The sequence below is a fragment of the Triturus cristatus genome, chromosome 4_1 (genome assembly GCF_964204655.1).
Source record: "Triturus cristatus chromosome 4_1, aTriCri1.1, whole genome shotgun sequence".
Taxonomy (NCBI): domain Eukaryota; kingdom Metazoa; phylum Chordata; class Amphibia; order Caudata; family Salamandridae; genus Triturus; species Triturus cristatus.
In genome coordinates, this window is record NC_140585.1 from 219947515 (window position 1) to 220019603 (window position 72089).

General features: G+C 42.5%; 1 protein-coding gene across 1 annotated transcript; it reads right to left on the reverse strand.

Annotated features, from left to right (window-relative positions):
* Positions 1-6646: 6646 nt before the first annotated feature.
* On the reverse strand, positions 6647-52103 carry LOC146854120 (cathepsin S-like). Its single transcript, XM_085651896.1, has 8 exons — positions 52026-52103; positions 48153-48256; positions 46350-46492; positions 36236-36421; positions 34683-34865; positions 19824-19986; positions 12453-12552; positions 6647-8632 (listed from the first exon to the last, which is right to left on the reverse strand). The coding sequence occupies exons 2-8, from the start codon at positions 48253-48255 to the stop codon at positions 8515-8517; spliced, it is 996 nt and encodes a 331-aa protein (XP_085508022.1). The 5' UTR covers position 48256; positions 52026-52103; the 3' UTR covers positions 6647-8514.
* Positions 52104-72089: the final 19986 nt, after the last annotated feature.

Genomic DNA, 72089 nt, shown 5'->3' on the forward strand with positions numbered 1-72089 from the left:
GCCATGCTATGGTACAAATTCTCCAACCCTATCTTTTGCGCAATCTTGATATTTGTCTTTTAACATCATACGTCATAATCATTGTTGAAACAGTTCATTGATTCATATTCAAAATTATTATCAACACCCATTTTTATTTTCTTTTTAATTAAATTAAATTAACCCCAAAGTGAGGACAGTTGTTTAGGGTCCTCTTCCACAACCTTAGTAACAGTTTTAGGCTTGTGGATAGTTGGTCCTATTTCATATATATATGAAGGTGGGGAGAAGAAATTCTGGGGAAACCTTTTGCCCAGTATTGTCCCTCAATACTCCATCGAAGCCCTTCATACTTACAGGCCTGATTTTCAGCCTCAGGTGTGGCTTCCTGCCAATTAGAAACATCTTTGAGTTTGTACTAGAGAATCATCAGTTTGAACTAAAAGCAGAGGTACTTCAGAATTCAGGAAAAGTGCAGCCTTCATGGCAGTTTGACCAAAATTGCATTACCCCAAAACATTTCATCTTGGGAAGACTCAGTGCTGGCACATTTAACAATCGCAAAAGACGACATAGGTGCATCACGCAAATCTTAAAAATAAGTACAATTCTTAAGGTGTGCTCCTTAATTATGCTAGGATGGAAGTATGACTACATATATAAATATAAAACTGGAGAAATGTAGCTGTTATTTGACCGTCATGGGCTATTCCAAAGGTATACTTTGAATCAGTAAATATAGTGCCAATCTTTTGAGCACAAAGGATGAATTCCTGGGTTGGGGCTAGTAACTCAGCAACTTTGGCACTTGAGAGAAACAACTCCACAACGTTGTGTTGTACACACACAACATATCTGATACTAGGGAGCAGTAATCTTTCCTAAAATATGAACACTCAATATAGTATTTGAGATCACATTTGGGTATTGGTGCATCAGAGAGTTCAATCCAGAGCATAGTCAAGTGTGCAATAGCAATCAGGAAATAATAGTGCCCCACCCAGTGGCTGTGGTCATCAGGGAGGCTGGCTGTAGAGTAGGGCACAGAACCATGGATTTTGTGAGAAGAAGAAAGCAAAAGGATCTCATATCCGGAGAATTTATCGTGTTTTAGCAATGAGCAGAAGGGTAGCTACATATTGGGACACAGCTACTATGAGTGTGTGTAGAAAAAGCCTCTTCTTGATGATCACCACCATTTGTTTTGGAGTGATGCTTCTGGTTTTTTGACTCAGTACACTGGGACTCTGCTAACAGGTACCAGTGTTTGTTCTCTAACCCAGTAAAACATGTCAAAATTGGCTATACTCCTAATTGGCACATTTAAATGACCTGTAAGTCCATAGTATATAGTACCAAGTGTACCTAGGGCCTGTAAATTAAATGCCGCTAGTAGACTGTGGCACACATTGTGCCACCACTAGAGCGACAGTGCAAAATATGAGTGCATTCCTACCACTGTAGCCTGTCTGTACAGTTTCAAAACTCCAATTTCGACCTATCAACATAGCCCCTCTTGACAAGGCTAAACCCTCCAAAAAATTAACTCAGCAATTTTTTCACAAACTCTTATTTGAGTTTCACCTCCTGGCCCATCTAGAACTCAACAAACATATAAACGACTGGTATTTTTTACCCGAGAATATGCAAGTAACTAAACAATTAAACAAATGTCAGAGACGATATAAGGCATTTTTTGCATTTTGAATGTTTCATCCTAAAGATAAATCATTGTTTTTGTCATTGAATTGTGCCTGTTTCTAAACCACACAGGTCCTAGGTGCCCAGCCGTCGTTCTATATTTGTTATCTTAATAAAATATAAAATCTTATGAAATCATTGATCATACACGAAATTCCTGGCATGTGATGCATGATGTGTACTTGGTATTGGTATTCATACAAGGGAGACTCAAGGATCACCGGGGACCTGGGGTAATGATAGTAACAAAAAGAACAATGGGCCCTATTGATAGCATTTACAATGCAAAGAACCAAATAGCATTTTAATTGGTCGAGAAAAAAAATCAAGGAATTCAAAAACACACACAATGGCCAATGAACATTGGTGCAAACAAACATGCTCTATGCTCTCTTTTGAAGTAATACACTGAAGTGATAAAACATGCCCAACAAGTGTAACAGTGGAACAAGCTGAGAGGAGTTGGCCTAACTTTAGGGCGGACGACCTCGAATCTGGGGAACTGGGTTCGAGTCTCAGCAAAGACGCAGAACATCCTGTGATTCTGGGCAAATTGCTTAATCTCCCCGTGCCTAACAAAAAGGAATGTGTCCTCATGTAATGCAACTGGTGCTATGTAAGGCGCTCTGATACCTGATTTGGGTCAAGTTTGCGGTATACAAAACTCCAAAACAGAAAACAAAAAAGAATAGCATGACCCATCTCAAAAATACAGTCTGATAGAGTCTGTGTTTTGTTTTACACTCATCTGTGTTTTGATCCCATTGTAAATGATGGGATCATCATCAGGATTCAAAATAATATAATACGCCTTAGAGAGATATTTCAATGAATGGGATGCACTAGAGGGATTTCAGGAGTCCCAGGGTTGGGGGGGGGGTATGGTCAATCCCAATCGAGACAATGCCTGGGTTGGCATGGGTGATAATGAAGCAGGTGAAATAACAAAGGGGGTCATTACAATGGTGGAGGGATTGCCACCGCCTGCCCGGAGGTGGCGGTCCCTTCGCCATCTCCATGCCCATTTCCACCGCCAGATCAGGATGGCGGGGGGAATCGGTCCGCAAGCGTGGCGGACACAAAGACTACCCTCCACTCTTCCGCCACATGGAATCGTAACGATTGCCTGGCAGAGCGGATAAGGCCTTGGATATGGGGGCGGTGCCTCGAAGGCACTGCCAGCCCGATCAATATGCTGGCTGGCATCAGCCAGCCAGGCTGGCTTTGGGCGGCTCGTTATGGGCCCTCTCTGTGGGGGTGGGGGGAGGGGTCAGTTGTGCACTGGGCCATTTCCATGCACAAGGTGGCAGGCACCTGATGGTGCCTGCCACCTTGTGCTGGGAAATGCACAACATGGCCATTTGACATTGCAGCGGGTGCTGTTGCCAGCAGCACCCGCCACAATGTTAAATTGCCAAATGTGACCACCTTGGTGGCGGTCGCATCATTATCAGGGGTGAGGGACCGCCGCATGACAGGCGGGGGGTGTCCCGTTACCGCTAGTCCGCCCGCCATCCAATTGACCCCCTTAGTCCCTAATTCAGGAGGACAGCAGGGTAATTCTCCAAGGAGGCGCGCTTCAGTAGAAGCTCCGTGCCTGGGACAGGAGTCTCGGGAAGAATCACTGTAGGACTACAGTCTGCCTTGAGTATTTGCATGGTATTGTACATACACTCCCCAACATTATTCAGTAGCCACCTATGTGGTTCTGGAAAGGGTTCAGTGATGTATTACTAAGTTTAACTGTTCTAGTTTCTACTTATGAATGAAACTAACATCGCAAAAACACCCACTTTTAAAAGAGCCACTTTGAAATTGTAGAGGATTCCATTTTGACCTTAAATGTGTGTATATGTTATGTTATGTTAGTCGCACTTGTAGAGCACACGGTTACCCTGGGGTGTCCTGGCGCGAAGCACTGCCTACTAGGGATAGTGAAGGAGTGTAGTTACAGGGAAAAAAGCCAAGTTTTCAACCCCTTCCTAAAGGAGAGGAGATCCGGGGCATTCCTGAGATGAAAGGGGAGATTGTTCCAAGCCCTGGAGGCGCAGGTGATAAAACCCCTGCCTCCCCAGTTAACTTTTTTTAATGCGGGAACTACAACTTGTTTAGCTCCTGCTGAACATAACATTCTTCCAGGGACATACCACTGAATGTTATGCCTCAGGAAATCAGGTCCTACTCCATTTATGGCCTTAAATACGGTACAGAGTGCTTTGAAGTGTACTCTTTGTTTGACCGGGAGCCAATGTAGCTGCCTAAGTTCCTTCTTAACGGAAACAAATTTTGGAGTACCTGACAGCAGTCTGGCCGCTGCATTTTAGACAAGTTGCAGCCTGTTAATTTGTTGTTTTTGAGCGTTAAGATATATTCCATTGCAGTAATCAAGATGTGACATTATAAGGGCTGTGACCACTGTCTTGAGGCTATTTTCAGTGAAGAAAAACTTGATTTTTCTTATAATTCTGAGTGCCAGAAAGCAGGCCAAAGTCACCATACTTATTTGGTCACCCATAGCGAGCTTGTTGTCCACTAGCACCCGACGTTCTATGCTTTCCTAGTGGGTGAGGGACAGGGTCCCAGGTCATCTGGCCACCAATCAGGTGTCCAGACAAGCAGATTGTTCCCAAACTTTAAGACCTCGGTTTTGCTAGAGTTTAATTTTAAACAGTTGGAGGACATCCATCCAGAGATGGCACACATGCAGTCGTGGAAACGGGCCCCTGTTTCTTTTTCTGCCCCCTCAGTCAATGACAACACTATTTGGGTGTCATCAGCATAGGAGGTGAGTTGGGAGCCAAAGGATCTTATGACTTCTGCCAGGGGTGCCACGTAGATATTAAAGAGCTTCGGGCTAAGCGACGAGCCCTGTGGCACCCCACAAGGAAGGGAAAATGGTTTCGACGTATTACTATATAAATCCTTCGTTTGCAATCTCTCTCATAGAAATGAGCGTAAGAGTTTCCATGCTCGTCCTTTTATTCCAGCGTTAGACAACCGGTCCATTGTGATGACCATGTCGAAGGCCGCGGACAAATCCAGCAGGTTCAATATTGCATTACCTCCCTTGTCTAGGGCCTCTCTGATTTCTTCAGTAGATTTAATTAAAGCCAGCTCAGTGCTATGATCCGCTCTAAACCCATATTGGGACATGTCAAGAGTGTTATTAGACTGAAGGAACGCACTGAGTTGGAGATTCATCGCTTTTTCCAAAATTTTTGTGGGAAGTGGAAGCCGTGAAATTGGCCTGTAGTTATTAGGGTCTTTTGGATTCAGGGTCTGTTTCTTCAGCTAAAGATGGCATTCAGAAGGGGTGTAAGTGCTGACCCAATAACTTCTGGAATGTGTTTCATAACCAGCGCTGGGCAGGGATCTGTGGCAGCTCCAGAACAAATGGAGTTCAAAAGTTTGATAGTTTCTGGGATCTCAAGGGGGTCAAATTGTTCTAAGACCGGTAGAGGGCAGGGACTATCTGGTCCTTCCAAATGCGGCTGCACTTTTACCTTCTCATCATCTAAAGTAAATGAGGAGAAAATAATTTCTATTTTTTGTTTAAAGAAGTCGGCTAATTTGTTAAAGAGTTCAGGACTGCTTAAACTCTTAGGGACATTAGGAGTAGCAAGTTTTTTTATTGTTTTAAAGAGTTTTTCGAGTTGGATTTGGCTAGTGCGATTTGTTTCGTGAAAATGTTTCTTTTTGGTTTCTAGTAGTAGTGTTTTGTGTATGGTAATGCTGTGTCTGTACGATTCCTTGTCAGCACTGGCATATCCTCTCCGCCAAGACCTTTCTAATTGTTTACAAGTCAATTTCTTGGCTTTTCATTCCTCAGAGTACCAGGGTGCTGAAGGTTGCGCCCGTTTAGGGGTCCATTTTTTAACCAAGGCTGAAGTGTTACAAGTTGTTTCTAGCCATTGCGTGTAGGTTAAGGTACCCTCTTCCACTCTTGGGGGCAAAGGGCGCATTGATCGCCTTAAGGTTTCTCCTAATTTCTTAATGTCAACATTTCCCCACGCCCTGGTTTCAATTTCCCTGGTTGGCTTTACCCTGGTTGAATGGCCCATGGGTGTCTTCAGTTCAAACTGAATGGCATAGTGATCGGACCACAGCAAGGGGAGGACTGTAGTACAGACTAGATCTTGATTATTGGTATAAATCCCATCCAGGGTATGCCTTTTTCATGAGTCGGGACCTTCACCAACTGCTTAAGGTCTCCAGCACCCATAGTTTGCTCTAGTCGGGCGGTAAATGGATCCACGGCGACCTCCATATGGAAATTAAAATCACCCAGCACCATGTAAGAGTCTAGGCAGAGCCCTTCCTTGAGCAAGGTAAAAAGCCCCACAAGTAAGCACCAATAAATGTAGTTTAAAGGTTTTTAAAAGCGTTTTTGTGGCAAATAACAACCCCACCTGGCGAGCATTCAACACAGCTTTGCCCAAGCAGGCAGCGCTGCGCGTCCGCGTCAGCCTGCTTCCTTAATAGCCTAGCGTTCAACCACTAGACCGCAACCCAACAAGATGGTGGCCCCTCTGGTTCCTTCTGCCTCCCTCCCTCCACTTAGTGCAAAAAGTGTCAAATTTCAGCAAAAAGTAAAGTAAGTAAAAAGCCCTGCAAGTAAGCAACAATAAAAGTAGTTAAAAGGTTTTTAAAAGCGTTTTTGTGGCAAGTAACAACCCCACCTGGCGAGCATTCAACACAGCTTCGCCCAAGCAGCCAGCGCTGTGCGTCCGCATCAGCGTGCTTCCTAAATAGCCTAGCGTTCAACCACTAGACCGCTCCCAACAAGATTGCGGCCCCTCTGGTTCCTTCCGCCTCCCTCCCTCCACTTTGTGCAAAAAGCGTCAAATTTCAGAAGCAAGTAAAGTAAGCAAAAAGCCCCACAAGTAAGCAACAATGAAAGTTAATATGGCACTTTGCATTAGCTAGAAGCTTTAAACAAGCCACCAAAATTAAAAATGTCAACACATTAAAATGTAAAAATGTTCTTTATTAATAGCATTGCAAATTAAGCCGTGGAGCAGATAAATGAGCAAAGACATGAGTGTATTACATGAATCGAGCACTTTCTCGAAGTACTTATTAAAAATATTTCTCGTTCCATGATCTGTGCCTGCCAGGCATTTTATTATCATGTAGCATTTATTAAGCATACACAGTGGAAGCTCGTGCCAGGCCAAGTCAGAGATACACTATGTGACACCAAACAGTTTCTCAGGAAATAAGACACATAAAGGAAATAACATATGGCACAAAATCCTTCAGAGCTCCCTGCCTCTTAGTCTGTGATTGATATTTGGGGTATGGGTGAAGCTTTTATCGTACTGGAGGAACTAGTAGATGTGTAATCATTTTATATTTCGTGAAGTCTTGATAATATATTCACACTAAGAAAGTTTGCTCTTCAAAATCTCTTTTTTGGGGGAGGGCCTGAATTTTCCGTCCAGGATTCTAATATCATTTGCAAAATATCAAGAGACAATATTTCTATATCTAACTCCACATACATGTACCTTGACGATACTTACACCTTGAAGGTACGCACATGTGGAGTTAAGAAGAGCAGATCTATGCTTCCCTCTGTGCACTTACCTTTCAATGTTTTGCCCCTCGTTATTTTATCCCGGATAGCAATGTACCACAATATTCTTGTACTCGGTATCCAAGAGTGCATTTGTGGAAACTTTTCTCCCTTAAGATTTTTCAGCATTATAACTCAAAGCGCTGTTTCACCTCTCCTGTTGAGTAAAACACTAAACTTGCTGGGGCAGATTTGCAAGCCCCTTGCACCACTTGGGAAAAGTGGCGCAAAAGTGACGCAAGGGGCTTGTAAATCTGCCCCGCTGTGTTTTGTTCGCACAATTAAATTATATCTTTGCAACCTTCAGACGTTTTACTGTACTTCCCGACATCCCCAAAAACTTCAGAATGTGTGCGGAAGGGAAGACATACACCTTTGCACACTCTTAATTAATAGTGAGGCACGCAAATTAGTGTCTTTACATTGCGCGTGCCTAAAGTGTCTGGTGATGTTTTGTTTATGAATCCCAAAGCGTCAAAACATGAACATTTTAGATAAAGTGGTCAAGTATCTTTCAAAGGTGTTGAGAAGACACCAGTATGAACCTCTGCCTCATTTGTGAGTTCTAAGTCGTGTCGTTCACATGGCAGTCACACATCTTCAGTAATAGGATATCTTTAGTCATCTTTACAGTGACACTGTCTTTTGACTTAAAATTACTCAGAGTTTTATCTTGCAATTTTATGAGTTATAAAGTGTCATTCATTACAGAAAATTACATACCCATACTTTCAGCCTTGATTCTGGGGTGAAATCCCTGGATGGACTGATTTTCATTGCAATACATATTTTTATATGATGGATAATATTCTCATTTCTTAAAAGTAGTGCATAACATCAAAGACTGAAAGAATAGAGACTTCAAAAATAGAGTCATAAACAATATTGACCATGTGTAAATATCTACCTATAAACATTTAGTTTTTCCTCTAAATAGGCCAGGATGCAAGTATGGCTATATTTATAAATGTAAAACTGGGAAAAATTGAGCTGTTATTTGACAATCTATATTTTTAGGTTTATATTTCTCAAGTGACATGTCTCTAACTTAAGTAGCAACTGTCAGCACCCTCTCTCCAATTTTACATAGCGATTTTAAGATTTTATTATACATTATTTGCACGTTTGCTATGCACTGGACACCAATATCTACTTGTGCACGATTGCCTGACAATGATAACATGGTTCAGTCATGAAAGTATGCCCTCATCTTGTTAGCCAAACCAATTATGTGCTCATGAACATGATGGGACTCGCTATTTTTCCTCAGGGGGGCCTGTGATGTCAGCAGTGGCGGCCTCCTCAGCTATTTTGCATATGTTGGAATTGCGTTGAACTTTTGCGTAGCCATTTTCGGCCCATTCTGTCCCCCAACTGTAAGTTATAAGATTAATAATGTTAGTAACACATTACAAGGCTATTACTATTACAGAAAAACTCTAACAATAATCATAAAATAAAATATTTAAAATGTTTTAAAGATATACTGGTATTGTAATCCTTCATTGAACTTTGATTCCTCTCTGTTACTCCATTCAACTTAGATTTCGAGCCTGGTTTTTTATTTTCTATCAGTTCTATAAGCACTGCTGGTAGTTTGCTCTAATTTGATAAGACAAATTGATGGCAATGTAGTGTCTGATCAATGTTACTCTGCTTTACAGAAAAGACCACAGTTTCTTTGTGGCAAAATTGTTGAGAATTATAACAGGAAAATAGCATACAGGTATTCAGAACTTCTGCAAAATTAGTGGTGACAAAATGAACCATTCTGTATAATTCCAAAAAAAAGCATGGCATTGATCTATCTCTTGTGGACCTACTTTAAATACCTTGCTGTAGACAGATGTAGATCTGCCAAGTATAGTACAATCCAGTGGACCTCAAAATGCTGGCATAAGTAAGAGGAAGAGGCAGTGTTAGACCTGTCATCCTTGGTGTGGTTTTCTCCCAGTCCTTTGCCTTCACCCCTCCTGTTTGCTAAGTTTTGTTTTTGTTGTCATTAGGTTTCTGTGCACTCTACCACTGCTAACCAGTGCTAAAGTGCTTGTGGTCTCTCCCTTAAACATGGTAAAACTGGCCTATAACTGATTTCCACACTTAAACTAATGGTAAGACCCTTGTAAAGTGATACTACTTCTATCCAGGCCTTGTAAATTAAATGCTACTAGTAGGCTTGTAGTACTTATTATGCCAATTCAACCTTGCAAATTAAACCGTTTGTCAGACCTAAGATTTCCCTTTTAATACATATAGGTCACCCTTAAAGTGGGCCTATAAACAACCCATAAGGCAGGGTGCAGTGTATTTAAAAAGTAGGATATGTGTTATACATGTCCTGGTAATAGCAAAACTATCAAATTTGTTTTTCACTACTGTAAGGCCAATCCCTCCCACTGGATAACACTGGGTTACCTTATTACAGTTGATTAGTGGTAACCTTTGATTGAGAACAGATACGAATGGCAAGTTTGGACTCAAATGGATTGTAAATTAAAACCATTTCATATTCAATGGTCAAGTCACAATCCTGAAAATGCCAGTTTTAGAAAGTTGGCATTTTCTTGTCCCAACCATTTGGTGCCTGCAGATGGTGTCCTGGGTCACATAACTTAATAGCTTAGCCTTTGTGTATTGCTCCCAGACAGTCAGACAAAGTGGGTCCAGGTCCTGTCAGGATAGGCCATCCTACCAGGATGGTGAGTAGGCTGAAGCTGTTCCCTGCTTCACTTACATTTCATATTCTTTCCTCCAGAAGACTCACAAAGGCACTTGACACTCGTCTTCTGTCACCCCAGACTTCTTGGAGCATTGGCAGGGGAAGGGGAGAACTCTGGAGTACCAAATGTGGTGTGAGGAGGTGTGAGCCAGTGCTATAAGCTATTGTTAGTTGGTGCATCTTCCTTATTACTGTTCTGTCCCTTGCTGCTCAGCCATGAATGATGTCATTTGGAATGTTGAATGTGTGGGACTGGAGGAGATGGCAGTTGGAAGAGATGGGCTGAGCAGCAGGGAGGCTGCTCCTGGTGGGGCTTTACAGGGGCTTTTCATGGGCTTTACATGAGCATTACATGGACTTTGTGACTTAACCAATAAACCTACAACTTGTTCTACATGACCTGTCTACGAGACATCTTTCATTATAACAGCCAGGTTGTCACCCAACTTCAAAGGCTGGCTTAAATATTAGACCTCCTGAACCACCTCATCTTCAGTGCACCCCTGTACCTGTGGAAGATTCAGAAGACGGACTGCTTGCTGCCCTGCTGCCCTGCAGCTGGAAGGAGTACCTTGCTGCTCTGCTGACTGGAGGAGGATTGTGCCTGTTCCTGCAGAGTGACTCCAAGGGCTAGTTGGCTGGCCTCCTGTGTGAGCTCTAGGGACATAACAAGCTCCAGAGACCTAGAACCCTGCACCTTGCGTCTGCTTGGAATGAAACCTACCTAACTCTCCAAGTGATGACCCCAGGTCCTGGGCCCTTGGAAGTGGTGTTAGAGATGCTGTCCCTGAGGAATCCTAATCATTGGTAAGAAAATCCAGCAAAAAGTGCCAGAAGAACCGACAGAAGACTAGGATCTACCAGCCATCTGATCCGCCCAAGGTGCATTGTCGGTAAACAAAGCAAATCCTGTTCATCTGGACCTCTGAGCAATGGTTTACGACCTCCTGGATCCCTCTTCAGCTATGACTTGCAGCTTTGTCCAGCTGGAGGTTTTTGACTTCCAAAAATAGGTCTAGGCCTGAAGGTAAAACTTTTCACCAGACTCGACGGTGACAGGCTCCCCATTGAAGACAGCATGCTCCTTGGCATGAAAATCCAGCTTTTCATGCCCAAAGCTGTTTCTTGCCATTGTCAACGGGCTTCACTGAGACTTAGCCCATTGGCTCCCTGACAATGATGATGCCTCCTCGGATACAGCCTGCTGCTTTGCCCCGCTGAACTCTACATTCTACTGGACTTTTATCTCAAACTGTGGTTAAGTCCAAACGTAAGACATAAGCCAAAACCGGACCATCCATCTCTTGTATCCGACCTGCTCTCCATTGTGGTCGGCCTTAACTTTTACTTGCCCTGATCTCGCGAGACCAGATATCCACGGCTGACGCTTTGCTCATTTATGTGCTATTCTTCACTTATAAATTTATAAATTCATAACTCTGGTTCTACCAATTGGATTTATTTCAATTTGGTGTCATTCTATTTATTAAAAGTTTGTCTATTTTTTTAAATTGGTTTGGGATTATTCTTGTGTTGTCACTTTATTACTGTTTGTGTGCTGCATAAATACTTAACACACTGCCTCTAATGTAAGCCTCACTGCTAATGTGCCAAGCTACCAGAGAGTTAAGCACAGGTTTATTTAGTTACTTTTGTGGTTCACGTGGACAAGGATTGTGGTTGTTTCTTGAGAAGGATTCTCACCCCATAACTAAAAGCCAAATTTGCAGGAAAACAATTAACTATAAAGACAATCAGGCTTTTCAAAGCCTTCCTGAAGGGATGACATAATAGAACGTCTCAAAGCAATACAGAGGCTCAGGATGGTACTGCCCACCTGCAGTCACCTCTGGACTTTCGTGCTCTGTACTATTAGGAAAAACGGATTCTTTGACCCCTAGATGCTGCTGGATTAAATTAGACACTCTGGACCTCCATCAACAAAGTGCTAGACCATGTAGTCACCTGTGATCAAGCAAAGCGGTTGAAACTGTACTCTGGCCTTTAATGGCAGCCGGTGTAAAGAGTAATACTCAGCTGCTCTTCTTCAGGCTGAAAAACCAGACAGACTGTGGCAGGAAGGTACTGATTTATGTCCCATGTGATAAACTGCATACAATGCATGGATTTCAATGGCAAAGCCCATCAGCTGGTTGGTGGGCTACTCCATTGCTCGTTATCGCCCTAGGCAACAAAAATCCTAGTACATGGAAATTGAGGTAAGAAAAGATTTCAGCTATGGGTCACCAACATTTATCTTTTGCCTGTTTTTCAAACATTGAAACCTCCTTTCAGGTTTTTTGTGCACCAGCTCATGCAACAGATGCACCACCCAGTCAGTGCTGCGAATGTAAGCACACTCCTGTCTATTAGAAACCTATTACAAAGTGGAGCAGGGGCTTTACTAGAGACTGTTCCAGCAAAGCAATCATTTTGATCCAAGGGGCAAAGGATTTAAGTTCTACAAAAGCTTACCTGTTCTTGATTATCCAAAAATCTTCGTCATCTTCGGTTCCATAACCGACAATAATGATGGCATGGTTTACTTCCTCTGCACAGTCTCCATCAAATATTCCTATGAAAAATATGCTACAACGTTAGAAGTGCTCTAAACCCCAAAATTCAAATTATCCTCCAAATATGCAAACCCTTTGTTTGCAAAATCTTCGCAATGTATACTAAATGATCATTATATGGGTTAATTTGTTTTCTTACAATTGGGTACACATGCAGACATCTGGTCAGTGAGTAGCAGTGCAGATTCATTATAGCATAATACTAAGTCAATAACAAAAAAAGGCACGAATGTCCACCAAAAACTCCTTCCCCTCTACCCAGACCCCAAGAAATATGTTATTGCTAATATATGCAAAGTGAGAGGCCATGTCCCTGTAAAAAGCACTAAGAAATTTAAGGGATTCTCACTTGGTCAACTGAGCAGGGTCTTTAAAATGAAATGGAAGATTCATAGGAAATGAGGAGAGCGTAGTTCTTGTATTCCTGTGAGATCATTCTAAAAAGCAGGGGCCAGTATGTCTTATATACCTTAAGTCTGTGCTTTAGAGATAATGTAATTTTTTTCCATGGCGAGGTTTCCCACAATTGCAGCAAACAGCCTTTAAGTTTCAGGGCTGTATGCTTCTCTAGTAGAGTAAAATGACTTCTTAGCTCGTATGGTAGTGATCGTTAGTTGTTTCCATCTCAGGGATCTAAAGGATCTATTACCAGGAAATGACAGGCCCAGGGAAACTACTCCAGGATCCCTCAGAATCTAAACTCCAAAAGCCTAGTCTAACTTGTTGAGAACCTTCTCTCAATATCTATGTAAGTTGGGACAATTCCACAGTAGCTGCATTAGCCATTAGCGCCACATGCCACTTGTCTGGGTTTGATTATTCTAATTTAGATATTTGATCTGGGGTATTATACCAATATGTGAGGGTTTGTAATGGGTTTCTCTAAGATTCACATCCTGAGCAGAGATGGTGCTTTGTTATATAAGTGTTCCCAAGTGTTTGGGAGACATATCCCCACCAAGCTCCCCGTCCCACTGGTTCTGTCCATGTGTTTTCTCAGTCGAAGCTGGGCCCAATAATAGTTTATGAAGGACCAATATTACCTTGCAATCATGAATCCAATCCTACAGTAATTTGTTGAAGGATGTGAGTGGAGAATCTGTCCCCTTCTTCATTGAAGGGTGAAAATCCAGTGCCTTATCTGCAACTATGCAAACCTCACTGTTTCTAACAGGTGACAGTGCTTTTTAATGACTTAAAATTATTTTGTTTGACCATTCTAAAACAGAGCGCCTACCATAACGCATCTGTGCCCATCACCCGCATCTTCCAAACCTTGACAAAGTTTAGAACTGAGAGCACCACCATCATACCTTTTATTAAGTTGCATTTAATAGATGTCAGAAACTGGACATCAGAAAAAACAATAAATTACAATTTTAGACAGCAATGATAATTCCCAGAAAAAATTACCAGTGAAGCCGTACATTAACCTTACAAAGCATTCTTGGACAACCATCATCAGGGAGATTTGCCAATACATTGGCTTAAACTATCATAGTGTGCAATACTCACACATTTAGAATGTGTTTTGATGTTCAATTGTCCTAGTGAGTGGAAGGACCTTACTAGACCCTTACCTAGACCCAAGAAGCGAGCTATGCCTCAAAACACCTGATGAATGAAAGATATTCACAAACTGCAGAAGGAGGAGTTTCTAATCCCCAGCCCCCATTTTGTCATCCTTCCCTGAAACAGACCACAAGAGTGTATATACTCTGCTTTTTTATTTAGAGGTAACTGGTCCATAGCCAGCATGCTCCCTAAGCAAGAGCAAATGTGAGGCAGAGACCCTTGAATTCACAAACAAAGTAAACATTCCCTGCGATATATTAAAGTTATATGTTACAGCCATACCAATACTCGTGCAAGAGTCAACAACCCTCCTCCAGTCCCAAAAACAATGTGCATAATTCCCATCAACTATTCACAAAAGAACCCAATTTTTAGATGATACTACAATGAAGGACAGATAATCAAGAAATGAAATAGTCCTCTAAATACTTTGGATGAGATTTCATTGTTTCATAGTGTCTGTGACCTACTATTACTCACACCTGTGCACTCATGACTACATTCTCCAGTCAATGACTTTCCTCCACCTGATCTCTGAGGCACCTATTCCCTGTGCCCTAATTCCCTGTGTTGTGGCAGTCGGTTTTCCTTCAGTCTATAATAATATCACCACCATCTCCTTGACTTCGATAATCGTTTTCTGCTCTGAAAATTAAAAGCAACCTTAGAAGATTTTCATCACTTCCCTCTTAACTAGTTGCAAACCTACTCTTTTTACATTCTGATCTCTTGTAGATCACTTGTCTTTTTTCCTTCAAACATCTCTTATTGTCTTCACATACTTTATCCCTATGAAAGAGATGTCCCTGGACTAGCATTCATCAAGACTCAACACTGCTGTCCATTTCAACATGCCCAATGTACCTAGGGGATGCGTAGATGCCTTAGTGTGTCTCACGTCAACACTTGGGAGAAACTCCTCCTTCTTCTGTGAAACTATTGTCCAGGGACAAATCATTCAGAAAATACTTCCTTTCAAAAATATCTTTCAAGAACTCACAGTTCCAATGGTCACGATACTGACACACCTCACTTTTGTTGAGCTTGAGAAAAGTCTGTCCGAATCACACTGTATTCATACTGTCCACACAAAGCAATATCCATTGTCAATTTATTCCAAGCCTTTTCCAGCACCGGCATTTGTATCTTATGGGTATCCATATACAATTATTAACAAGTATTTTAATCACCATACACATTACATTATCTTCAGCCATAGCTTGTATCCATTCTTCCACAAACTCACAAAAGGTGATGGGAGCAATTCTTGCAATTTGTCTAACCACTGTCAATTGCTCGGGGTAGCATTTCAACCCAATATTTTGCCCACCATGCCACCTCAGATTATACCCAGCCGTATGCACGAGTCTTAGTCCTTCTCCGATAGGAGAAGTCCAGCCCGAACTGCCACACCATGTCCTCTCTGAACCAGAGCATAAGAAACCCAGTTGCAGTTTCAGCCTGATTGGGCCTTTTCATTTAGGTACAGCTTGGTTCCAGTGGCACAGTGTACAGAGGGCCCACATCTGGGTATACCCTTGGCTACAGAGGGCATTATATCTAGCACATACAAGGTGATGGGCTGAATTCTTGCTATTTGTTTAACCACTGGGTAGGACTCCGTTCTTCCTATTTCAAATCTGCTATAAATATCAATGTTATTCCCACACTCTCAACAATTTAAACATTCCCTCTGGCCACCTCTTGCTTATCAGCGGATAATGGTATTTGTGACAAGAAATTATTAGATATTAATACGATATTCCTGCATCTGGGAAATGCTCAACTTTGTAAGATAATTCTGGCAAACCCTGTTTCTATTTAGCAATTACTGATGTTCCACAAGGTGCTTGTTTAGAGGTATATACTTCCACCAAAGATGTATCATCAGTACGAAGAACAAACGTCTTGTTTCCCCGTAATCATGGTTGTAAGTAGTGTACCCCCCACCAGTGTCTCATATTTGATTACAGAGATTGTTGCTTCCATGCCCCTTAGAGCTCTGGATGTGAAAGCTTCCACTTCCTCTTTTTCACCTCTCCTCTGCCTGAGTACTGTACCTAGTGAACAGACACTCGCACCAATGGATATTATTTTGGGGTCATATATGTTAAAAGGCCTAAACACCATCTTTTCTCCCCTCCACAAAAGCAGGTGGACATTCTTCTCCACATACAAATGTTTCTCCTAAATGCTCATAAAGGAACTTTTTCTAAAAAACGTGGAAGAAATCTGATGTAAAATTGTACGATGTCCAAAAAAGATCTCCATTGCCCCTTATTTTGCCAAGTGGAGGTAACCTGGATAGCTTTAACCTAATACTCTGTGTTTGGTGCACCATTGCTTGATAGATGATGTCTTATGTAGGCCATGCCAGCGCCTTGAGACCCTCATGGGTGATTTGCCACGCTTTATAAATCCTTGATTGATTGATTCCACTCACTCCATACTTAAAGACCTCAATGTCATTCTCTTTTCGTTCAGGATTCCCAGTAGATTCTCCAATATTTTATAGTACATTCTTTAAAACACTAATACATCACCTTGAAAGCACAGCATTTCATCAAGACCCCTAAAGAGGACGCCATTACTCTGTGAAACACAGCTGAGGCCGATGCCAGTCCAAATGACATGCCAATTTAGATTTACAAAGTATGTTAAGTGTTTGAAGTCTTTGTGAAATACAATTTGGTGCTTTGTGACTGCTGTGTTTAGGCTGGTGAACATCTCTGCACTTTTAAGTAATGCCAACATCTCTGATGTATTTGACGGTGGCTGTTTGTACATCCTAATGTTGGCATTCAAGTTGAGGAAGTCAAAGTACATCCTGAATGATCCATTTGCCTTTCGGGCAGAAAACTATGACCAACCAATCTGTACTCTCTATTCTATAAAACATGTCAAACTAGCAGAGATGATCTAGCTGTGCTTTCAGCTCTTCCTTGAACTATATTGGTATCCTCCGCGCCGTATGGACACTGGGTTGTAAATTAAACAGACGTGAGTTGTATTGTGTATGAGCTCTTTGAGTTTATAGACTTTTCAACGCCATGCCTCATTAAATTTCGATTACAAATAAGGTTTTCTAGTCTATTAATTGTCTTTATTTCTCTTTTCAACAAAACCTAATCTAGAGGATTGGCATTGAGAACTGTCTCAAGATATCTCTGTTCTCTCAGCTCTTACAAATGTGAACCTTCATTATCAACATTCATCATTCTTGGTTTGGAATTTGTTATAAACTGTAGAATAGCATCAAACTCCCCCAACAGCTCTATGGGTTTCCTCATGTATGCTATGGGTCTGACATTCGATTTTCTCAAGGTCATTCCATCATATTTTATACCCTTCTCGTTCTTCAATTAATGTGCATCAAAATCCTGAATCTGGCATCATCCTCATGCACACCCCATTAACATTAATACCTTAATAAGTTGCAAACACACTTCACTCTCTCATCACTATCCTGACTGACTTCAAGAATGTTTGTGTTATGCATTTGAAATATGAAATTATTTTCATTAATAATAACAAACGCAACAAAAAAGGAATGCGTGCTAGTGTAGTTGTGTGAGACTCGTCAGTATGTATAAGAAGTTTGGGAACATGGAGTGAGCTGGTTGGCTGGCTAGGGCACTAACTAAAGGGGGAATCTGATTGTCTGTAAAATGATGTCAGTCCCAGAGTGGGGATGTAGCAGGTCACAAAATGAAGTATTACCCAGTGCATCAGACATCTTTGCACCTGTCCTTTTTCATAGGGTTTTCTACCATGCACCAGGAAAACTCTCAAGATGGCATCAGTGGCATCAGCGCCGCCCCACTGCTTAAAGGAAAAATAAAATGATAATAACGTACCGTTATTATCATTTTATTTTTCCCATTGGGCCGGCCAAACAGTCCTGCGCACTTTGCATCTTACACACCAGGCTGCGTTTGACACCCTGGCGAGGAACATGCAAAGCTTCCCAGACCCTGTCTGAGCGCCGAACCGCGGTGCTTCGACCGATCAAAACGCTGCAGTGCAGCATTGTGATTGGCTCAGGAAAGCCTGGGAGCCCAGGTGCTTCCTGCTAGCAGCCGGGACTGGAGACTGGAAAAAGTAAGAGGGCGGAGGAGAGGTGGCGGCCGGCACAGGTAAGTCTTTTCTTTTCTTTTCTTTTCCTCTCAACCCTCCAACCCCCGACCAGTAGCAGCCGCTACTGGATGGCATCAAACAGAGAAGAAGGTATTCCCTCTTCCCGGAAGTGCCTAGATTAGAATTCAACACTGAGATTTAGGTCTGTCGAGGTACCTCTGTCACTAGAACCAGTTGTGCATAGTCTTGTGTAGGCTTCTCCAACGAGTAGCTCATGAGCTACCAAAAAGTAGGTCTCCTGAGTGCTGCCCACCTACTAAATTAGAAGCTTTTACTTGGTTGACTTAAAAGATGTATATCAGAATTAAAAAGAGAGTATTCGAGATAAAAATGGGTGTATTTGCGGAACTCAGAAGATGATGCCGGGAGACAAAAAGGTTGAATTACCAAGATATATTTAAATCTTATATTTCAGTGATAAATCATGCAGCGTTGAAGAGAACTTACTAATATGACCTTGGTGCCAGTGGCATTGCGGCTATGATTGTTATGTTTCCCTAATGTAATCTTGTTTGATGTGGTCACTGTTACACCACAAATAATGTTATTTGCTCAGGATGATTTTCAATCAACATAAGTAGCTCTTGTTAAAGAAAAGGTTAGAGACCCCTGGCCTAGTGTCATCATAGGAGAGTCCCCTAGCCTAGTGTCATCATAGGAGAGTCCCCTGGCCTAATGTCAACATAGGAGACTCCCCTGGCCGAGTGTCATCATAGGAGGAGTCCCCTGGCCTAGTGTCATCATAAAAGGAGTCCCCTGGCCTAGTGTCATCATAAAAGGAGTCCCCTGGCCTAGTGTCATCATAGGAGAGTCCCCTGGCCTAGTGTCATCATAGGAGAGTCCCCTGGCCTAGTGTCATCAAAGGAGAGTCCCCTGGCCTAGTGTCATCAAAGGAGAGTCCCCTGGCCTAGTGTCATCAAAGGAGAGTCCCCTGGCCTAGTGTCATCATAGGAGGAGTAACCTGGCCTAGTGTCATCATAGGAGAGTCCCCTGGCCTAGTGTCATCATAGGAGAGTCCCCTGGCCTAGTGTCATCATAGGAGGAGTCCCCTGGCCTAGTGTCCCTGGCCTAGTGTCATCATAGGAGAGTCCCCTGGCCTAGTGTCATCATAGGAGAGTCCCCTGGCCTAGTGTCATCATAGGAGGAGTCCCCTGGCCTAGTGTCATCATAGGAGGAGTCCCCTGGCCTAGTGTCATCATAGGAGAGTCCCCTGGCCTAGTGTCATCATAGGAGAGTCCCCTGGCCTAGTGTCATCATAGGAGGAGTCCCCTGGCCTAGTGTCATCATAGGAGGAGTCCCCTGGCCTAGTGTCATCATAGGAGAGTCCCCTGGCCTAGTGTCATCATAGGAGGAGTCCCCTGGCCTGGCAATGACACCAGTTTCGCTGCAAAATTTAAGGGGCAGGGCTTTCTGCTTGACTCAGGGTCCTGGGAGTCAGGGAGCTACTGGTATAAAAGACTGCACAAACCCTCGGGCTACTGAAAGGACACACCTCTTTAACAAACATGCGCGTCCTTTGTTTATAATGGTCAGAGACAGATGGAATTAAAAATATTACCTTCCCCACTAAACAGCATAAAATCCTGGGAGACAGCGAATGCTACAGTCACCGGTCCCTCGAAGGCCACCGCGGCGGCAATGTTGGATTCTTCGGGCAGGACGTAAAATTTGGATATATTCATTTTTATGGCATCTTTCTCTTGGTAGGCGCACATCTCAGCCTGCAGGAAGGAAGAGAAACAACCTTAGGCGAGCGACCACCATTTCATTTGCAATCGCGGACAGTGAAAGTTAATCACATGAAAAAGTGCAAATGACCTGCTTAGAGGTGATTTCCGGTCCAGTCCACAGTTTATTCTATTGCACACCGCAAGCCTCGGCTCCATTATTCTACTGAGCGAGGCATCCTGGAAAATCTTGGTTTGGCAACTATTTAGCGGAGCCCCCACATGAAGGAAATATTATTTTGTTCCCTCTTTTCCAAATATATATTTATTACGTTAAGGTTGCAAAAATATGTGAGATTAGGCTTTTGTTTGAAAATTGGAACTTTCGCAATGATTTTAATATTGCATACTCAGCTTTGATAGAGCGTCATGAGATTCTGAGATTTGTAGGGGTGCATCATATTCACCGTTAGTCAGCACCCATATTAATCGATGTATGTATAGAAGTGTCGTAGAAATGTATTTGCTGTAATAGTTTAACATAGAAGTGGTTAGAAATGTAATAACGCTTTTGTGAAGATCAACGTTACAAGTTGTTGTGAATGTATTCAGTAAAACAATAATCATTAGGTTTGCATAATGCAATGTGTTAGGTTAAACGCATGCCATGTTGAAGTTATACGTGTAGTTTGCTTATTTGTGCATATAAGAGTAATGAACTAATGATTAGAGTGTGATTTAATAGTGTGCTTACTTTGTAAAGGCCTAATTGCATATACGTTAGAAGCGAGGGCCTGTTCATTTTCTTATGTTAGCTAATATTGTAGGCCGAAAATGATTCCCTTGGTAAAGGCTTTGGGTTGCAGGAAAGTGTGAAATGTTACAGAGACGAATTGGTTTCTCGTTCCCATGTTTCTGTTGCAGGTGCAAGGACATTTAGTTCGTTAGTGAGAATAGGTCTTTGTTTTAGGAGTTAAGATGTTGTGAGAAGCCAACAGGGGAGTGCATTGGAATGTGCAAAAGATACTTTTAGTATGGAAGGTGCCTGGGACCCAAGGTCAAGCTAACGGACGTTGGACGACAGAGAGCTCCTGATGGAAAACTACCGAAGGAAGACCTGGCTGAAGAGGTGTGCCGAAGGGCGTGTTCTACGATTTTGGGGTTTTGTATTAGGGACAGTGCCCCGTGGGTTGAGCGGATGAGGATTAGGCGAGAGGCTAGAAGGAGCATCTTAGATCGAGCTCTGACTAAGTGAATGTACTTCTTAGGAAGTCTTCACTACTGACACCTTTTTCTTGATTCTCTTGCCTGGGATGGGAATGCTAAGTAGGGATGTCACCTTAGAGTTAGAGTAGGGACAGATTAATGTTTTCTCCTTTTGACTAATGATTCCTGATTTAGATGTAGGACTGACTATTGCCTTTTTGATGATTTTGGAATCAGTAATTCTCTTTGTATTGAGCCGCTTGAGAATCTTGCGTAGGCTTGCATTTGTATTAGTGCCTATTTACCTTTTGCACCTTGTATTGAGGTGTCTGTATGTTCAGCTATTTTTGATTGTATTAAAATCCTATACATTTTTGATTCGGAGTCAGTGTTTTTTTCCAAATGAAGTCTAATTTTGGTAGATATATTTTGATAATTGTGTTCATCCCCTCTACGCTATTTGGCAGATAAAAAGATCCTGGCGACCTGTGAGGATTCTTGGAGATAACCAGGTAGGCAAGAATCCGGCCTTATCAGTTGGTAGCAGAGTAGGATGGTTATTTTCGATAGCGCGGGGAGATCTAGATTAAGATAAGAGATCCTTGAGGCCCATAGGCGTCAAGTGATGGTGACTCATCGGATGGCGAGCAGCGGACGACGGCGACTGATGGAAATTGATGGAGAGTAGCAGTGCAGCGGAAAGCAGCAGTTTGAGGAGGAGTGAGTATGAATAGGGTGAGATGTTTGTAGATTGTGGTGTTGATTTGTTGTGTGATGTCTTGCGGAGTTGGAGTGAGTGTTGAGTGATTGTGAGATCAGGCTGTGAGCGCGAGCAGCCCGGGAAAGTCTTAGGCTCGACGAGTAGCTTAAGCGATTGTGGTGTAGAAGACACCCAAGGTAGATTTTGTTGACCACCTAAAGGGGATCGTGAGACGTCATTGATCACCCGGACCGAGATAGGGGGTGCAAATGTGTGAGTGCGTGAGGAACCAACGCTGGTCGTGGGTTGTTGTACGTGGAATTTGAATATCTGTAACCTATTAGAGGTGATTGTCTGGTCGGACGTGGGCAGACAGTCGCCAACCGAGGTCGACAACTTCGAGAGACTGTGGACGGACAGTCAGAGAAGTAACTTGTTTGGGACAAACGGTTCTTTCAGCGTATGAATGGGACAGATGCAAGGGTGAGACGTGAGTTGTGAAGGAGGGGAACTGCTGCGAGCAGAGGAAAAGTGACGTCAGAGGGTGTCGCGCTGCGATAGGTCGGTTGGTGTGAGTCGCGTTGTTATTGGTGGATTTGACATCAGGAAGTAGACGAAAACATTGTGTGTGATCGAAATTTTTCCGAGAATTATGTTGAGGTGACAAGCATGTGGTTACACGTGGGGGAGAAGAGGCCCCTCCCGAGGATACTCCGGCACATTATATGGCAAGAAATGTGGGGTTGCATACCATAATTTGGCTTGAAAATTGGCATAAGATGACCCAGGGTGAAGGAGAATTAGCTTTCCCGAGATATGGCTCATTCAGGTCGGAAGTGTTGTATCAGTTGAAGTCTGTGATGGCGGCTTTACGACCTTTGCTTAGACCAACTCAGTTTGAAGCATTGCATGCATGGATTAGAGCAGCACATGACAGGAAAAGAGATCGAAGTCAGGAGAGGGTGAAAAAGTCGATTAAGGCATTTCAGAATGCAAGATGGGATGCAGAAGAGAAAAGTTGGAGAGTACAAACAATAGAAGGTGACAGGTTGTATCCCTTATTAGTAAAGACTGATGGTTCGAAGGTAAAAAGTGTGGATGATGATGATGACAGTGATACAAATGATAGCCTATTAGAGAGGTTGTTGTCCGAGAGACCACCTCCATACAATCCAGATCCCTATGAAGGAAAGTCAGCTCAAGTAGAAGGGACTAGTGGAGTACCAACTCAGTCCGAAGTGAGAGTAGAAGGGAAGATCTCGACAGGAGCTGAGGGTACTAGAAATCAGCAAAAACCAAAGGAAATGATGGACGGAGTGCTGAACATTGCAAGCACTCACCCCCAGTCAACTGATCTGGGTTTAATCCATCACCGTTCTTTAGCCCACTCTGCCACCCCAGTTCAGACATGGCCATATGCAAATCAGTCTGACCCTGTGCCTCATGGGAACAGTCCAGCCCGAACTGCCAAGCCATGTCTTCCCTGGACCGGAAACAAGCTTCCTAGGACCGGTTTCTGGCATTTCAGCCGTCTTCAGCTAGGCTTGCTTGAATCCAGTGGCAAAGTGAGTACTAGAAATCAGCCTACAGCTAGCACAGATGTTGGGAGAGGTGTGAGGTTACCGGATGCTTTAAAGGTACCGGTTACCATTGGACCCATCGTTTCTGTTTACGATCCAGACCAGGAGAAGGTTGGGAGCTCAGTACAGTCAGTTGTAGGAGCGAGGAGTGTGGTCGAGGGAAGTGGGTCAGTGAGCGGTTGGAGCAAACTCCAAAGCCTATAGAATGGAGTACGCCATTACCAGCTACAGCAGACTCCTCTAGGGGACAGGGAGAGTCAAGACCAGTGAGACAAAGGTCTTTGGCCGAATCAAGATCAGACTTGCGGATGTGGGCACCACCGGTGAGAAATCAGAATCAGAGTGTGAGAACAGCAGAAAGCGAACGAGGCACAATAGAGAATCGTTCTGTTCCTATGAGTATGTCAGAAGAGAGTAGATCTCAGGAACGGGAATGTGAGTACGATGAAAGGGATGGTGCAGCTTGTCGAGAAGTACTGAAGGGAGCCCTGAAAGGGAGAATGTTAGATGTTGTAAGGTTGAAGGCAGAAGTAGATGAGATAATAAGTGGAAACTTGCCCCTGGAAAGGACATTAATGTACGAACAAGATGAGTTACTCTTCGTAGCGAAAGATGTGACTCGCAAAGCACAAACTGCACATGAGAAGTTGTCAGAATTGGCCAAAAAGTATGATGTGGATTTGTCTAAAACAAAATCATTGCAAGGAAGTCATAGATTGCAGTATAGCAATCAGGAATTGGAAGAGAAAAGGGTCATAAGATTGAGAGCCCATATCAAGGATTTGATCATAGCAATGCGTGCATGGATCATGCTTGATAAGTGGGAAGAAAGATGGTCCAAGAAGAAAAGCTCTAGGAGAACAATAGGAGAAACGCCACCTCCGGGTCGGGGAATGACGGAGGTAGGGAATTACCCTTTACGAGAGGTACAAAATAGAAGATACGTGCATGTGCCTTGAAGTAGGGGTGACTTGGCTGCCTTTACGAATGATTTTCCCCGGCTGAGGGAGAAGCCTGTGGAGTGGTACAAGCAAGTTGATCGCTTTGTCAAAATCTCGAAAGTATTGTGGGTTGATTTGAACACATATTTTGACAATGTGGTTCCGAGTGACTTGTGGTCGGCATGTAAAATTGCTGTCGAGTGGCCAACCTCAGAGCCTGACAGGGACCCAATCTCGAATGGTCCATCGCCCATAGTGATGAAAAGGTTCGAACAGGTGATTACATGGTTGAATTCGAAAATCTCGCCTCAGGACATTGATTGGTTGAAGATAGCCAGGACAGTGCAAGAGCCGAAGGAAAAGGTGCATGAATTTTACGAGAGACCTTTGCAGGCTTTTAAGCAGTACAGTGGACTAGATGTGTTGGATATAAAAGACATGGGACAGTTTGTTTCGAAGTTTGTGTTGGGATTGAGACCAGAAGTTAGTCTCATGATACAGCAGCATTTAATTTGTTGACAGAACAAGCCTGTGGATGAGATCTTACGGTATGCTAGGTACTGCAGTGATGAGATAGAATCAAAGCACAGGAAGTTGAAAGACAAATTGATGCTTGTTCAGATGCAAACAGCTCAGGGACAGTCTAATGGAGGGACTTTAGGGAGAAAACAGGGAAACAATCAAGGAGGAAATCAGAATGCCCAAGGTCAGGGAAGACCAAAATCAATCGATCCGAAGACAGGGATGGATGTGGCGGCATTGAAAAAGACCACAGCATGTCATCTTTGTCACCAGGTCGGACACTGGAAACACGAGTGTCCTTTGAACCCGTTGAATCAGATACAGCAGGAAGGAGAGATAGTTGAGGTTCCTGTGACGGACATGGTCCCTACAGTGACTCGACCTAAGATGGTCAAAGGGGGACGGGTGTTCTGCAGATGCAGGTTCCTCAACCACCCAGAATACAGAATATGCAACAAGGAGCTCGAACTTACCTACAGATGCCTGTGTTTGAAGGGAGTGAGGAATACGGTTTAGACCCGTTGGCACGACCGCGTTCGAGAGGGGAAGAGGACTGTGTGCTTGGAGCAGTTTTAGAGGTAGATCAGAGGGGACCATTTGTGGAAGCAGACATTGATGGTCACCCTACAACCTTTTTGGTTGACACTGGTGCTACTCGGTCTACTGTACGATCTGCAGTAGTCCCTGACCTACCCCTCTTGGGACAATCAATCCAAGTCGTTGGTGTAGTGCATAAGAAACTGACTAGCCCATTGACAGATCCAATTCCGGTGAAGATAGGGAATTTCAGAGATCTGCACCAGTTTGTGGTGTGCGACTCGAGTCCGGTTTGCTTGTTAGGTAGAGATCTGTTGTGCAAGCTGAACTGCACTATCTATTGTACCCCGAAGGGAGTGGAAGTACAGACGAGGGATGATGATGCGATCTTTAAGGTTGCGAATCAGCGTGTGTGCATAGAAATGTATCCAGCATTGACGGTGGAGGAACTTCCACTCGATCTGAGGGATTCCGTGTCAATTGACGTGTGGAACCTCAGTGGAGAGGAGATCGGATTGGTCAAAGGTGTAGACCTGAATATACAGATTAAGCCAAATGTAGAATTCCCTAGGACGCCCCAGTATAATTTGTCACCTGGAACAATTGCAGGGATTAAGCCTGTAATCGAGTCTATGATCAAGCAAGGAATTTTGAAGGAGATCATGGGTAGCCCATGCAATTCGCCCATCATGGGACTACAGAAACCGAGTGGGAAATTTAGGATTGTGCAGGATTTTCAGAAAATTAATGAGATAGTCGTCCCATGTTGTCCAGTGGTACCAAATCCGTCTGTGATCCTGTTTCAGATCCCATGTGAAGCTGAATGGTTCACAGTGATTGACCTGTGTCAAGCATTCTTCTCGATTCCTCTGCATGAGGAGAGCCAATTTCTTTTTGCTTTCCGTCTGGATAATCGTGTGTTAACGTGGTGTCGTATCCCACAGGGGTATACAGAGAGCCTGTCTATCTTTAATCAGATCTTGAAGAAGAACCTTGAAGGTCTTGTGTTGCCACAGAACTCTGTTCTGGTGCAATACATTGATGATCTGCTTGTAGCGTCAGAAACTGAAGACGCTTGCAGGATCGATACCATTGCTTTGCTGAATTATCTGGCAGAGAATGGACACAAGGTGTCTCCGAACAAACTGCAGTACTGTTTGAGCAAAGTGCAGTATTTAGGTCAGAGAATTGAGAAAGGTGTCACCCGATCGTATTGAGGCTATTTTGAACATGCCTGTGCCCACTACTCAGAGAGAAGTCCGAATGTTCTTGGGAATGGTTGGCTACTGTCGCCAATGGATCCCAAACTTTTCCTTTGAAGCAAAGCCTTTACAGCGGCTGACGCGTAAAGATGTGAGTGATCCGGTACCATGGGACGAAGACTGTTTGAGTTCATTTTTGAGGCTGAGAGAAGCTTTGTGTTGTGCTCCAGCTTTGGGAATGCCGGATTACAACAAGGCATTCGCATTATTCTGCTGTGAAAGGGAAGGTTGTGCATTGGCAGTCTTGACTCAGAATCATGGAGGTGTCCGTAGACCAGTTGCCTACTTCTCAGCTACTTTAGATCCAGTAGCTTCTGCGTTGCCCGGATGTCTCAAATCCGTTGCTGCAACAGGTGTCCGTATCGAAAGATGTGAGAGCATTGTCATGGGTCATCCGCTTACAGTTTATGTACCGCACTCTGTTGAATTGTTGATGACAACGACTAAAACTCAGCACCTCACCAACAACAGGTTGACGCGTTATGAGCAAGTCATCCTTGCTGCAGAAAATGTGACGTTGAAGAGGTGTTCTGTTTTAAATCCTGCCACATTGTTGCCTATTCCAAATGTAGATGATGAAGATTGTGAGGACCAGGATTGTCTCGATGTGACTGAATTTATTTATTTATTTATTTATAAAGTTTTATATAGCGCGAACAAGATCCCAGGGGATATCAGAGCGCTTTACAATCCAACTAGAACAGGAAACAACCACAGGAAAAAAAAAACACAATTGTGCACCAAACCAAGACCAGACATTGTTGATGAGCCGCTCCTTGACCCTGATGAAATTTTCTTTGTGGATGGTTCATGTTTAAGAGACAGTGCTGTATGTACCATCACAGGAGTGGTTGAAGCTGCTTGTTTAGAAGGAATACACTCCGCACAGGTGGCTGAACTTATTGCTCTGACTCGTGCCTGTTTGGCTGCTGACAAGATTCGGGTAACGATCTATACCGATAGTCAATACGGGTTTGGTGTCGTTCATGACTATGGACAGTTATGGGCACAGAGAGGGTTCATGACATCCTCTGGTTCACCCATCAGAAATGGGGAATATGTGAGACAATTGTTGGAAGCATTGCACTGTCCGGAGGAAATTGCATCTGTCAAATGTTCTGCGCACAGCAAGGGAAATGATTTAGTGTTGCTGGGAAACAGCCACGCGGATGAAGTTGCTCGGTTTTGTGCAGAACAGGGATGCATATTCACTGAAGGGCATGTTGAAGAAATCCAAGAAGTGTGGAGGACTGTCGTACTGGGTGCATGCCTCGCATACCCGCAGAGTTCCAGCACCCTTGGAAGATACAGCTCCTCTTGTGAATGAAAATCCAGCTGAGGTGGCAGAGCCATCTGAGAGGGCAAGCCAAGCTGTGAGGGTTGCAGATGCAGTTGGTTGTGCACTAGATCGAGCTGAAGGGGAATGTGCAAGTCAAAGCCCTGAATTTGACTCAGAAGGAGAAAGTGTTGCTGTGGGTGGAGTAGAGTCAAATTCTGCTAAAGAAGGAAGTAGTGCACAGGGTACTCGAAGGGAGAGCAGAAGTGCCACAGAAGCAGAAAGAGTTTGGCCCGTGAGTCAGAGACGGGCAAACTTGAGATTGGCACCTGGAAGAGATCTTTCCCCAGTGTCTGAAACCTCTGAATCTGTGCAGAGTGACGAAGAACAAGCTCGAATCAACCTGAGAAGGTCAAGGAGATTAAGAGTGCCGTGTCAAAGGAACGCCTCACCAGAGTGGACATACGCTGTGACTGATGCCAGGCATACCGAGCACGGGGAGGCTGAGATCCTTGACATTGATCAGCAATTCTACGAACTTGAAAAAAGAAGCGTTGCTGAGAATTCCAGGATTGGAGATCGAAGGAATACTGACCCTCAATATTCCGAATCCACCGCTTCTGAGTAAAGTTCATGAGTTGATTTTGGAGACGCTGGTTTTTCTGACTTTTGCAGTTATACCATCAGCTCAGGAGTTGGGAATACTTCGCCTTGAAATTTTGCAAGGGGTCTTAGAACTTTTGGGACCAAATATTGTTCTGGACTGAAAGTGAACTTTTGTTGTACATAAGTTAGAGAGAAGATAACCTAGGCCCGAGTGGAAGAAGAATAAAGTTAGGGACTTTCCGCTAGAGGCAACGAAGGAGGGCTAGGGAAGTCTTTGTGGACTCTGTAAATAAGGAACTGAAAACTGCTAGGGAATTTCCAAAGTGGTGATTGAACTGATTTGAGAAGCAATACTCGGATGAGAAAGAGACGTTTACCCGTTGCTGTTGAACTGAATCCTGAGAACTCTATAAAAATGGCAGATGCTGGAAATACTCACCGTAGAGCTAAATTAGTGATAGATACACTTTTAGGGGTAGTGATAGCTGCGATAGTTGTAGCCTCATATATAGTTTCACATGAGCAGGAGGGGGAGGTACAGGGGACACCTACACCTACCACCTCTAGCCAAAAAGGGGTTACTATAGGAGCTCAAAGGGCTTTGATACTTGAAGAGAGTCGTAGATTTCACATAGATCTGTCTAGAAGCGATTTCAAGCTTAATGCTTATGCGAAGCTGTTGTATGAGTATGTTGATGCAATGGGTGCGAAAGATTGTTATGTGTGCATGCAGTTACCTTCTTCTGTAGATGAGGGTATTAGATACCATCATCTTCCACTAACCTATGGAATTTCTTGCAGCTTATTGCTTAGCATCTTCTATGAGAGAAGACAGTTTGAGTATTTATTTTCCAATTACGATGCAGTACTTCCTGAAGTGCCGGCCTATAAGCATTTGAACAAATACGACTATTATAAGTCAGAGGACAGACTTCGGAAGTATTTCATACCGACTTTGAGTTTAGATACAGCTTATGCTCACCGACATAATTTGACATGTTTATTGTCGAAAACTGAAAAGAAGTTTATTGGTCAAATTGAGGATAGATATAGAAAACTAACCCAGACACGAAATTCAGGACAGAGTCCAGTGGATTGGACTGATGAGGAGAGATAGCACAGATCTAAGGGGAGTTATGGACCTATAGCGTTAGATCAGATGCAGAAGGGGAAGTTGTGTGTGAGACGTCCTCAGACCTATTATGAAAAGGTTTTGGTAGGACAGAGTATGTGCGATCATACCTTTACTATGGAGGACTCTGTTAAGAACTTTTTGCAAGGTCCGGTACAAGTGATTCCAACTGTGTATTTTGTGTGTGGAAGGAACGCCTATGTGAGGTTGCCTGCGAATTGGTATGGTACATGTTATTTGGCTATCATTTTCCCGAAGATTTATCATGCGGAAGATTTGAATCTTCTGGAGACCGGACATCATTCTAAAGTACGGAGAGCTGCAAGTGCAGGAGCAGTGATTGGTGATATCTTTGGAGCAATGATATCGAGTTTGAGAGTGGTTTTGAATGAAGTGAAGATAAGAAAGTTGGCGACTGTGGTTGATGAATTGTCAATGAACACTGCGAGGTCTTTGCTGTTGGTGGATGGAGAGATGTTGTCGATAAGGACGATGGTTTTGCAAAATCGGCTTGCTTTAGACATATTATTGGCAAAAGAGGGCGGAGTCTGTAAATTGTTGAAAGTTCAGGAATGTTGTACGTATATTCCAGACAATAGCAAGGATCTGGAGAAATATATAGACAACATTACCACGATTAATCAAGAAATTGCGGATCAGACTGAAGTGGGTGTGTGGGAAAAGATTGGTAAAGGATTTGGTCGTGTGGGAAGTTGGTTTTCGAGTTTGGGGAAAGGGTTCCTTGGTTTTGTGTTGAAGCCCCTTATTATTGTTGTGGTTTGTGTGATTTGCTTGTGGGGTCTCATCAGAGCTTGTAAGTGGTACAAAGGAAATAGAGTTGAAAGAGCTCTTAGAGCGAGTGAGAGGCGAATGGCGAGACTGCAGGACAGTCAATATCAGAATTTTAAGCGAATGGAGAGGTTCCGACAGAGTAGAATGGCAACGAGCACTGTTTAGGTCGGTTCTTTCTCCAAGGGAATGAGATTATGATGGTGTGATGACAATTGTCATCAAAGGGGGGAACTGATAGAGCGTCATGAGTTTCTGAGATTTGCAGGGGTGCATCATATTCACCGTTAGTGAGCACCCATATATTAATCGATGTATGTATAGAAGTGTCGCAGAAATGTATTTGCTGTAATAGTTTAACATAGAAGTGGTTAGAAATGTAATAACCGGGTCTGGTGGCTCAGTGGACTAATGCGTCTACTACAGGGGCCTGTGTTCGACCTCATGGTCACAGGTTCAAATCCTGGCGGGTCCACTCAGCCTTTCATCCATCTGAGGTTGATAAAATGAGTACCATTGAGTTGGGTAACAACAAGCATCTGTTATTCAGCGCCAAGATACCCATAGTGGTGAACGTGCGCTTTACAAACACACATGTTATGTTTTGTGAAGATCAACGTTACAGGTTATTGTGAATGTATTCAGTAAAACAATAATCATTAGGTTTGCATAATGCAATGTGTTAGGTTAAACGCGTGCCCTGTTGAAGTTATACGTGTAGTTTGCTTATTTGTGCATATAAGAGTAATGAACTAATGATTAGAGTGTGATTTAATAGTGTGCTTACTTTGTAAAGGCCTAATTGCATATACGTTAGAAGCGAGGGCCTGTTCATTTTCTTATGTTAGCTAATGTTATAGGCCGAAAATGATTCCCTTGGTAAAGGCTTTGGGTTGCAGCAAAGTGTGAAATGTTACAGAGACGAATTGGTTTCTAATCCCATGTTTCTGTTGCAGGTGCAAGGACATTTAGCTCGTTAGTGAGAATAGGTCTTTGTTTTAGGAGTTAAGATGTTGTGAGAAGCCAACAGGGGAGTGCATTGGAATGTGCAAAAGATACTTTTAGTATGGAAGGTGCCTTGGACGCAAGGTCAAGCTAACGGACGTTGGACGACAGACAGCTCCTGATGGAAAACTACCGAAGGAAGACCTGGCCGAAGAGGTGTGCTGAAGGGCGTGTTCTACGATTTTGGGGTTTTGTATTAGGGACAGTGCCCCGTGGGTTGAGCGGATGAGGATTAGGCGAGAGGCTAGAAGGAGCATCTTAGATCGAGCTCTGACTAAGTGAATGTACTTCTTAGGAAGTCTTCACTTCTGACACCTTTTTCTTGATTCTCTTGCCTGGGATGGGAATGCTAAGTAGGGATGTCACCTTAGAGTTAGAGTAGGGACAGATTAATGTGTTCTCCTTTTGACTAATAATTCCTAATTTAGATGTAGGACTGACTATTGCCTTTCTGATGATTTTGGAATCAGTAATTCTCTTTGTATTGAGCCGCTTGAGAATCTTGCGTAGGCTTGCGTTTGTATTAGTGCCTATTTACCTTTTGCACCTTGTATTGAGGTGTCTGTATGTTCAGCTATTTTTGATTGTAATAAAATCCTATAAATTTTAGATTCGGAGTCAGTGTTTTTTTCCAAATGAAGTCTAATTTTGGTAGATATATTTTGATAATTGTGTTCATCCCCTCTACGCTATTTGGCAGATAAAAAGATCCTGGCGACCTGTGAGGATTCTTGTAGATAACCAGGTAGGCAAGAATCCGGCCTTATCAGTTTTTTTTGCCATTTTTGCACGCAGGTGTACTTGTGCCTCCCTTTTCCTTGACACTGTAGATTCACACACTGCGGAGTGCCACGCAAGCTATGCTTTCACATCTAAGCACTTCCTGGTGAGCAGCCTTAGTGCCAAGAGTTGACCTAAGATAATGCCAAAGTATGCACAGTGCCATACAATGGGTCCTCACTTAGAAGACCTCCAGAGGCAATTGTGATTGGCTGGTCTAAGTAAATGAATCCTCCAATGGAAAATAAGAACTGATGCAAGAGAACAAGTAATTCGGGCACTTAGGTCTGAGTGTGAAAGTTGATGCACCAATGTAAGTCATTCCAAATTCAACTTACCTTCATCAGACAGAATTATGACTGGTTTCTACAGGGAGGACTTTCAATGCACACCTATAGAAGAAGATCATCCTATGGGGCTCTCTCTACCCAGCTCAGTCTTAGGGACAAGCCCTATTAGGAGCCCTTTGACAAGACTATGGGTCTGAATTTGAGTGTGGAGGACGAATTACGCCATTACAAACGTGGCAGATATCCTGTCTGCCTTATTTCAAATGCATTACATGTTATGGAACCTGTAACAAGGCAGAAGGGATATCTGACACATTTGAGATGGAGCATCCGACAGCCACACTCTAAAACAGGCCCTATGTCATTCATACAAATCCTTTGAGTCAAGATACTAAATTGTGAGCCGGGTTTGCTTCAGAGAGCCTTTGTACATCTCTGTCTCTCAGTAGCTGTGTTTAGGTGCACTCCCTGCTTGGATACAGTACATGAAGCCTTGACTCACTTGTCTTGCTATTCGGTTTGTGACATCATCATAAATGGCCTCAGTCCAGAAAAGGCAATCAGTTTCCTTCCTTGAGCAAGGATGTAGCAGAACACAATCACCCCACTTGGCCATACTCCATTCCTGCTAGCCGCAGGGTCACCTGTACCTCTGCAACAGACTCATCCTCCACCTAAGCTGTGAGCCCAGTGGATGTCACCCCCAGAAGGACATTAGTGGGGGATGGCATCTCAACAGAGAGCTATCCAGAACAAAGGCTAGATACCCAAACCAACCCATTTGAGATTCTCAATTTATATTTAGGTGGAAGGAACAACTTGGACAATTTGCAGTGTGTATATATATGTATATAAGTATATATATATATATATAAATAAAAAAAATATATATATGTGTATATATGTGTGTATATGTACATATGCAGAGCAATGAAAATACGACGCTGCACTTTCGTGTGTTTCAGGTTTCCGATCCATTTAATCACTGTTCCACCTGTGCGTTTCAGCCATTGCACCCCCGATCACGGTGGCCAGTCTGTTTACAATTACAATGTTAATTACTTCCCCTTTTATGTCCCTGAGTGGGAATTCTGGTACATGTAGTTTCTCTGGCATTAGACCTTAAATATACCTTAATCGTTGTTAAAAACATAGGCCATATATCTAATCCCTTTACGATGCTGATTCCTTCGCATGCTTGCGACGGTGGCCCTGACGGGGTGGCAACCCCTAAATCACACAACAGTCTTTATCCTCATCACTTGAAAAAGACAGCCAGGGCAAAAACTCCATAAAGCATGAAACTTTTAATTTAAGGCAAAAAGAAAATCTTTTGAGACACCTATATATATATATATATATATATATACACACACACACATATATATAATATATATATATATTTATATATATATATATATAGATAGATAGATAGATAGATAGATAGATAGATAGATAGATAGATAGATAGATAGATAGATAGATAGATAGATAGATAGATATATATTATATATGTATACTGCCCTGCTTGAAGTGAAGTGTGTCCATCAGGGATAAATGTAATGCTATGTTAAGTGTTGCTTGATGCACACAGTTCTCTTCTGAAATACAATTATAGTAGGGACAAAATATTAAACAGGTAAGTGCACAGAGGGAGTTAAGGGTTTACTAATCTTAACTCCATGTCTACATACCTTGAAGATATTTATAAAGCATATGAGGTAGAGTTAGGTATACAAAATTTATACAGATTTTACATACCCTTTGATATTTTGTCCCATGATATTCCGGTCACGCTATTGTGGCCATTTTATATTTGTCTTCGATATCCTGACCTACCCCTGAAACACAATTTCAATAAATACATCTGGATGCCTTTGTCTCTAGTGCAGACTTCTCCAACGAGTACCTCGTGAGCTACTGGTAGCTCACCAGCTACCGAAAAGCAGGTCTCCCGAGTGCTGCCCAGCCTACTAAATTAGAAGGTTTTGTTTGGTTGAGTTAATAAATTTATACCAGAATTCAAAAGAGAGTATTCGAGATAAAAATTGGTGTATTTTTATAAGTAGCTCTTGTTAAAGAAAAGGTTGAAGACCCCTGCTCCATTGTAATTGAGAGACTTACATGTTCAACATATTTGTAATCTTCTTTCTTCATAATTCCGTGTTCACTGACATATTCTAAGGCGAGCCTTGGCAACCCTCCACAGCAGGCTTTGTTTCGTGAGTCGCAGTCGACAAGTTGCTGCTCACTGAAGTCTAAGAGCTGTTTATGTTTAATACAATAACGGGACTCTAGGGCTCCAACCTGTGTAGAAAATACAGTATTGTCTGCTTCGTAAACAAAAGTAAAATCACACATTGTTGAAAAACAATAACAAATTCATTAAGTATTTGCAAGAGCAATGGTGAAGACGTGTGGTGCCACTGTTTGTCTTCCTGGAGAAATCCACCCTAGAATTGTTCTTTTACATTAAACCCTACAGATCCATGCCAGATCCACAAAAATCCAACATATAATCCAGTTTCTAGTCCAGGCATGGGATGGAAACCACATTGCCTGTGGCAAGGAATGAAATCAGTGGAATCAAAGCCTGCATATCCATACTCCTGATTTCTAAGGATGCATCGCCATTATCATGTGATCAATCGCTGATTCTCCATCCTGATGCTCTCAATGGCTGTCTTTCTATTCTCAAGTAAACAACAGTTGCCTCTCCATTCTAAATCTATTAGAGCAGTCAACTGCCTCCATCACTGTTACTCATGATCATCTAATCAACTAAATTCAGGAAGCCAGCATAGCTTCTAATGACTCCCTGCAAAGATGTCAATGCTACCATCGAAACTGACATCAGATGGTGATATGGGACCTCTTCTTCTGAGGCGTAATTCTGGCAATCTAAGCCTTCCATGTGCCATGTTTCCTTCTTATTTAATCTTTATATGCTGCATCTCAAGGAATAGTGTTTTGAATGCATGTTGATGATATGCAGAATTACCAGGAACAAAGAGATTTCCTATTCAAGGTGCTGAATATCTCAGAGGAGAGGATGGATAAAAGTGTCATCAAATGTAAAAAGGTCAACAACTCTCCTAGGCGATAACACTTCTGCAGGTCAACAACCCTCCTAGGCGATAACACTTCTGCAGGTCAACAACCCTCCTAGGCGATAACACTTCTGCAATACGGCCCTCCACATCATGTCCCCAAACACTTTCTTTGCTCACAACCCACCGTTTCAAAATGAGTCACAAACCTAGGATCTTCAAAGAGAACAAGTTCAGCATATACTTATAAATGAAGGGGAATCATGGTTCTAATGGATGAGGCTACTTTGGACTGCAGTTCTGCACATCGACCACAACCATTTTGTAGAAGGTGGTGGAACTAAACCAACGCACATTACATCAGATGTATGGCGAACTAGTCAAAAAAGTACAACTAATTGCTAGCTTCAAAATAGAGTCCATCACAACTCTACTAGAGTGCAACAATATAGTTAAAGCATTGTGTATAATATTTATTTTTCTTTCTTCCAACCTGACATACCATACCTCCAAATGTAATGAATGCTCAGACACCAAACATCCTCTTGAGTCATATGAAAATACTGCAGTGTGCCAAGGGAATAAAGCTGCTGTGCATGCCTCAAAACATAGAATGTAAATGCTTACGGTGGCAAATGCCCAGCAAGATCCACAGAAGGAGCCTTGATTTTTGGGTTCTGTGACACAGTGTTCTTTCCTCCAGTCAACCTCTTTGGGAAGGTTGACATTAGTGCTGTATTTTTGAACTTCCATGGGTTTTTCTGCAGATCGTGGAGCGGTCAAACATCCCCTTGAGTTTCGTTCATGTGCTGTCTGGATATAAGAAATAGAATTCAATGTTTATTTTGCAATAATGCAGTGGGATTTGCGCAGTCGAAGGAGTCAGTCTCTTTGGACCGGAGCAAAAAGACTACTCTCAGGAGATTGGAAAGGGGCATCTGATCTGCTCTGAATCTGCAATGCACAATTAAATCATCTCTTTACACTGAAAAGCAACGCCCTACGATTTGCATAAAGACAACTAATCAAGATTGAACATTTTATGATCATCTAGTTTCAGCGATCTTCCCAGCTACCACACAATGGAAGTCTCTGCTGCATGACCTTCTAGGGATATCTTGTGGTTGGATTATATGGTGCTTCGCGTGCTCTTCTCACAGGTGCAGAGGTTCATTATTCAGCCCCAAAGGAACACATACCAGAACATTATGATACATTTTAATTTATGTGTACTGTTGTAGCTTGACTCCTGAGACGAGAGAAGGGAAAGATACACAGCAGACAGACAAGCATTTCAACTTAACATGAGTCGTTTTAAATCAAGGCCTATACTAACCATGGTCAACCTTAACATGACAATCACACTCAATTTAAGTGTGTGAGTGGTGCAGATTAATGCAAATGTTATGCAAACCTTAAAATTATGACCTCTCTTCACCAGTAGCTATTCCTAATTTTTCACACCTGTCACTAGAGATTGCAGAAATGTATTCAAGTCACACCAAAAGTGATGTAATTTCACTAAAAAGCCAAGTTGGAGTATGTGACATCAAATGATATCAGTTCATGATGATATCACAGGAAGTATTGTCACATGGCGCTTGACCCGAATGCCATCACAGAAAGTGGTTCTTGTAAGCAAAGTAGGGCATATTTGGCACTCCTTTGTAATGCGTTGAAGTGATTTTTAGACGAGGTAAATATTTTCTGACATAGCTCATGTTCTAAAAGACCAGTTTTTCTTCTATGCAAATATGTGGACACATTTGTCTAAGAGATTTCATTTCAGGGCATTTATTGCAGCTTGAATCGCCATATTTATGAATACCCCCTTCCCCACATCAGTGGAACCAAAATATTTTTAATGTAAGTAGTAATAACTAAGGGAACGTGGGACAGAGGGAATTAGAACTGCATTGTATCCCTGTATACAATGTCTCTTTTCAATCTTTAACTTTTTAAAATGTTTTTCTTCTCGCATTCAAGTACATGAAGTATGTCACATTCCTGGTAGACTGCAGCAACCCAAGTACTTTCTTTTATGCCAAAGTCAACCGTAATAGCATTTCAAAAGTTAGACAAATAAGAACAGTAAAGCATTATTAAGTATTCCTTATTTAATTTAATGTATTTATTTATGATTTTTTAAGCATGTAAATACTGAAGAAGTTGACCCAGCGTTGGATCCTGTAAAGCCTGTTTCTAGTTCAAATTATTTCAGTTAGCCTGCCAAAATGAACATAAAAAAAGAAAAACTAAGACCTAAAAAGCCATGTAGATAGTTGATAACTAGGAAGGTGATTTCAGGTCTTGACTGTATTGTATGCAAACAAAATATCTAGCTAGTCGTAGTTTTTTAAAGGAAGGAACAGTGAGAAGAAAATCTGAGGAAGATCAGAAATTCCTAGTAGGTTGATGGACGCAAAGGAGATTTCAAGATGAAGAAAGTGTTTCAAAGTGGAGTGCATAATGTCAAATGGTGTTGTGAACAGGATCCTTACACTTGCCGTATCACAATTTTCCTCCCTACACCTTGCAAACCTCCTATCAGCATTACCCAGTTAAATATGAACTAACATGAAACGATCAGATGGAAATCCCAACCTTCATAAATGGATTACTCTGTGGCCACACACGTGTTCACCCACCTCCTTAGCTTACAGATATCCAGATCGGTGGGTTAGAACCACCCCATTCAAGAGATGTCCTTATGGGCCAACATCAGATCTAAAGTGTAGAGAAGTCACTTGCATCTGGACATGACTATTTCAAGATCTATTCTCAAACGTACCATGTCAGAAGTCACTATGGTATCCATCTGCATGACTGTCATCAATCAATCGGTGGTTAAAATCTCCTGTTGGATATTGAGGGTGTTCGGAAGATTTTCGAACCTCCTGCCATGTGAAGCCCAAAAAACTGTAGTCCAGGTATTAATCCTTTCCAGACTTGACAACGGGAACATACTGTACCTCGGTACCCTGGACTATCTTATTTATCAAGTGCAAATGGTGCACAATATGTCAATTCAGCTTTTGTTTAAACTTTCCTACCATGCCTCTATATACCAGTACCATGTTCAATTGCACTGGCTACCAGTTAACAAGAGTATCAGGTTCAAAGCACTGATGGTGGCACATGCCACCTTTTATAAGATGGGACCCAATTACCTGTCCAATATGATGGTTGAATACTGTCTCAAAAGAACTCTACGTTCACAGTCCGCAAGGTTGCTAACTATCCCCATCACCGAACGGTAGAAATGGGGTGGATCAGCCTGCTCGGTTCTTGCTGCCAAGTACTGGAATGAGCTTCCTCTTCCTCTCAGATACATTCCTGAGAAGAACTCATTTCACAAGCATGTTGAAACTCATCTGTTTAAGCTGTAGGGTGTGAGATACAATCTATTGGCCATCTGCGTTAGCGCCGGGACACTCTTTCAGTAACTGTTACGCTTTAGAAATCCCCTCATTCATTCAGAAGGTTTCTCCCCCAAGAATAGTTGGATTACACTACAGTCCTTAATTGTATGATAAATGGTGACTTCGTCGCTGTTGAAAATCACACAACCTATGAACTCCAATGTTTGAAATTGCAGAAGTATGCCTCCTGTAAACTTTTAAGGGACATGGGTCTGAAATGAGGTTATACAGTCACCCAGCGGTGGCTCCTCCGCTTAGGCAGAGAAGCTCCTCCCCACTGCTCTGTGAGCAATGGAGAAAGGAAAAATAAAATGAGAATAACTCAATGTATTTATCATTTTATTTTTCCATAGTGGGGGAAGTTTACGGGGCGGGCTGGGCTGTCATCACAGCCAGAAGGGGAGGAGTGGCTTGGGCACTTAAGTATGCACATCTGTGTGGTTGTCCCTCAGCAATACTCCTCATATCCATCTAGATGTCTCTTTGTGGTTACTTAGCCATGCTATCATCTTCCTAGCTGTATTTACATTTTTTTATATTTTCTTCTAAACTGCCATGTAGTGTGCCCCAGTAACATCCGTTAGTTTTTCTCTATTTGTTCTTCAGTTAATGCAATATACTTTGCCCCTTTTCTGTCTTAGTGGACGCTTCCATTTCTGCTGCCAAAAAAGTAGTTTCGAGATCTCTGATTTTCTGATGCTCTGTATGTTCCTAGGGACAATGCAGGACATCTCAAAGAAGGAGGTTGATAAAGACTACTGGTCAATCAGGGTATGGCTGTGCAGGTCTCATGTGTTTAACCTTTGTACATCCCTACTTCACCTATGTGCTCCACAGCAGCTTTATAATATTGATGACGGGGAGACCCAAAAGTTCATATGAACTCAAGTGAAATCGAGATTACTATGATGGAAGCTCTAGAAAGCTTTGGAATTGAAATCACAATGTTTTTAATGTGTAGATAGTTAGGGAGAACTACAAAAATGGGCCTACCCCTAGCGCAGTACATTATTATTTGCCTTAATGGGCGGTTCACCATGCACAGGCCAGCTCATGCTTCATCAGGAAATGCAAATTCAATATCCCACCCACAACTCATATTTCACATCCTCTCCTCCTGTAACCTTGTTTTATTTGCTCCCTCTGCTTTCATTTTGTACAGATCTCGGGTACTTTATGGTTGGGTTTGAACTATATAAATCCAACACATACATACTACAAAGGGAAACTGGGGAATATTCTAACAATAATACAGGAGCATGCAATGCAGAAATTACAAAGGTTGCCATGATATATGTTTTCAAAACTCCCAAAGCGGAGGGTGTAAAAAACAAAAAGATAAAAAGTATGGACCCCAGGTATGCTTGTTTAATGATGCAAGAATGAGAGCAAACCAAAGACAGCAAATCAGATCTGTATTTTCAATGATATCACTTACATTGATCTGTCTGGCACATGTCCTACCTACCCAAATGTATATATCTTGAACCTTTAAACATTTGATAGACAGTAGTGTTGAGTTTATATTGTAGATCTGACAGGAAAGGTAAGTGTTATAATTATGTTCCTTTTACTGTGTGTTTATTTCCTTCCTCCTTCTAATACACTTTTCTTCCTTTGGAACCTCCCTGCCTTCTTCCCTTCTCTCTCCCCCCCTCCTTCTCTCCGCTGTTGGTATATCCCTGCTGTTGGTATATCCCTACTGTTGGCCAAGAGGCTACCTTAGAATGTTGGTGAGAGAACCTTCTCTGGCAGAGCAGCTGCTGGACGTGTACTGTGGAGGTGGAATAAAGATGATCTCACCTGTACTAGAGTCTTCATTCACATTGTAACACTGGCGACGAGAAGACTGCGTAAGGGAGCAGTATCCACCTACTTCCCTTCTGTGTAAAGAAAAACAATCCAGTGCTGGGAACTTGCAAAGAAAAACCTTGTGGCCCACAAGGTCAGGTACTTTTACAGAGGAAAAGTAAAGGTGAGATTAATATCTCTGGGTTTCAAGACTTTCAAGTTGATTGTTGTCACATATAAATAACGTGACTATCTTCTGGGAGTAATTTGGGAAATCCGGAGTGTTTAATATATTGTTCGCTTCAGGAGGAGACGGAAATGTAATGAACTGCCGCTTTGACATTCAGCATAAGTAATAAGGTGTAAATTTTACTTTTGAGTTTGTCAGCTGTCATTACTTTTGGAATATCAGCGAGCGAAGTTTCTTTTAAAAGTGACAGACTCAAGCTTTTATTACCGCGTTTGTGTCCTTCCCTTGGCTTTTCAACGCAACTGACGGAAGTGCGCGTTCACACAGCTGCTCTGTCAGATTCACGGGGCTTTGAAATCTTATCCCTGCTCACATGGACCTACCTGGAGGAGCGGTCTGCCAACATCAGTGGCCTTCATCGCGTTTGCAGGGTTTACAGACTGATCTGGGGGAAGCAGACCATTCAGCCTTCTTCCGCCTTCACCAAGACACAGGTGGCGTGTTATGCTCGGGAGACGTGTCAGGCCTGGTATTCGTGTACATGGTCCGTTTACCCCTCCTCTCACTCCTCCTATGAACTTCTCTTCAGTTCAAGTTGCTCAAGGGAAATATTATGAGTTTTCATACCTTGCAACGCGATCTGCGGCAGGAAGGATTATTAGCCTGCATCGATCAAGCCACGGTGACAGGTACAACTCTAAGAAATTTCGCAGATTGACTTAATTAATTATAAAAATTGCGTTATACATTTGCGCATCCTATGCCATTAGAGTTTCTAAAAAGAATTTTTTTTTAAAAACAACACATGGCAGGTTAACAACGGTGACAGGCACACCTTGGATGTTGTATTATAAACTACGTGCGACCAGAGAAGAGGATTCTAATAAAATAGCCTGCCAATCTTGTATTTCAGTGACAGGCACACTACTTCCTTATACATAATAATTTTGCCTGCCATCTCTTCTTTTCAGTGACAGGCACACTAACAGATTTAAGTTGTGCTTTCTTTCTGACACTTGATTAGTCTTATTCATTTTCCCTACCATACCTCCTGTACATTTACATTCTGCTAACTTCTGACAATTTAAAAGATGGCAGCTAGTATGGCTCAACCCCCACCATTTTTAAATGAATTTTCTGAACCAAATAGCCCATGGAAAGAATGGGAGAAAGCATTTGAATCTTACTTAATAGCTATTGGAGGGGAAAAATTTGGCCCAATAAGAAAGCAACATATATTACTACACAACCTTGGTAGTTATGGCAGAAAGATTTTTGATACACTTCCAGACATTCCACAAGGTTCAAATTTAGCTGATGATGAAATGGATGTTTACAATTTGGCACTACTCAAGTTGTGAACATTGTTCTTGAACGACACAAATTCTTTAGCAGGGTCCAAGAGAAGCAAGAAAGTATTTCAAACTATGTTGCTGTGCTAAGGGGTCTGAGTGAACTATGCGAATTCGGGGATCTTAAAGATTCCCTGATTAGAGATCAGATCGTTAGGTGTACTAACAACCCTAGAATCCAGGAAAAGCTACTACAGAAGCAACCCAATCTCCAAAATGCTATTGAAATAGCAAAATCTATTGAACACACAGCGTTATGCATAAAGGAGATGAAATCCCCAACAACTAACGAACAAGTGTCAGAAATTGCATAATTGGCAGAAGAGGATACTGTATGCAAAGTGAAAGAGAAAAGCACTGACCACCTATGTAATGACGATAATACTAAACTCAAATGTTATCGTTGTGGCAGCAGCAGCCACTTAGCAAATAGCCCTAATTGTCAAGCAAGGTCATCTACTTGTAGAAAATGTAATAAGAAGGGGCACTTGGCTAGGATGTGCCACAGTAATTCAAAGAAACCCTCTGGTGTTAACGACACACATGAGAATAAACAAGAGAGTGTGAAGAAAATTGTTTTTCAGATCCACAATTGCAGTGGGGTAAATCAGATTAAGTACCCACAATGTGAAGTCGGTTTGGATGGGAATAAGATTAAAATGTACGCTGGCTCATGTTCATCATTTACTTTGCTTAATATTTCTGACTTCAAGAACATGGAGATTTGTGAGGAAAATGAGTTACTAGTGGCAGATATTTCCCCTAGTAGCTACACCAGGGATTCCATCCCCATGAGAGGGATGATGAATGCTTGTATCTCTTTGAAAGATCGTTCCACCACAGGGAAGGTTTACATTGTCGAAGATGGGTCAAACCTACTGGGGTGGCAACACCAGAAGGATTTAGGGATCAAGCTTGATCCTAACAACCCAGAACAGGTGCTTGTAATAGACCAGGAAGCGTCAGGTAAAGAGATTTGTAGTAAATTCCCTGAAGGGTTTTCTAAAGAATTAGGGCTCCTCAAACATTACCAGCACCGCATTAAGCTGAAACAGAATGCTAGGCCTAAAGTACATAAAACCAGACCCATGTGGGAACCACTCAAAAAAGAATTAACCAAGTTACAGAACTTAGGTATCATACAACCAATAGACTGCTCTGAATGGGTTGCCCCCATAGTGATTGCTAGGAAGGCACAGGGAGAAGACATCCGGCTACGCATTGATCTGAGAGATCTTAATGACAGGTACCCGTTACCCCGCATACATGAAATCCTCAGCACGATGGGCGAGGCAACGTGCTTTATTGTATTAGATCTTTCAATGGCATACCACTAGGTAGAATTGTTCCCAGAATCTAGGGAATGTACGGCATTCACCACACCCTTGGGCACATTCATGTTTTGCAGGATGCCATTTGGTTTGGCCTCAGCGGCCGCTGTATTTCAGAAAATAATGCAGCACATTCTAGAAGGCATACCTAAGACATTATGCTTCCAGGATGATGTCCTTAATTTATGGTGCAACCACAGAGGAGCATAACAAACATCTCTTCCAAGTCCTTTCTAAATTTAAGGAGGCGGGTCTTACACTCAAGGAAGAGAAATGCAAAATAGGTGTGACTACAGTCGATTACCTTGGACACACCTTCACAAAGGAAGGTTTCAAACCTAAAATGTGCCTGATGGAAGCAGTGAAGAATGCCCCTGCTCCCACCAATAAACAAGAGCTTCTATCTTTCTTGGGCTTAGCTGAGTACATGGCCAAGTACGTTAAACATTTTGCAGACCTTACTAGCAAACTCAGAGACCTTACTAAGAGTCACACACAATTCTATTGGCAAGAACAAGAGAAAATATTTGAAGAGCTAAAATCTGCCATTCTCTCCACTCCATATCTTTGCAATTTTGATCCTAAAAGAAGGACAATACTCACTACCGATGCAAGTAATAAGGGTCTGGGTGCCACTCTGTCACAAGTAATTGACGCATAGAGCGCATAGTAGCATTTGCGTCACGCACCCTTAGCAACTCTGAGAAAAACTATTTCGTACTTGAAAAGGAGGCTCTATCCTGTTTCTGGGCCATTAAACACTTCAAATTCTATTTATGGGGAATAAAATTTACAGTGCGAACTGACCACAAACCCCTCATATTCATGTTCAACCCTAAAGGGACTTTTAACAGCACCCCAAGAGTAGCAAGGTGGGTGTTGGGCCTAGAGGGACTCTGTTTCAAGTTCGAGTATGTTGCAGGAGAACACAACTCAGCCGCAGACTTCCTTTCAAGAGCACCCTTAAGTGTGGAAAAACAGTTTGAAATCACAGAGTACCCAATCCTGGAAATACACTTGTCCACCATAAGCTCCACTGAATGGTGTGCTTTCCAAAACCAAGATGTGGTATTGACCCAATTAAAGAACTACACGTTGCACGGGTGGCCGGACATACAAGATGAGGTCAACCATGAAATTAGAAAATTTTGGGAGGTGAGACATGAAATTAATCTACACCAAGACCGGGTTTTGAGGAATGACAGGATTATACCACCATCAGGGTTAAGGGATAAAATTATCGACCTAGTTCATGAAGGACATATGGGGCGAAGTTTGACTAAGTCCAGACTCAGGGAGCGATATTGGTTTCCTGGAATGGATTCTTTGGTAGAAAAAAAAGTAAAAGATTGCAACATGTGCGCAAATAGTGACAAATCCAAGGTTACATATAAAGCACCATTGTCTCCGGTATCTATACCTTGCAAACCATGGGTAAAACTAGCCCTTGATATCATATATCCTATCAACAAAAAAGGAGTTACTAAACGCTTTGCATTTGTTTTGACAGATTACCATTCTCACTGGGTGGTCGTCAGGATGGTTAACCAAACTACAACAGAGACACTTATACATTTCTTGAGAGACACATTCGCATCTGAAGGCATCCCTTCGACCATTGTGACAGATAATGGGGTGCAATTCACTTCATCAGCCATGTCGTCATTCTTGTCAAAGTTAGGCATCACACAGTCTAAGACAGGTCTTTATTGTCCCAGGGCCAACTGCATGGTTGAAAGGGTCAACAGAATGGTCAAAGAACACATCCAACTTGCATGCTCTAACCAATTACCAGTTGAGAAAGTTTTGTAAGAAATGTTATGGGCATGCCATACTACTCCTAATCAATTAACTGGCACCTCCCCAATTTTCGTCCCTAAGAGGGAGGAAACCTGGCACTAAATTCTTCCCCAATTGGATTGGTGGGGGGGGGGAAATTGTGGAGCAGGATGAGGAAGAGAGAAGTAGAATAGTTGTTGCTAACCAGAATAAATATAAACGTTACTATGACATCAAACATGGTACAAAAGAACAGAAATGGGCAATTGGAGACTGGGTGTCAGTTAGAAGACCCACACGTAGTGGGGAGAGTGAATCAAAATTCTTTAAACCAATGAAGATTGTGGAGGTAAAGCAGAATACTGTCACTCTTGAGAATGGTCAAAGCTGGAGCATGGATAGGCTGTCAAGATCCCCTGATCCTGTTTAGAAACACTGAAAGGTCCCACCTGCTCATTTAACTCTGTAACCTTTATCAGGAAATATATCTAGGAGGCATATTAGTTTGGGCTTCCATTCAGACTTTCATAATTCAAACTTTCGTTAAGTTGACTGTAAGATTACTTATTTTTTCCCCTCTTCTTTTAGGGGGAAGATGTGTTATAATTATGTTCCTTTTACTGTGTGTTTATTTCCTTCCTCGTTCTAATACACTTTTCTTCCTTTGGAACCTCCCTGCCTTCTTCCCTTCTCTCTCCCCCCCTCCTTCTCTCCGCTGTTGGTATATCCCTACTCTTGGCCGAGAGGCTACCTTAGAATGTTGATGAGAGAACCTTCTCTGGAAGAGCAGCTGCTGGATGTGTACTGTGGAGGTGGAATAAAGATGATCTCACCTGTACTAGAGTCTTCATTCTCATTGTAACAATAAGCACATACCAAATCTGCAAAATGGTTCATTTCCAATCGGTAGCTCTTGTTGCCACGGTCAGCCTGAAGGTTGTGATTCCTCACTTTCTGCCATGTGGCCTCCCATGCGTTCCTTCGGAACTTCTCCATATCAGCATTTAAGTATTTCCTTCCTGAAAAGAAGAAGAAATGCAAATAGGAAGAGCCCTCTGTGCATACATTGTACTAATCTCTGCCAAATGTTTTCTGTGTGATCCCTTTAGCGAAATAATTTTTGAGCCACCAAAATTGCTACTTTTTAAGAATGAATACAATTTAGGGATAAGAAGTCCTTCCCAAGTTCCATCCTCCCTGAACTCCATGTGTCGTTTCTAGACCAGTGCTGTGTGGCTCTGAATAGTATAGCTATCCACACCACCATTACCCTGACCACTAGAACAGACTCTCGTCCAAACTGGTTTTTTGTTAGGCTATAAGAGCCCATGCCAATGATATAGAATTTTAGGTTGCTTCTAGCCAGGCATTTCTTATGCAACTGAGTCCTACATCTGAAGCAAGGGGTTTGTTTTTTCAAGTCGTCAGAGGATGGATCTATATATAGATGCATGTTTTTGGACAGAATACCATGGAGAGTAATGTGAGCAAGGAATATCAGCTGGTCCATCCACTGAGCTCAAAACCCTAGAGAGGCACTGAATGAAGATTTATCCTGCCATTTTTCTAACAGATGAAGTTTATCTCAAATGTGATCAGTAGCAATGATATACTGTAAGATTGGTTGGCTAGAAATATGAGGGTTAATATCACTCAGAACCATGTTTCTTGGACAAAGGAGAACACCCATCCTGAGGGCCTCAAACTGGTCATGTTTCCACATTACTCAGTAGGAGTATTCATTCGGCACATTTGTATATCCTAATTTTAAAAATATTTTTAGATTGAACTTCCCCTGGCATTCAAGCAGAGCCAAGTTGTGTGCCATCCGCATAACGGGGAAAATGTAGTAGTTGTCTCTTACTAATGTGGTTGTTAGTGTTCAATGGCCCAGCAAACGAACACCATCTTTGGGGATCAACACTGTATTTAGGGCCAACAGTTGAAATGGCCGCAGTGGATTAGTACATTTTTGAATGGTGGCAGGCTTGCCTGACAGTCTCCTAAGGTGGCATAAATGGGTGTAGTGAAATTAGGAACTTGATGAGTACAGTACACACATGTGTGCAAGCATGCACATATACGCACAGGCACATAACCACCCTTCACTTAGTAGAGACAACCTTTCATTTAGGAGCACTGAGGAGGCAGGAATGAAAGAACATCTCTTCACACACACAAATACTTGACAGGGAGACATCAAGTGTTATTGAAGAAGACATAGGAGGGAGAATGGAGGGACACACACACACACCGACTCTCCGCTACTTCAACTGTAGACAACCGGTGTCCTTGGTTATGGAGGAATGGATGAAATATTATATTTGCTGCTTAAATCTATCTGCTGGTTTATTTACTCATGACATTGGCTTAGAAACAGACATCCGCAGTAGGCGTGCTAATCCCACCAGGAGTTTTGATCCTTCTAAAAATGTAAATTGCATGTATAAACATTTCTTCACAAATGACCATAGCTTGACATACTTTTACTTTATATTTCAGGAAAACTGATTCATTTTTGGCACGGTTAAAAGAGAAGGGTGTGTAAGATTTCTGGTGAACTGTTTCTCATTCTCATTTCAGTGCAATCTTCCAATTAACGGTATCATTCTCAACATGGTTGTCTTCAAGGTTTCAACAAACGGATGTACTTTGGAAACTACAGAGAGCCTTTCTTACCGTACTTGGACTTCCATGTCTCCCATTCCTGGTCAAGATGTTTGGAAGCAATGGAAAAGGCCAGGAGAGCTGGCAGGAGGATAACTGCTTGCATCGCCTGCATCCTATAAGAAGAGAAATAGGCAGGGTAAAGTTTCAATTGATGTAATTTGTTCCAAGTTTACATCCTATTGTACCCTCTGACTAGTGCTAAAGCCCCCTTCACAGGGATCAATGTACTCCCCTGTAGGAACTCTCGATAAACATCTCTAATTGCTAATACACCCAAGAAATTCTTACAGTCTACGCACTCAACAGGAAGTTGTACTCTTTAATGGGGCCTACCAATGAGAACATGGAAGTGACCTGTGAGTTGCCTGGGTTTCTTCTCTGACTGTCAGTGATGGTCATGAATGAAAGACATACAGAAACAAGACAAGGCATGAAAGATACTTGTTTATGTGCCCACTTTAACCAGACTTATCTAAGTTTCAATGTCACTGTGCATTAAATATTGTTACATTTCGATTGACTAACAATGGCTGCCTTGGTGTGCTTTAGTTTCCAATTTTAGTTGGAAAGGCAGTCACCGTTTAATCTGTATTGCCATAAGTGTTTGGGTCTAGATACAGTCCAACATAGGGAATAATAAGAGACATAGAGAAACACTGCTTCAGTTTTACTACCTCACCTACGACCTTTTGGAATTTATAAATGTTTTCCAGGTTATACTTACACATTGTGCTCACAACAGCTACCTACTCATAATCCTGAAAACAATTGTAACTTAAATTTTTACAAGAAATAATATATCCATGGGTATTTTGGAAACAAAATAAAAAATAGCAAATTATAATGCACTTCCTAGGTTTTTCTTCTTTTCAGGGAGAGAAAGGGTCACAAAATGTTTTTTTAATGATAAAATTCTTAGAAGACTGTGGGTGGTGACAAAATTCAGTGCATTCCCATTCAGGCATGCCCACCGGCCACTGCCAGGAGCAGATCTATTCAGTTTGACTATTTCCATTTACAAGTGTCAAAGCGAGTTTTCTCCCTTGTAAATCAACCTATTCATGCAAGTAAGAATGATTTACATGACCAAAAACTCATAAATGAGGCATTCAATGCCAAGTCATTGCCTTGGAAAGGGATAGACTTTATTTACAGACAATAACAAATGATATAATATGATGTGATATGGTATGAAATTAAATGATTTGAAGGATATTTGTAGAGCGCTGCAAATGCCCGAATGCGTCATGGCAATAACATGATATTTGTCAAATAAAAATAGAGCCTGGCACCTTCAGGGCCTGAAATACAATCCAAAGTGTTTTAAAGCTGTGAGGCACAGACCCTACAACTGCTCTGTTTGTATGGCTGTTTCCTCATTTCATTCCCAACTCCAGACCCATGCTCTGCCGGGGCTTCAGTCACAGCCCCCCCCCGAGCTCCAGCCCATTCCTCAAGTAATTGCAACATCATCCCCAGCTGGACCCACACTCTCAACTCAAGGCCTGCTCTTGAGCCCCCGTCTCTTTCTGCCCCATCCCCTGTGCACCTCAGCCCAGCTTAAAATCTTTCTTAGCCTTGTTCTTGCCTGTCCTCAGCTGTTATTCCTACCTATGGCTTCTGTTCTCTGACTATTCGACCACTCAATTTAAAATACATCATACCTTATTTGTCTGGTCACATTCGAATATTTAAGTCTTCTGTTTTGTAATTTGTGTTCATGTACTTACAGTGCCCTAACCAGCAAAATGGCAAGGAGCAGAATAAAAAAACCAACGACTGTTTTGAATTTTTAAAAAACAAATAATATAACAATAAATGTTATTAAATAACCTATTTTGAATTTAAAAAATAAGATAAAACTCAATGGTATTGCAAATTAATAACGTTTATTGTTACAATATTTCTAAGTTTGAAATAGGTGATTAAAAATGTATAATTAAATAATAAATTTGTAATATTTGTATATATTTGTCACATTAATTTATATTTATAACTATTTTATATCATTCAATTAAATTTAACAGTATTTCATATGGGGTTTTATTTTGAGTCCCAACCGCCATTATTTTCCATTGGACGGTGTTGCAGTACCAGTGGTAGGCCATGTGTAGTGCTGGACTTACAACAAAAATGTAAGTTAGTACAAAAGTGTGAGTTGCTACAAAAGTGTAGTTTGTAAATATCAAAAAGTAGTAAACTTACTGAAAAGTGTAACCTTAATCAACAGTGCAAGCTACCTTTGTGAATCAGACCCATAGTTACAAATAGGGCTATTAGGTGTTCCATCAGTCAGAGAACCAGGGAGGAGCTGTGAATGGTTGCAAAACGGAAGTGCAAAGCTTCTCTGTGGCTTGTGAACAGTGGATTACAGAGTTTTAACATATATGTGTATATCTTCAAGAAACCAGGAGGGATTTGTCACACACATCAGAATACTTATGACAATAAACCAAGCGCATGATGCAAGCATTTGTTTGACAATAGTAAATATAGGAGAATAAGATCACAATATCTCACCAGAGAGTGAAATTTTATTTTTTTATTCTAATCCTGTTTAAGGATACTAAATACATTGCACAACCACAAGCATAACTAAGGGACTAAAAAGTTTGAGAAAGATGCAGGGAGAGCACACATCTTGAAAGCTGTTCATTATAGCGAATTCCGACTCATTCGCAATCACTAAAACAGAGGATAATGGAATGTCCCTCTTATAATGATGTCTGGTGGGATTTGGGGTTTAAATCTGTTGGGACATAATCCACTATGTGCCTCCTTTAAGAGCCATTCTTGCTCAAGTCTGAAGCATGTTTGCTTCTGTTATCCTGAGAATATTTCCCATAAACAATCCAGTGAAACAAATACATGTGGTAATTATTATTAATACCTAGTGTAATATTGCCCCTGTCCCTTGTATAACGTAAGCATTGGCAAGGTCAACAGGTCTGCCATTTTGTTTCAGGACGTGTTTGTTAATAGTTAGTCGATCTTGTGTGTGTTATTTTTAGGGGTCCTAGGAAGAAAGTTCCTTAATGAAGCACCATTTTGGTGCTGCAAATACATGGAGGCTGGAAGTAGGGCTGATCTGCTGAACAAACTGAATTAGGAATGTCAGGGAGCGCCCCCAAAGGAGGGATACTGGAAGTTTTGCACTTTGAAAGATGAACTTTAGAGGCACACACAACTAAATATTGCACATTGTAGTATTTTTGTTTCATCATTAATAATTCCTACACGCATCTCAATTTTGAACAAATAAAGCTGTAAACAGCATCCAAACAACATGCCCTTCTTAAACATATAATCCATTTATTAGCAATTAAAAACTCACTATGTCAATTACACAAATATATCAAAGAGCATACACTATCATGTTGCACCTGCAGTCTAACACAAAAATACTCGATGTCCTGTAACCAATTACCAATGGAAACACACAATAGCTTTATTTACCATTCTCCTGTGTTGACTTGCTATACAGCTGATTAGCTTCACTTGCTTGCTTCCCTACAGCCTTAGAAAGCAGGCATTTCTGATCATGTAGGCGTGCTTTATTTTGTATAATACACTCAAAAGTTGCCTTAAATTATATCTGTCACTCCCAGGCTCACTGACATGTCCTATGATCAACTTTTAATATTTCTTGTACTGTAATTTCCTCTCATTTTCTGATTTACTCTATCTTGTTTGCTTAATCATTTGTTCATTCAAAATGAAACCCTCAAATCTGGTAAAGAGAGGCGCGTTCAAATAATAGCATTCTGTGACGTTTGTCCCACACAATTATCTACTACCATCACTGTTATAAAACATTTAAGTCAAATAATATATTTACAGTTTGCATGCTATGAGTCTTCAGCTGAGCCTTCTATAGGTTACCTGACTGGTAGGCCTGGCAGGTTTTCGTCGATCTCAGGACGCGCTCTCAGTGGTACCTCTTGGAGAAGGATGCCCAAGTCTCGCGCGCCGGCCATTTTATGGAGCCCTTAGAATCTGATAGGAGCCCTGATTTTCCTGTCTCATTTCCTCTGCTGGTGGGCGGGCTTGGGTAAGATGATCCCCGAGAGAGATGAGGCCTTATCACAACGGTCTCCTCAAACGTCCGTCAATATCCTCAGGCCTACTACGTCCCCATTCATAATCTGCATCAACTGTCAACCACCCAGTGACCACAGCTTTCAGAACTGTTGTGGACAAGCACATCACTACGGAGGAATCACAGCATGTACACCCATCACATTAAGTCTTAGACCAAGTAAAATACTAGAAATAAATCACAGGGGGTCGTGGTTTCAGTGTTGGGTCTGGGTAAATCATAATAAGAATTGGCAAAGCCAAAGGGTTTTGCTTCCTTGAGATATATTTTTGTTCCTTTGTGGTGTTGGTGTTTGTTGTTGTTTTTTTGCTTTTGTAGCTTTTTTTCTGGTATCGTTATTGTACTGTGTTGGGGATTCAAAACATTGTATTGCTGATTGGGGCAGTGACATGCTACATTTGCAGTTTGTGAATTATTTTTTGCTTTGAAATGGTGTTGCTAATAGAGAGATTATAGAAAGAACAGATTTTCCAGCATTTGAACATCATTTTTGGCAATAAAATGAAACTAAGATGACAAAAACCACCGTCATAAGCCTACAGGAGTGGCGTCCTCTGGTCTGGGAAGGGCAGGCTTTTGAGTGATATAATCAAATTGCAAACTTTTGAAAAGTTCACTTTAGCAGACATTGAATCAACTATTCTTAAGGCCAGGCCAGGTCACACTTGGACCCATGTCCGCTTAGCATTTTAAAACAGGCTGTATCAATAGTTAATATACAGATCAACCCAGTAGCGGCCGGCAACATTTAAACATGGTGGGGTGCGATGCCCAAACAACTTATCCTATACATGTTGCATGTGATTGAGGATACTGTTGCCATCTCTCTCTTCTCTCCTCGGCAGAAAGGGAATTCTTCCCTTGTACAACCCGAAACCAACCAATCCTGGAGCTGTAGCGCAGCTCCAGTATTGCTTGGAGCAGGCTAACCCAGTGCTCATTTTGAGGCTGGGGGCCTGCAGCTGCAATTCCTCGGCTGTTTCTCAGCCCTAGGATGGCAGGCTCTGAAGTGCGCAGGTCAGTTTGGCCGTCTGAAAACAGCCGGCCAATCTGACATGGGCCGTGCCAGGGGACTGAAGCAATAGTGCAATTGCACTAATCAGCCCCGCTCCCTGCCCTCGCACTGTAACAGCGCAAGCCTGCCACACATAATAAAATGGTATCTTTTACCATTTTATTAATGTGGGTGCCTGCTGTGCCGGCAGCAGGAAGGGCGACACTCCTACGCCATACCGGAAGAGCTGTCCCTGGATCAACCCACTATTTAATCAATCACTGAAACTAGGAGCAGTCCCTTCTCATGGGAAAAATCTCTAGTGCTCTTACTATTAAAAATGTCCAACGCAGAACAACTTTGTCTGAGCTTATTTTCCTTCTTCCAGCCTTAGGGAGAATGCTGGAAAAATTGGTAAAAATCCAGTTTACCCAGATAACGGAGGGCAAATGGATCCTGCATGTTACTCAATCAGGCTTTCGTCCCCATGGAGCTCAGTTAGAGGTTACCGAGTTTGTTGAGGTTAACCTTGACAATGGAAAAAAGCAATGGTCATTTGTTTAGATCTCTCAGCGGCTTTTGACACAGTGTCCCATGACATCCTCCTAAAGAGGCTGGAGGAATCTGGGATGGTTGGTAAAGCAGCGCTGTGGCAAAATCTTTGTTATCTGAAGGGAAACAGGCTATTATCTTCCACCATTTAACTAGAGCTATAAAGAATCGAGATATGGGCTATTGTAGGGTTTAGCACTGTTTAATATCTAGATGGCATCGCTGGCAAAGGAAGTGTAGGAGAGTAGGATCTGCTTCACATGGGTACCCCTAATTTTTGCTGCTGTTTTACAGTTTTTTACCTTAGTCTGGCTGTGGCCCTGCTAATCAGGACCACAGCCTAGCTGCTTCCTCTCTAAAATGGTTTGCATGTACATTAGGTACATATCTAATTGGATTCTGGAGTGCCTTATAAGCCCCTAGTATATGGTATACTATGTAACTAGGGCATAGGTACCTCAGAGGCCTACCAGGGGCTGAAGCATGTATAATGCCAACCCTGGGAAGCACTCCAAAATGGCACCACAGGTCTGCTACTGCAGCCTGGGTAAGGGTGTGCTTGCACCCCTTACAGTAGTTTAGGCTACCTATATCACTATCATTGCACACACATATAAAACCTATAAGTTACTCCTATGGCAGGCCTTAACAATCCTGAAGGCAGAGTGCTTGGCTTTTATGTGAGTGGGTGCCCCTGCATGAGCAGACCCCCTCTGCAGCATCCGGAGTACCTCCTCTGATGCTGTTTGTGGTGCAACCTGACCATATACTCTTAAGTGCATTATAACCTCGCGGTAAATGCTAACTTTGTGATGGCTGCACGGAAACATGTCGTGTTTGGTGTCAAACGCTTTGGAAAACTACCCCCCGCCAGTTCTGGCGGCGGGGGTAGCATTCCACCCTTCTAGAGGGAGAGACATGTTCACACTGGTCTAACCCGGTAGGACTTTCCTGAGCCCTGGCATCACAGAATGGATGCCTCTGCCACAGACATGGGTCTGGCCTCCTGCTGCTGACTGAAACTCCGGCAGGGGAGGCCTGGACAATAGGTTTCCTGCTCCTCAGACAGGCAGATGTGTATTGGGGCTGGGCGGGAGCACTCTCTGGTGCTTTGAAGCCCTGCCCTGGGGGCACACTTGGTGTCCCTGTGCATAGTCCATTTCAAACCGGTTGCAGGGGCTACCTTCCCCTGCTCTGGCATGAAACTGGACAAAGGAAATGGGTGTAACCCCCCTCTTTCCAAAGCCTCCCATAGGTGGGTCCCTAGAGTGTGTCCAACCCCCAAACTTAGTATAAGTATGGGAACCCAGTCTTTGAGACTTTAGATTACCCTGGATGAAACTCTGCAACATATATCCTGGACCTTCGACTTTTTATCACGACTAGAAGACAGCAGAAATCTCCCTTGGGGTCAAGGAGTGACTCCCCTGCTTGGCAGGCACCAAAGAAGCAACTGACCGGTCTGCATCGCTGAAGCTCCTGCCCGACGCCAAAGTCTTTGCATCACCAGCGATAGATTTCCAGATTTCCAGATTTCCAGGCTACCCTGAGTCCACAGCAAAGCTGAGGCCCGTGGCTATCGCGGGTGACGTGGAACCGTGACCCCTGGACATCGTGACGTTTTGCAGCAACACTATCTTCCTGGTCCTCCTTGAAGTTGTTCTTTGGGCTCCAAGTAGCCCCAGCCTTGAGCACCTTCTGCACTGAAGATTGCTGGCCTCCACTCCGTGAGTGACCCGTAGGCACGTTTCAAGTGCGACCGCTCGAGGCTCCTTCGCGATCACTAGCCTGTTGGCTAGCAGATCCCCACGAAGGCAACTCCTCTTCTAATTAGGCTTCCCTGATTGCTCCAGATATGCCCTGACTTACCCTCACAGGGTGAGTCCCTCAGACCTTGCTGGTCTGCACCGCAGTCCTTTCTCTGAATTCGAGTGATTTGCTGTTGCCAAGGCTTGTTGGGTCCATTCTGGTCGTCGATACCACAGCACTCGACAGACTTTGTGGGGCAGCTCGAATCCGGCTCGTGGACTTCGTTGATGACACCTGCACCTCGTGGCTGAAGAGTCAAGGCACCCATCAACTCACCTGAAGCACCCGACATCTGTGGGCATTGGTCCATCCTGCCCTCGGTCACTGGCTAGTGAACCAGACTCTGTCCCCTCTGCTTTCAGGTTCCTTCCATCCTAGATCCAGGCTTGGATCTCTTCGGACACTTCTCCTCTTTACGGCAGCAGCAGTTCTTTGCCAGCTTCCATTGCAATCGATGATGCAACGCGACACCAAAAGACAGCTCTGCACCCGGCTTCCCTGGGTGAGGTAACTCGAGTACTCCGGTGCTCCCGTGGGTTCTAGCCCTAGAACTTCTTAAGTCCAAAAGGGTTTGGTCCTGATTCGATTCTAAGTGTCCCTAATCTTTATCTAATCTTTAAAATTCCAACCGCGACATTGCCCATAGAAGCTAACGGGAAACCGCGGTTGTGTTAACACACTGCATACAGTCCCCGTGGGTCCCCTGTGTCCATACCTTGGGTGGTTCCTTGGGGTCCCAGCAATTTTACAGGCTCTAGGCCTTGTGTCTATTCCAGTTGTGGTTCTTATACCACTTTTTTGGTATATGGTTTGGTATGCCCCTAGTGCCCAAACGTGTATTTGTGCTATTACTGTTGATTGCTAACTTGTAAATTAAGTACTTTGAACTCCAGTCTCATAAAGAGACTAGAGGGGTGTGTTTTAACCTAAATACATATATTTTGAATATATACCTGGTGTGGTTGTCCTTTCATTTGATCATTCAAGAGATTATAGACTGGTAAAACAAGCTGCTTTACATTCCTTCAAGACTTAGCCTGAAGGCTGCTCTCCATAGCTACCACTAGGATAGCTTTCAATAAAGGTTGTCTTTAACCTATCACCATAAGCGGTTGTTTGGACTGATACAAGGTGCCCACTAGAACTAGTGGACAGCATATATCAGGCCACCTTCTCACAGGGAGTAGAGCTGTGCTGTTTTAAATTGTGTCCTATGCTCATGATAGACAATGTATGCTAGCATTTTAGCAAGATGAGGACATGGTTGTGGAGAAATTCCAATGCTGTCATACGAGGGTAGCTTGATGAATGCAACACAAGAGTCTCAAACTGAACTCGGACAAGTCTGAGGTTCTGGTTTTTGGGAACTCAGAATCTTTGGACCATGTGAGACTATGGCCCAAAGATCTTCTCAAGCCCCCTGGTCCCTACCTCGGTTGCTGAAAATTTGGGAATAAAATTTGATAAAGATCTATTGTTCAAGCCACAGACAACCAGAACATAGCACACCTTCCCGTTTTGTTCATAAAACATGCACAAAACAACAAAGACGTACAAGGCAAAATGTACATAATACATGATAACTGATAACAAGCCAGAACACTAGTAAAATCTAAACTAATGTAAAGAGAAAATCCAACAGAGAGTGAACTGCAACAAAAGTGATAAAAAATATATATGGGCAAGATGACAGGCATTGAGTTTGATTGCTGTTCTCTTCCTATGTGCCAAACTCATTTAATTTCTTCTGCTTTGGACAGACTGCACTTGGACAGTCGTTCAGCTTTCCCCAACATATTTCTTGGAATCATCCAAGACTGACTTGACTCCCTTTCCCCAGATTGAACTTCAACTGTGTCACTCTTACCAACCTTTATAACTCTTTCATAGTTACACATTGATCATTTGACAATTTGATAGCATTTGCCTTCTCATTCCACAACCTTCTGGAGAGGGCCAAATCTCACCCTCTCTTTCCTCGTCCTGGTTCCAGGGACTTTCATATGGGAAAGGTAATTTGCTTCCAGCTTTCACTTTTAGCATTTTCAGCAAATCAAATCATTCTGTGATCTTACTTTTAGTATATCCAATTTTATCCGGAGCATGCTTCATACCATCCATTACACTTTCTTTACCACTCCATTCACCAACCTTCATCTTAGGCAGGCTGCAGCAAATTCAGTGAAGATCTACCTCTTAGAGCGCTGAATGTTATGATGTCTGTCACACTGTGCGGTGTATTGCAGTAAGCCCACAACATTGTTCTCAGGGCTTCACCATGTTCAGCACCTTCAATAATTGCCCCTTTAAGACCTTCACTTTCCAAACAATTCATACTGTTTGCCAGACAAATGCTTTGATGTTGCTATGGATGACACCTTTTGTGTTTGATGCCGGAACCTGTTAAATATTCCTTCTTTTTTATATAAGTGAACTGGACACCATCAAGTAGTAGCTTCAGTGAAGGACAAAATTACACTCTGTTTATCCATCTCCCTCACCAACATCCCTTCTATCCATTTGGAGACAGGCAACTAAGACAGTGGCATCTGAAAGCAGATGGTAACATACTGATGCCCCCCAAAAACAATGCATACTCTTTTTGTGAATCTGTTGTTATTGACTTTTTCATATAAGCGCATCATGACGATTACATATACATGTACTGTTGGGCGCTGCAGTGGTTACAATTCGCGCCACATGCAAGAACTTATACAGTATCAGCATATGTCTCAGCGTAATACAAGAAGCTTGGGAGGACAAAGGCAATGTGTGCATTTCCATTACGTAAGCAAGGGAAGGAGAAAAGAAAAGGGAGAGGGGACATAAGGACATGGTAGGCCATGTACATCTCACAGTCTGAAGTGTCCAAAGAATCTTGGATAGTAGTTCATGTTTGCCTCCACATGCGTGTGCACGTATGACCGTGCAGAGTCCTTGTTTGCACTGACGCGCGTTTACAATTAGGGATCAGTAAAAGATTCACAGGTAATTACGCAAAAAAGAAAACCCGAGCAACAAAACATGTACACAACTTATAAAACATATAACATATGACCCGCAACCCCCATACAGATGCATGGACAGTGTTACAAGTGGTCCATACGATTCACAGATATCAACTGCCTCCCTGTGTCCAAGATGTGTATACGTGTGTTGTATTAACCAATACATGCTTGTTGTAAAGAGAGTGGTGTGGTGTATACCTGCATTAGTGGTCTGCGGCTTGGGCGACAGATGGATCTACCGGCGGTGTGTCTGTGTTATATTGCAGCTCAGTGTATATGGGATCCCAGTATGTGGCGATAGGGGTCTTACGTAGCCCCAGGGTTCCCTCGCGCTTAATAGTGAAACTTTCCGCTTTGGCCCCTGCGAGCATGGAATTACGCCAAGCGCATTTATGAGGGGGGTCCGATGCTTTCCACTTTTTTCTAATCAGCCTCTTAGCCACTATTGATCCCAGATCTAAAAATCTGGACGTGACTTTCGTTGTGGGTGTCCTGTGGAACTTGTGTAATAGGTATGTAGGCCATTCGAACGGCAACTCCCGGCTGGTGCAAGCATGTAGCAATGCGGTCACCTCCCTCCAATATGTGTTTACTTTATGGCAGCACCAGAACATGTGAAGCAAATCAGCCTCCAGTTCCTCGCCTCTTGGGCATATAGCATCACCACGATTGAAGTATTGGTTAATTTTCGCAGGCGTGTGATATGCCCTATGGATGATATACAATTGTATCTGTCGGAAGTGCATGCTCTGAGGAATGCGTGTCGGGCTCTCACGTGCTTGGACCCACTCTTTATCAGTGAACTGGCAACCCAGATCTTGTTCCCATTTGCGGCGAAGTGTATCAAGGCTGAACGCTGCGTGGACCCTGAGCGAAGCTGCAAACCAGTGTGTCAGATGTCTACCTTGTCCCATGACGTGTAGGTATTGCATAGTGAGGTGTGTCCGCGGCTCTGTAATAATATCTCCCTATTTTGCCGTGTGCGAGGCCACAAGTGCTCGGTGAGTGAGAAACTGCCCAGGTGGTAATCCCTCTTCCTCTACAAGAGTTGTGTATGGCGTAAGCATTCCTTCATGCTACAGATCCACAAGAGTATGTATGCCCTTTTCCTGCCACTCCCTGAGTGTGAGTGTTGTCAGGACCGACTGCCCAGTGGTAGTTCCCTCCAGTGGTAGCGCCGGTGCATAGGGGATCACACAAAAACAATGCATACTCTTTACCAAATTCTTTCAGGACACCCCACGTCAAGCATGAGTGGAACCCTACTTTTAACCACCTTATTATTACCCATTCACCTTGCACAATTTCCAACCCTGTTTTCACATCCCTATACATACCAGGCCACCAATCGAATTTCCAGATGACCTTCATTAATGATGTCAATCAATTTACACCTAATAACATGTGTGGAATTGCCTTATCTTCCCTAAAGAGCAACCCCTCTTCAACAGACTGAATCTTGCTGTGAGCTTGCAAATCATGGGGCGATTTTACCCATGATACATGATCAATGAAGCACATTCCTCCATTTGGTTTCATGAACAGATTTCATGGAGTTCCATGTAACATTTCCTACTAAACACTCTTCATTAGTCCAATCTTCCACACTCTCAGTTCCATCCTCACCTTATCCCAGAAGGCAAGAGAAACAATCCACCTTCTTTTTCCTTCTCCCTGGTCCATATATAACCTCACAATAGTGTTGCAACAATTTTGAACTTAGTCTGTCTTATTGGGCCGTCTTTCTGCTGGAAGTCACATTTTTACCTCTTGAAATGGGAATCAGAGGCTTCTGATCTGTCAGCATCACAAATTTGACTCCCCAAACACAGGATCTCACAGCCCAAGTACAGGCTAACATTTCACACTCAATAATCAATCAATCAGCGGTTTGTAAATCGTGGCTACTCACCTGTGAGGGTCTCAAGGTGCTGAGAGGGGGAAAAGGGAGCTGCTGATCCGTCTGGGCGCTGGGTTGCAGTCAAAGAGCCAGGTCTTGACATCCTTCCTGAATTGGGTCAGCGGCTGGGATTTCCTGAGGTTGAGAGGCAGGGTGTTCCAGGTCTTGGCGGCGTGGTAGGAGAAGAATCTTCCTCCGGTTCTAGGCTTGTGGGATGGTGGCCAGCACCAGTTGGGCGGAACGGAGGTGTCTGGTGGGTACGTGGAATGAAAGGCAGTGGTTCAGATATACTAGTCGTGCGTCATGGAGGGCTTTGTAGGCGTGTGTGAGGAGCTTGAACGTGATTCTTCAGTTGACTGGGAGCCAGTGGATTTCTTGAAGGTGTTCAGTGATGTGGCTGTGGTGGGAGATGTTGAGGACCAGTCTGGCTGCGTCATTTTGAACATTCTGTAGTTTCCTGAAGAGTTTCTGGGTTACGCTGACAAAGAGTGTGTTGTCGTAGTCGATTCTGCTGCTGATGAGTGCATGGGTGACCGTTTTTCTGGATTCGGTGGGGATCCATCTGAATGTCTTTTGAAGCAGGCGAAGCACGTGGAACCATGATGAGGATACGGCATTGATCAGGGTCTGCAGAACTTGCTCCAACTTTTACACCTGATCTTTGACAAAAATATGGGTATCATCTTGAAAGGCCATCACACCAGGGTATCTATCCAAATGAGCTGCTGAAAGACTGCTTTGTTGATGCATGAGTGAATGGTAACCTGCAAAATTGTAAGACGCTATCATGGGTTGCAAAAGCTATAAGATGCCTGGACTGTTCAGCCAAAACACTTTATGGTATGCAGAATGCATATCCAAGTTGGAAAGAAATGTCTATTAAGAGTTCTCAGAGCAATACATATTCTGTGTTCAGTGTTAGGATTATGTGCCATAACTACTGTGGACAATAATGGAGAATACTCAGAAGGTTCTCAAGGCAGCTCAATGGCTCAGTTTACCTCCTACACTCAGCTGCACATTTCACAATGTATGCTTCACAGTCATGCATCCGTCTTTCATATTTATAGCATATTCATAACCTTCAACCTTCCTTAGCTCACCCTCACAACACTTTAATATTGTCTGCCACTACCTTTTCCAAACCCTTGGAGTGCTGTTCTTCATGTAAGTATTCCACCCACAACATTTGCTGACTACAGCCTGGCCTTAGTATAATCCCCAAACATCCCTGATGGAGCCACTTGAGAATATCTGGACCATCCACAGGGACATACACTTTCCCTCAGACAATACAACCTCTAATCTCAATCTGATTTTAAAAATACCCTTCAAGATCATATGAGGTATCATTGTACCATCAAGGACAGACATGTGGTAGGGCAAGCTCTCTGGTTAACTGCCTCCCCTCAAATATCCTCCTTGGAATAATTGTTAATTTGCAACCAAAATCAGTTAACAAGCGCACACTAATTCCAGCAATCCTAAAGTTCTCAGTAGGATATTTTGCTGTTGAACATAAACTTGCTTAATTTTCCCTACACTTTGCCATAGGGGGATTCCACGGTCAAGCAGAGATCCACATTGCAAAGTATAGGGGAAAATATAAATAGTTTATTAACTGTAAACAAATATTTAAACATGTTTATGGTAAATATTAATGCAGATTAATGTTATATATTTATTTTAAATATTGCAGAAAATTCAAATAAATGCTACAGCACTAATCATTTATTTTTAATGTAATCTTTAATTAATGTAAATACATCAAATTCAAATAATTTTTCTGAAGTTTAAAAAATAAATCCCCACCTAAAATATTTTTTTATTATACATTATCAATTATTAAACGTGAATTAGTTAAAAGTAATTTAACTATATTTTGATAAAATTGACTTTTTCAGATTAATCTTCAAATTGCATAAAAGCTTATTGAAATATTTTATAATTAAATCAAAAATATGTAAACTTTTTATACATTTCTTTCAATATTAAATAATATGTATTTAGATTTTTAAGAAGTTCAAGTAGGCTGGTCTGGTGGCTCAGTGGGCTAATGCATCCACTGCAGGGTCCTTTGTTTGACCTCATGGTCACAGGTTCAAATCCTGGTGGGTACACGCAGCCTTTCATCCATCTGAGGTTGATAAAATGAGTACCATAGAGTTGGGTAACAAGAAACATCTGTTATTCAGTGCCAAGATACCCTGCTAGGGGGTGAACGTGTGCTTTATAAATGCTTATGTTATTTAGTTAAACATTGTTTTCCTATGGGGTTTTATTCAAGTACCTAACTTTATTACTTGCAGTGTGATGGTGTTGAAATGCCAATGCTTGGTATTTGTAGTATTGGACTTCATACTTACACTCTGCGTGGATGGGGCGTCCATGGGTGTCACTGTGGATGTTCCCACGCAACACCCATGGTTTTTGACACTGCCCCAGATTTACAACATAGCGTAAATCTGGGGCAGCGCCAAAACTAACGCCTCCCCAAAGCAGGCGTCATGAGGAGAAATGCATTCTGCAGCACACATAGAAAAAGGAAAACGCCTCCCTTCCTGCAAAAAACAATCATGCCAACGACACAGACTCTGTTGTACCATGGTGCAAGGGTGCCTGCGTTGGCGCTCAGCTGCAGCTACTGCGCCGGCTGAAAGGACAGGGATGCGCTGTATCTTGCATTTACGGCACATTCCTGCCCTTTTCTTTTGTTGTATGGCAGCGCAGCTAGAAGGCTCGCAGCGCTGCCCTATGCCAAAATATTGTAAAAATGCCCCTCTGTTCCTAGCAGCTAGGTTCAAACTTTAAAAATACCCAAACATATTTACATGCTAACATCTTACTCGGCTCACTATCTTCTCTCTGCAGCTCTGCTCTCCCTTCAGCTCTCCTCAGCTCCCTTCAGCTAATGCTAACTCCCTACTATTCGTTTATATTCCTAAATATTCCCTACTCCCTCCATGGAGGAGTCTCTAGCCCAGACGTCCAGAGTATTTTCTGCGGTTGCAGCCCAGCAAAAAGGCATTTCTTTATGTACAAAAATCATTCCATGATTCTGAAAATTATTTCTGACTTGCAAAAGGTTTTTTGTTTTCCTTCCTCAATGGTGAGGAAGAAGGAAAGGGTTGTCTGCCTCCTATTTCTGATTCAGAGAGGAACGTATGAATGGTTGGTGTCCTTGAGGCTGCCAGCCAATGATAAACTGCTGACCCGCAGCTGGGAAACCAATTGATTTGCAAAGGGGAAGCGGCCCCCTGTGCATGAATGGTGTTGGCAGTCTTGGGGAGTAAGCAGCGGTCCAGGGTACCTCAAAGCTCAATATCTCACAATAGGAGTCAACGCATACCATTGTGTCGCTGGGACCCTGCACAGCAGTCATTCAAACCAATGCGAGTCACGGAAAATGTCCGGCTGTGACAGAATTAATTAGCATTACAGTATAAGGTACAGCATTGCAACTGTTAAAGGTGGAAAGACAGCCTGCTTCCTTCAGGAACCCGTGCCCTCCCAGCAGCGTATTCAGGAGTGATGGATAAAAGGAGGAGGACATGTCCTCAGAGTCTGGTCATTGCGTCGAGTTTGACTTGCAGGGGAAAGGCCCCTGGGCTGTGTTAAAACAAATGAGATATTTCCTACTACAACTAAGCGGTTTTGTCACAACACACTCTGCCAATTCATGTTAATTCGGGCCGCTGAACATAGTTTCTCTATTGTTTCCGCTCAAGTCCTTTTCTAATATCAGCATTCCGATACTGATCTTTGATTCTGGTAACTCTACCCCCGCTTTTCCATCCACATTCCAAATAGTACTAATGTTTGTTGCTCTTTTTCTACCGTGCACAAAGCTGCTCCAAAGGATAAGGGGACATCTTCAGTCGTTGTACCTGTCCCTTTGGCTTTGATCAATCTCAAGCGCACCTCCCTCACCTGGCACACTCCTCCATCATGACCCTTGGTGCAGTGTCTTATTGCACACAAGTTCCACATTCCCACAAGAGCTATTCTGCTATTTAGGCCACAGCTATGGATCACAAAATAACCCTCGGGGTCATACATGTGAATTCAATAAAAAGCCTGGGGTAGACGAAAGGTGACGTCAGGTGTTCCTTCACTGATCATGACATCCCTGGGAGGCCCCTTGTCCTCGCCTTAAGGCCTCCGTAGACTCCTGTGTGATGCTGATTGATTTGTAAGGGTAAGAAGTATGGAATGAAACGGGACTCTTTGAGCACTCTCCCTACAATTCATGACATCTGAGGCTCGGGCTAGTGGCCATGTTCCTAATGTCAAAAGTACAACAAACTTTAAAAATATCTATTGTGTTATATTGAAGTTTGCTCAATAAACTTTGATGTTAAACTTAGAAAAAAATGTATATATATATCGTGCCCTGCATCTATCAAATTAAACCCTTCATCCTGGCCTTCTCCACTGCACCTCTGAAGATTGCTCCAAGGGCCTTGGTTCACGAGGTTTGACAGATGCTCAAAGCACTTTCACTTATTTTTACCACGAGCCAGATAGTATCCCATCAAGTCTTCAGTCCTACCAGCCCCTCTCATTGTGAGTCCTTTTGGTTATGAAATGTGTCAGGATGTTGTTTTGCAGAATATGCAAAAGATTCGGATGAATCGACCTATTAATCGATGCGAAAGACACATCTTCGAGGCTTGCAAAGTGAGAGATAGGAGTTCTCTCCAGTCCATCACATTGATGTTAAATGCTGACAAGCATTGTCCTGGTCTTGCGGCATCCTAGCCCTGGCCTGCCTGTCTAGGACACTTTACCAAGCCTGCTCTGAAGCTGTGGAAAATCTTATGATTTGGTTGTCTCACTGCAAATAATTTCAATATTCTGAGTAAAGTTTACCCAAATGAAGCAATTTTCTAGCTGCAAAGTACATGTAGAATCTAAAAGAACCATCATTTCACAGACTGCCCTATCATTATACCATTGATTATTTAAATATCTAATTTTCCCCATTTATATGTGATTCACAGGTACCATAGTTAACATTTTGTGTCACCGGCACTTTAACTTTCTCCACGATAAACCCACGCAAACGGCAGGTTTGTACAAACTAGTTAGATAAGGTAACATTAAAGAGATTTCAGGACATTCGAAAATGATAAGGATCTTCAGAGACGACTTTAAAAACCAAACAACAGCAACTGTAGATGGGAATTGTGAGATTATTCACGTCAGAAAAATAGTTGACAGATATATACAAATATCTGTGTTTAACAAAAGTGTACACATTTTATTTTGTATACGTTTCACTACTGCGAACGATACAAGAGGGTAGGTGAAGGGTCCCTGCAAACACAAGTTATCTTCTTGTGCACAGGTTTGGCCCCAGAGGTTTTACAATCACAGTGCCCTAGAACATGGCATCATCCGCCCCTTTGCGCACTGGCATGCGCTAACACGACCAAGTCAGCAATTTATTTATTTGACACAAATCTATTGCATCCATAACTGGTACCATTAGCAATAATACATTTTTCAAGGTACATGCAGATTTCATAGCTATATTGCATGTGAACTCATTTCAGTAGCCCCTCGCTGTGCGTTGTAATACATATAAGGCATTCATGAAACAAAAATTACTGCAAAATTACGAATTAAGAAGCTATGAAACCTTTCTTTTACATAGCATTTTATTGAGGTTTTCCAACCATATATATAATATATGGATGGAAGTGTTCCTTCTGCGTCATCTCCCAGGTCGGATTTTGTCCTCACTGGAGTCATCCAAGCTACCACCTGTTGGTCATGGAGAGGGTTTTCTCTCTTTGGAGAGCTGCTGCCACGCTCGCTCGCTCTTTCGGATCCAGCCTGTCCCTTCGAGGGGGCCTGGCGTGTGCCTTTCCGTTGCTTACGGCGCTGGTCGCGCTTCTGCCATCCCGGTGACTTTAGCCGTCCTCTATCTGCGGGCGGTAAGCATCCCTGTTCCTCAAGCCACTAACAGGCTGCTTCTGGAGTCACAAACAGTAGGAATCGCCTTGTGAGATAATGCGTCACTTGGCAGGGAAAATAGTAAGCTGTCTTAAGTGGCGCTTGACCTCTCAGAAGATTTCCCCTTTCTCATCGCAGTTCTATGGTGTCGTCTGGGTAAATAGTCACTGTTGCCCCTTCCACTTGCCAAGGCCTGTGCACCCTCACCACTCTCTATCTAGGTAGTTTATTAGTCTGGCTAACATGGCTTGCGAAGGGGCGCCTGACCCTGTTGGACTTTGGTGGGCTTGCTCAACCGTAAACCCCCGGGACTACCAGTAAAACAGTCTAAGAAGGTATGAACTCAGTATGTGATAATCAATTGCATATCAAACATATGAACTTGGAATTAGGAATTCATAAGACATGATGTGTGAGGTTTATGATCAAGTAATGTGTTTAGGTCTTGCCTAAGACAGCAGAGGCACTGTCTGGTACCAGACTGTTTGTTAACTTCCAGTGGCCAAGCCAATCATTTAGGATTAGTTGGCCTCACTGTCACTCACATTTGCTTGTTTCTTATTTAATAACTTGTGTGGCCTTAACTTCTCCATTATAAGTTTGTCCCTCCCCTGGAGCATAGATACGTGATTGTTTCCTTAGTCAGCTCATTTTTGTGTTGCTACTGTTTACTTTTAAGTTAGGCACTCTATAAGAGCGTGTGTGTTTTCCAGCTGTCTCTCTCATATGGCGAGTCACACCCATGATGGGATTTTTACTGACAATCCCCATTAACAATTTGAAAAGACTCTACCACTTACTTGATCTGATCACTCAGCAATGATGTTCCATATCACAGGGATTGAGAAAGTGCCTCTCAACAAGACCTCATAAAAAGAAAATAATGCACTCTTGCCAAAAATTAGACCCTGAAAATGGAAAAATGTCCCTCACTAAAATAAACCTACCTATACCCAAACTTTAAACCAGGCTGTCTCTGAATACCACTCATGGTTAGATAATGCTGTAAGTCAGTCCCTGAGAAAAAACTCAACTAACCACAGGCTGACGCCTACTAAACTCTGGTATTTAGACAGGCTCAAAACACAAAAACAATTGTGCTGTAAACTAGAACATAGATGGAGGCAACAGAGATAAAGACGTATATATAAAAAATCCCTAAAAGAATACAAAACTATGATTTTCAAAGAAAATTTATCTTTCTTTACTCATAAAATTGAAACTGCTAGAGGCTCTATTAAAGAGCTCTTCAAAACAGTGAAATCGCTCTCCAACACCTCTGAGAATAAAAACACTAATTCCTGTCAGTCTTTTTGTAACATACTTGTCACCATCTTCCAAACTAAAGTCTCAGGTGTCTATGCAGCTTTTACAACTAAATCTACACCGTCATCTAGCTCGTCTAGAGATATATCTCATTTCACCAGCTCAGAATCTCTGACCTCCTTCTTGCTGCTTTCAACCGCTCAGGTACCCAGACTAACCAAATCCATGAAGTCTGTGACCCCTAATGACCCCTGTCGTCTGAAAATCATTCAACAAGTACCTGAAATATTCTAAGCCCATCTAACTAATATCTTCAATCATATGTTTAACACAGGTTATTTCCAAAAAGTCTGCAAAAGATCATTTGTCTTACCCCTAGTAAAAAACAACAAATCTCCCGCTAACAGGCTCGAGTAATTATCTGCCAATATCCCGTTTGCAATTCCCAGCAAAAATCATAGACAAGGCCAAGAACCAATAGTTGATAGCCTTCATTGAAGCAGATTGCCTCCTAGATGCTACTCAATTTGGCTTTAGAAGTCAACACAGCACAGAGTCTGCATTAAGTGTTGCATCTGAGAATATAAGAGCCTCTATTGATAGAGGAGAAGATGCCGCCCTAATCCTGTTAGACCTCTCTGCGGCATTTGACATGGTAAACTACAAGATCTTGATTGACCACCTTTACTCAATGTGAATTAAAGGATCGGCCCTTGCCCTCTTAACATAATTCTTGTCAGAACGAGAACACTGTGTAGCATTAGATTACTTTGTGTTAAACTCCTTTACCCTTCCAGGCGCTGTAACATAGGGCAGCTCTCTGAGCCCTTCTCTTTTTAAATTATATATTAGACCCCTGGCCAAACTGATAAAATTGTCTTGGTTCTCAGTTATATCATACAGAGTCAAAACCCAAATTGTGGTCTTGGTCTTAGGCAATCCAGACCACATGGCCACCAAATTTCATACTTGTTTGAAAAAAATTGGAGCCTGGATAAACTACAATTGTTTAAAATTAAATTCAGGAGAGCCCCAAGTCCACCTATTTGTAAATAACACATCCTTTTGGTCCCCTAGTTGGTGGCCCTAGGATGTGGGTGCCCCAACAACTCCAGTCGAAAAAGTAAGGATCCTAGATATCCTTTTCAATAATAAGCTGACTGTCGACAGCCAGGCTAATCAAATTGCCACATCCGTTTTCTATATCCTAAAAAAAATCAGGCAAATCCTCCTTTTTATACCGATCAACCTAAAGACTATTGTCAATTCCTGGTACTTGTAGCAACTTTATCGTTCATAAGGAATTAGGATAGTCCGACATTAGTGATACAATCAAAATGGCCCACTACTGCTGTGGCTATCAATTTGGAAAAGAGATACGGTCCAACTTAATCAGCAACTCATAAGCGATATCATGAAACTTGATCATGCCAGAACTATCCCCTGGTTAACTTATGTCAGACAGACCCTTATATCCATGGGCCTGAAGGATCTGTGTGAAAATCCTTGTACCAGCGAAACATACTCTAAATTGAGACTGAAAGAGCTCTTTAAAGCGAAAAGTGACCAGATAAGAGGGGAAAGGAACAAAATAAACAGCACAATAATTACTTACCTGGCCTTACCTCCTGTGCTGCTTAGTCAATCCTCTTATCTTTCTTTTGTTTTGAATTCTCAGCACCATTATTTATTGACAATATTTGGATAAAATTACGTTTCCTTGATGTTGGGCTTCACAGAAAACACATATTGATTACAGCATTATAGTATGTCTTTGCAATGCCTTATCCAAACAAACAATCTTCCACATCTTGTTTTTCTGTGCCTTATATGTGACAGAGAGGAAAAGGTTTATTGTGCCGCTATTGCGCAAGCTCACTCTGAGTAATCATACTTCAGCACTCTCAGTTCTTTTACAATTACAAACACCATTTGTATGTTTTATGATGGCATCTTTTCTACAAGCTGTTCTAAAAACTAGGAAGATTGCCAATGTAATGTTATCTTTTTTTGACAATATTGGATAGAGATGGATTTAATCATGAGTGACTTAAATGGTGAGATAAGTTCATTTATACCCTGCTGCTACACAATATTTAAGGGATTAAATCTTGCGGTATATATGTTATCTATCACCTAGGGCAATGGATGCCATTTAACACAGGAGCATAATATTTTATAAGCATTTGTTTAATATTTTAAAGATCTTAATGAAAGGATCATTCATTTGATATAAATTGGACACCTTTTTTAAAATATTTGTTTTTAGTGTTGTATTAACTATATGCAATGAAATCTTATGTACTTTTATGCGTTTTTTAAATGCGAAATAAAGTTATGATTGATTGACCTATCAACCTTCAAAAGACAATCGTCACAGCATTAATCCTGTTTAATTGGACTATTGCAACGCCCTGTACATTAATATGCAACAAAAACTATTGACCAAACACTGCAAAATGCTGCAGCACGTCTCTTGTTTGGACTACCTAAACATCAATCAGCAACTTTTGTACCTAAAGAACTACACTGGTCACCTATAAAAAGAAGTATAGCCTTCAAGGCTCTGCGTATTGCTTTTAAGACACTTCACAATAAAGGACTAGAGTATTTACTTCTAAACTTCTCCTGGTATAGACCCACAAGACAATTACAGTCAAAGGCTGCAAAAAATGTTAGTTACCAAATTCAGAAAATCCCACTGGGGAGTCAAAAGTTTTGTTGTTTGCACAACCAAGGTAAGGAACTCTGTCTCTCTCAAATTGAAAGAACTTACCAATCTCCTACATTTCAGGAAATCACTTAAAACATGGTTTTTTAATTAATAAATCAATTGTTTCCAGTCATGTTTGTCTCTCTTCCAGCAAAAAATAACAGTTCTGACCGGTTACCTAAAACAAGGCAGCGCAAAGCATCCTTAGGTACATGTGCTTCTCTGCCCCCATCTCCGGTCTCCATGATGCTCTGCCTAGCCATGTGCTTATATGCTCCCTCCTACCCTCATGACGTATGTCTAAGTTTATGACTATGTGGGGATATTTGTAAAGCGCACTGTTACTCCAAAGAGTGTCCTGGCACTGGCTGACTGGTAGCAGCATGGGAGAAGGAGCTTAGGAGCAGGAAAACAGCCATGTTTTCAGCTTTTTCCGAAACAGGGGAGTGGATTCAATGCATCTCAAATGAAGTGGCATTTTATTCCAGTGGTAAGGTCCCAGCAAGGAGAGAGACTTACCTCCTAACCTAGATTTTTTTAAATGGGGGACATTGGCCTACAACAGGTCAGCGGAGCGTAGCTGTCTCTGAGGAGAGTAGAAAGATATCCTACATTTAAGGTAGCTTGGTCCTTCCCCGTAGACTGCTTTCTGTGTGATAAGCAGAGTTTTAAAAAACATTGTTTTCCTTACAGGGAGACAGTGTAGGCTCCTCAGAAGTTGTGACACATGCGAATTTCGGGGTAGCTCAAAAGTGGTCCGGGCTGCTGCATTTTGGACAAGTTGAAGCCTGTCCAGCAAAAAGCCAGGTATACCCAGATAGAGTCCGTTCCCATAATCCAGCCTTGATATAATCAGAGCTTGGATCACCTGTTGTCTGGCCTCTTTAGATAGAAAAAACAGGAATTTCTGTAGAAGACGCAGCAAAGCAAAACAGGTGCCAACTACTGCGTTCACCTGAGCTCGAAATAGCAGCTGGTTGTCCAGTTTGAACCCAGATTTTTCACCACCAAGCAATTCCCTTAGGGGGCCGGAGCGTCCGCAGGCCAGAAGACATGTGAAGGGGTCTCTGCCGCTTTACCAAAGATGAGTAGTTCTGTTTTAGCAGCGTTACATTTCAGCTGGTTGGAGGCCAGCCAACCGAAAACAGCTACAAGGCAGGAACTGATTAGCACACCCAGGCAAGGCTTGTTAGCATTCCATGTCAACAACAACTGTGTGTTGTCTGCATAGGACACAATTTTGATCCCACATGATTCAGCCACATCAGCTAGAAGAGTTAGGTAGATGTTAAACAGGGTTGGGCTCAAAGCCGAACCCTGTGGGACCCCCACCTCCAATGAGTGTGAGGAAGCTGAGAAAGTGTTACACCAGACCTCCTGACCCCTCTCCTCTAGAAAAGAAGCCAACCATTTCCAAGCCAAACTCCTGATGCCAATTGCATGAAGCTGGGTCAGAAGCATCTGGTGTAACACCGTATCGAAGGCGGCCGACAGATCTAACAACAGCAACGCCTTCTCACCTGCCTCCTGACTCAGCCAGATAAAGTCCACCACTTCTAACAGAGCTGTTTCCGTGCTGTGATTCTGGCGAAAGCCCGACTGGTTAGGCTGGAGCAGGCCATTCTTTTCCCAAAAGGATGGTAG

Coding starts and splice junctions, on each gene's coding strand:
- LOC146854120 (XM_085651896.1), bottom strand. CDS start 48,255: ATGCAGGCGATGCAAGCAGTTATCCTCCTGCCAGCTCTCCTGGCCTTT. Junction 46,493..48,152: donor GACATGGAAGTCCAAGTACG/GTAAGAAAGGCT, acceptor TCTTCTTTTCAG/GAAGGAAATACTTAAATGCT. Junction 36,422..46,349: donor TGAACCATTTTGCAGATTTG/GTATGTGCTTAT, acceptor TCTTATATCCAG/ACAGCACATGAACGAAACTC.